General features: G+C 45.1%; 2 long non-coding RNA genes across 2 annotated transcripts; both read left to right on the top strand.

The window, feature by feature from the left end:
• The first annotated feature begins 5,136 nt into the window (after nucleotides 1-5,136).
• LOC125345909 lies at nucleotides 5,137-8,011 on the top strand. The gene is made up of 3 exons (XR_007209814.1): nucleotides 5,137-5,216; nucleotides 5,776-5,784; nucleotides 8,000-8,011. It is a non-coding gene; the product is annotated as an uncharacterized LOC125345909 (long non-coding RNA).
• Nucleotides 8,012-39,385: 31,374 nt separating this feature from the next.
• Nucleotides 39,386-65,011, top strand: LOC125345908. The gene is made up of 3 exons (XR_007209813.1): nucleotides 39,386-39,438; nucleotides 50,212-50,215; nucleotides 64,892-65,011. It is a non-coding gene; the product is annotated as an uncharacterized LOC125345908 (long non-coding RNA).
• The last annotated feature ends 7,078 nt before the right edge of the window (nucleotides 65,012-72,089 follow it).

The raw sequence follows: 72,089 nt of genomic DNA, 5'->3' as shown, positions 1-72,089 counted from the left end.
TAAAATGTCTGGAGGAAACGGAAGAGACAAAACAGAGAAGAGAAGGAAAGGGGAGAGGAGAGGACAAAAGAACAGGAGAGAAGGAAAAGATAAAATAAAGTTTTCAAATGAAAAGGAGAATGAAATCCCATTCTTTTCTACATTCTATTCTATTTCTACTACTAAAACAAAACTAAAGAAGTGCCTTTTCAAAAACTTTTAGATCATAAAATTGAGCCAGGTAGGGAGGCACATTCAGGTAAGATTGGCGTGATGTGATGATGTGAGACAATAAGAGGATGTGATGTGATTTGAGCACTGGCTGTGATGTGGTGACGCAACGGAATGATGTGATCTATCTTTCTGCAGCATAAATAAAAACTTAATTGTAATTCACACCCTAAGTACCCTTAACAACACCCAACCTTAACCCTATCCTTAACATCAACAAGCCTATAACTGAACCCTAATCTCAATCATACCAACCCTGAAAAGAGTAACCCTAAGACCTGAAACCCCTACCTCTAACCACGGACACCTAAAAACCCAATTCCTTCAAATAAGGCCCACCCAACCAACTCCATGACTTACTAGACAGTGCTCTGCATCCTTGGAGGTAGATGGCCTTCTTTTGTCAAACATGCTTAAGGAGTGTCCATGTTTACACAGAGATACACAGCACTCCGTCCCGCCCATACCCTCACATGTGTGTGCAACAGGAGCACATCAAAGGACTCTGATCAAACAACACCCACGACTGCTGAAGGCTGTCAGAGACACATTCTAAAGCACATGGGTTTTGAATCATGAATGCTAACATGTGCCTCAAACATAGAATGTCAGGAGAAAACAGAGAAGAGGAAGAGTGGGGGGGGGGGGGGAAGACGGAAGCGGGGACAGTAGAGGCAGGGGCCAGGCAGAGGACGCAGGGGTGGAGCAGAGAGGAGATGAGAAGACAGGGGAATACTTTTCAAATGAAAAGGGAAATGAAATCACATTCTGTTTTATCCTACAGCTACGTCTCTAACTACTAAAACAGAACTAAAAAAGTACCAGTTCTAGAACTTTTAGATCATAAAATTGAGCCAGGTAGGGTGGCAAATTCAGGTAAGCCCCACAGTTGGTAGGCTGAGGCAGGAAGATTGAGAGTTCAAAAGCAGCTGGGTCTAATGTAGAAATACAAATACAATGTCGGGAGAAAAAAGAAAGGAATAAAAAAAAGACAGAAAATAGGAGGGGAGGGGAGGGAGACGCAGGGAGGGGAGTGGGGAGGAGGAAGAGGAGGAACAGGAGAGGAGGAGGTGGGGAGGGGGAGGGGGAGGAGGAGAAATGGAGGAGGGGGCTGGGCAGAGGTGGAGGAGGGGAGAAAAGGAGAGTTTTCAAATGAAAAGGGGAATAAAATCACATTCTATTTTATTCTTCAGGTAAGTCTGTAGCTACTAAAATGTGCCTTTTCAAGAACTTTTACATCATAGAATTGCTTATGTTATTCATACGAGGAAATGCCATATCAGGTGCTCCGATCATTAATGGCACTAATCCGTTTTCGAACCCTCTGATCATAATTGGTATAACTATAAAGAAAATTATGACAAATGCATGGGCGGTGACAACTACATTGTAGATTTGACCATCCCCTAATAGAGCTCCTGGTTCACCAAGTTCAGCTCAGATGACAATGCTTAGACCCATGCCTACTATTACGGCTCATTACGAATATAAGGTATAGGGTTCAAATGTCTTTATGATGTGTTGAAAATAATCAATAATTAATGAACGTAAGTATTGATAGAATGGCTGAGTACGGTATTAGACTGTAAATCAAATTATAGGGGTAGGCCCGTTTCTATCATAGTCCTGAGGTGAAATTTCATTTTGAATTGCAAATTCAAAGGAGCAGCTTCAATCATGCCGGGACTTCTCCAGCCTTTTTTTTCCTCGGCTGGAGAAGTAGATTGAAGCTAGATGATTTAGGGTATTTCGCTGTTGACTAACATTGTGTAGATTTGATTCCTATCAATCTAGTGAGGATTTAGCTTAAGAAAAGCAATTGGTTTGCATCCAGAAGATGTAGTATTAGTTCTGCAGTCCTTAGAGACAGAAATTAAACTTGAGTGTTTACTTAGGGCTTTGAAGGCCCTTGGTCTTTGATTAACCTAAATTTCTAGAATACTGAGTACAAAATGGAGATAGGGAAAGTGATAATGAGGATAGAAAAAGAAGAGCTGGGATGGGTCATAAGCTTTTGTAATTATTTAGTTGTCATATGAATTTGTTATTATTTGGAAGGGGACATAATGTAAGGGCAGATGAATAGATTAGTAGAAGATAAAAGTAAAGGTTTAGTAGGGCTGATATGGCTATAAATACACGTGCTATAATGTTTTTGTTTGACACTATTTCTTGGATAATAAATCATTTAGGTAGAAATCCTGTTAGTGGGGGTAGTCCTCCTAATGATATGTGTGACCAGCATAATTAAAGTAATTAATGGGGTAGAATTTCATGCTATGGTTAGAGAGGATGGAGATGAAGAGCTTAATTGTAAGTATGATGTAAATAACTAAGTTAAGGGTTATTGCAGTGGGATTATAGATTGTTACTACTGCTATCCATCCTATAAGGGCAATGGATGAATATGCTAGGATTTTTCATATTTGAGTCTGATTAAGACCTCCTCAGCCCCCAATAAGAATTGATGATATAGCAATAAACATTATGTTTATACTTAGGTTGTTGGCCATTTGGTATATAATTGAGATTGGGGCCACTTTTTGTCATGTTAGTACGATTATACCAAAGAATAATGGAATACCTTGAGTAACTTCTGGTACTCAAAGGTGGAATGGGGCTAAGCCAAGTTTTATGGCTAGGGCAATTGGTAGTATATATTGGCATAGGTTGTCTTTTAGGTCAACTATGTTTCATTGCCCAGATGAATCAAGGTTATTGAAGATATAGTATATAAGGAATATTGATGCTGTTGCTTGTGTTAGGAAATATTTTGTGGTGGCTTCTGTTGAGCATGGGTTATTGTTGTAAATTATTATAGGAATAATTGCTAGTATGCTCATTTCTAGTCCTAGTCACATGAATATTCAGTGTGAGGTTGTGAGAACTAATATGGTTCCTATAAAGATTGTAAATATAATTAGTGAATATACAACAATATTAATTAGTATGGGAGGGGTTAAAACCAACATTTTCGGGGTATAGGCCCGATAGTTTTAATTAGGTGACCTTACTAGAATTTAGTTTAATTGGTATCATGAAGAATTTTGAGTTCTTAGGTTGTGTTTGAGTCCTATAATTCTAGAAATAAAAGGAATATAACCTTTATGTTTTACTCTATCAAAGTGACTTTTGTCAGACATATTTCTATATTGGCAGTGGTATACTCACCGTAAGATGCATAAGTTGGTCATATCAGAAACATGGATATGATGCTTGGATCAGTAGAAACAAAGAAGTTAAAATTAATGCTTTTACAACTAGGTTTAAAGTAATCATTGAGTGTGGAGTAGGTTGGACCAAAAATAAAATAGCGGTTAGTCAATTTATTAGGATGATATTTATATATTCTGCCATAAAGAATAAGGCAAATGGTCCTGCAGCATATTCAACGTTGAAGCCTGAAACTAGTTAAGATTCACCTTTGGTTACATCAAAGAGAGCTTAGTTTGTTTCAGCTAGTGTGGAAATAAATCATATTATAGCTAGGGGTCATGCTGGGATAATTATTCAGATATATTCTTGAGACATTGACAGGGAAAATATTGAGAATGGTCCAGCTAATAGTATTGTTGATAGGAGGATGATTGCTAGGCTTACTTCATATGAAATGGTTTGATCTATAGCTCGTCATGCTCCAAATATAGCGTATTTTGAATTGGATGCTCAGCCTGATCCTAAAATTGAATATACTGATATGGTTGATGCTCCTAAGATGAATAAAAATCCTATGTTTATGTTAAGTAGTGGATGTGGTATTGGAAGGGGAATTCATAGGGATAGGGCTAGTGATAATGCTAAAATAGGGTAAATTGAAAATAGAATTAAGGATGAAGTGGCTGGGCATATACGCTCTTTAATGAACAGTTTTAAAGCATCCACGAATGGTTGAAAAACACCATATGGACCTACGATGTTAGGACCTTTTCATAATCGTATATAGCCTACAATCTTGCGTTCTAGTAGGGTTAAGAAGGCTATTGCTAATAACATTGGAATTATAAATACAAGGAAATTTAAAATTAACATGCTGTTAAGAAGAAGAGTTGAACCTCTGATAATAGTTTTAAATCTTATGCAATTGCCGAGCTCTGCCATGTTAACAGTTTAATTAAGAAATAAATCATTAATTAAGCATTAAGGCGCTTTGGGGAAAGTTGGCCTTATTTCTCTGGAAGTTGGCCTTATTTCTGGAGAAATAGTAAATAGATAGAAACAGACATGGATTTCTCCGGTATGAACTCAGATAATGTAGGACTTTAACCGTTGAACAAATGAATCTTTAATAGCTGCTGCAGTCCTGATACAACATCGAGGTCGTAAACCTCATTATCGATAGGGACTCTTTAATGAGACTGCGCTGTTATCCCTAGGGTAACTTGGTCCACTGATCAGAAATCCTGGATCAAAGATGACGTAGGTTAACCTCAACCTGTAAGTCCAGGTCTAAGTCTTTCGGAGGATTATTTTTTCTCCAAGGTCACCCCAACCAAAATTTTCTTTCTAGCTTGTTACTGTTTACCTCTGTTAGAGTGAGTTTAAGTTTTTAGTAGAAAGTAATTTAAGCTCCATTGGGTCTTCTCGTCTTATTAATTTCCACCTCTTCACGGAGAGGTCAATTTCATGGATTAAATGTTAAAGACAGTTAAGCACTCGTTATGCCGTTCATACAAGTCACTAATTAAGGAACAAGTGATTATGCTACCTTTGCACAGTCAGGATACCGAGGCCGTTTAACATTAGTCACTGGGCAGGCGGTGCCTCTAATACTTGTAATGCTAGAGGTGATGTTTTTGGTAAACAGGAGGGGCTTGTGTTTGCCAAGTTCCTTTTACATTTTTAAATCTTTCCTTCGTGACATATCTGCGTTGGATTATCATTGATTTGTACGGGGTTTAAGATTAATATGGGGTTTATTAAATGTTAATGTTAATTATCAGTGATTTATTTGTGCAGATATACACTTATGTCAGGAGAAACTATTCTTATTACTTATACTAACATTGGTGCATCTAATATAATAAAATTGGCCCAGTGTATTTCTAGGAATTATTATAGGTTTTAGTAATATTTATATTTAACTCGTGTTGAGCTTCAACGATTTCTTAATCGATGCCTGCTTTTAGGCCAACTATGATTAATTATTTATTCACTAGAAAAGCTTGAATCCTAATTCTGAAGAGCTGTACCTCTTTAGATTAAGGTTAAAATTTACATTTATTAATATTTTAGGTAAATTTTAAGTTGAACTAAAATTCTTTGGCTGGGCAGCCAGCTATCATCACAATCGGTAGGCTTCTCACCTCTACCTTTAATTATCTCACTATTTTGTGACATAGACAAGTTGGCTCTGGTTAGCTATTTAAAGGTAGCTTGTCTGATTTTGGGGTGTTTGGCTAAAACAATTTTTGTCAAATTTATTCTAGTTAGTCCATTATGCAAAAGGTAGAAGGTTTTATCTTTGCTTTGTTATACTTTAATTTTATACTGTTTCTATAGCTCTAGTAATGAATTTTCTATCTCCTATACTAGTTTAGGGGTGAATGATTTAATTCATGCATTAAGAATGATTTAGTTTGTGGAAGGTTAGGCTAGCAATAGTTCAAAGCATTCAAGTATTTTGAAGTCTTCTGAGTCTAAGTCAGGTGCTTTATTTCAGCTACACTTTCATTAATCCAAGCGCACTTTCCAGTACACTTACCTTTTTAGGACTCATCTCCTCTTAATTCTTGTAGTTAAAAGTTATGTACTTATCTGTATCGAATATTGAGGAGGGTGACAGGCTCTGTGTGTGTGCTTCACTGCTCTATTCAACTAAACACTCTATTTTTAGTTTTCTGCTAATTCCTCCTTTATCTTGTCCATTTCAGACAAGGTTTCGTATGTTCTGGACCAAAAATTTAGCCCATTTCATGAGTTACACCTCGACCTAACTTTTTTTATATAATATAATTGGGCTTACTTGTGGGCCTTTTTAGGGTTTGCTGAAGGTGGCGGTATATACACTGAATTAGCAAGAAATGGTGAGGTATATCGGGGTTTACTGATTACAGAACAGGCTTATCTAGATTGATATAAAGCACCACCAAGTCCTTTGAGTTTTAAGCTGTGGCTAGTAGTTCTCTGGCGAATAGGCTTATTTTAAACCTATTTATGTTTACAACTATACGTAGTGGGGTATCTAATCCCAGTTTGTGTTATAGTTTCAGTGTTTTAATTAGATAAAATTTCTTTCGACACTGTTTTTCATAAAAGGGCTTTTTACAGCTTAGCTGTAGTTTAATTTTACTGAATATTTAATTCAACACTCTTCACGCCGAACTTTATTTACTTAGGTCATTTGTATGACCGCGGTGGCTGCTGGCACGAAGTTTACCAATTCGTTCATAGCTTACTTTTTGTCACTGCTGTAGCCCGTGGGGGTGTGGTGAAACGTGGCGTTATGAGCGTCAATTGTTATATTGAGAGCTTAAAACCTACTCCTTTCATTCTAACTGAATTTCAGGGTAAAACTCACCGGTGTACGGATATTTGCATGTATAATTTTACTGACAGCAAATAAAAAGGCCAGGACCAAACCTTTGTGTTTATGGAATTAAACAATTCTTCTAGACATTTTCAGTGCCTTGCTTTGCTCATAAGCTACATTAACCCGGTGGCCTTAGGAGTTTGACAGTCAACTAAGTATTTAGTAAGTTCAGATTAGGACTATGTTGGTATTTGCATCTATTAATGTTTAGGGAAATGGGTGTTAATAAAGTGCTAATCTCCTAAGGGAGGAAGAATAAATATTTCTGTGTATGCATTAGAGTACTATTTTAGTATAAAATTTTTTCATGTCCTCGAGCATTAATATGTCAATGGCTTGATTATTATGGGGTTGGAGAATGTTAGTTAATAAGTCCAGCTACAGATCAATTGACTGCGTCCATGCCTTGGCAGATTAGCTGAATCACAGCATACCGAAAATAAAAAAAAATAGTAGGGATATGACAGAACAGTTATGTTAGTCCTGGGCTGATTAGTCACTAATCCATCGAGATGTCTTATTTAAGGGGAACATGTGGGTGATCTTAATTTTATGGCCCTGAGGTAAGAACCAGATGTCAGGTATAGTATCACAATAGCTACCCCCAAGTTTTATGGGCCCCGAGGCAGAGTGGGCGGGTTGATAGTTTCACGGAGGATGCTAGATTAAGAGACAACAAGTAATAGGGGATTATCCATGTGTTCAAGGACTAATGAAATTTAATGGACTAATGTGGGTATGGTATTATGGTTGACAAGCATTAACTCATTGTACTGTACAATATTCATATTGTGGAGCATTTAATGTGGATATAACAGGATGTAAATGTACTTTATGGGGGTTAATACTTGCTTATAAGCATGTATTAATTTAATGTGATTTTATGGTTTATGAACGATTAATCATAATATGCATGGTAATTTTTTTTGGAGAGTTTAAGATTAAGCCTCATGAAACAGTTTAAATTTATTAAATCTCCCAAGTACAGGGAATAGTTTAATTAAGAATTCCAGCTTTAGGGGTTGGAGGTAGGATTCTGTTCTTTCCCTGAATGCTTTAAGAAGATAAAATCTTTGTCTTAGATTTACAAGACCTATATAATTCTTATACTATTAAAGCAGTCTTCATTTAAGTACTTTATTTTCAATTAATCCGGCAATTGGAAGAAAGAGAAGGAGAATGGATGTGATTTGTCCAATAATGATAAAGGGTGGTTCTACTGGTTGTCCTCCAATTCTGGTTAGAATAATTAAATCTGAGATTAAATTTAAAAATAGGATTGAGGGCTGGGGATATGGCCTAGTGGCTAGAGTGCTTGCCTCGTATACATGAGGCCCTAGGTTCGATTCCCCAGCACCACATATACAGAAAATGGCCAGAAGTGGCGCTGTGGCTCAAGTGGCAGAGTGCTAGCCTTGAGCAAGAAGAAGCCAGGGACAGTGCTCAGGCCCTGAGTCCAAGCCCCAGGACTGGCCAAAAAAAAAAAAAAAATAGGATTTGACTAATAGGTCGGAATATTAATCCACGTTGATTAGATGTATGGAGGAGTGGGAATAGGACAAGGATTAGGATTGATAGGATCAGGGCAATTACTCCTCCTGGTTTATTTGGAATGCAGCGTAGAATAGCGTAGGCGAATAGGAAATATCATTCTGGTTTAATATGAGGTGGTGTATTGAGTGGGTTAGCAGGTATATAATTATCCTAAGGCAACTGGGAAGAATAAAACGATCGTAAAGAAGAAGGCTAGCAATGCTACACTTCCTAATTGATCTTTGTATGAGTAGTAAGGATGGAATGGAATTTTATCTGAATCAGATAGGATGCCTAGTAGATTATTAGATCCTGTTTTGTGAAGAAATAAAACATGAATTATTGCCATTGCTGCAATAATGAATGGTAAAATAAAATGGAATGCGAAGAAACGAGTTAAAGTAGCTTTATCAACTGAAAATCCCCCTCAAATTCACTCTACTAGGTATGATCCAATATAAAGGATTGCAGATAATAGATTGGTAATTACGGTGGCTCCTAAAAATGACATCTGTCCTCATGGAAGTACATATCCTATAAAGGCTGTAGCGATTACTAGGAATAGAATAATAATTCCGATATGTCAGGTTTCTTTGTAGAGGTAGGAGCCGTAATAAATACCTCATCCAATGTGCAGATAAAGACAAATGAAGAATAATGATGCTCCGTTAAGAGTGTATACATCGAATTAATCAACCATAGTTAACATCTCGGCAAATACGCGCAACTGAAGAAAATGCTGTGAGTGTATCAAATGTGTAGTGCATAGATAAGAATAGGCCAGTAGAAATTTGGATAATTAAGCATACTCCAAGAAGGGATCCAAAGTTTCCTCACCCTGAGATGTTAGAGGGAGTTGGAAGGTCAATGAAAGCATGGTTTACTATTTTTATGAAAGGATGAGACTTTCATATGATTGTCCATGTGAAAATCATGACGATTGACTTTATTTAACTTTAATCTTAATGGTTTTAGGTTTTGTTGGGGTAGCTGTTAAAGCTTCACCTATTTTCACGGGTGTAGGATTGATTGTTAGTGGGGCTGTTGGGTGTGGTCTTAATAATTCCAAATGATAGCTCTTATATTGGTATGATTGTGTTTTTTATTTATTTAGGAGGGATGTTAGTTGTATTTGGTTATACAAGTGTTATATCAACTGATGAATATCCTGAAACTTGAGGCTCAAATCTATGACTATGATTTTTACTATTATTAGGAATATTATTAGAAGTCGTTTTAGTAATTACTGTTCTGCATTTTGAGGGGTTAGAAGGTGTAGGTGGATTATATAATTTAGATAATATTTTAGCATTTGGTGAATACAATGTATTACTAGTTTGGGAAGATTCACTTGGGGTGGCAGCTATTTACAGTTATGGGAGTTGATTTATAGTAGTTGGGTGGTTGAACTCTATAACTATTTATCTTATTGAAATTACTCGGGCGTTTAGTTGATAATAACTAGTAGAAGTAGGGTGGATAAGATGAATGATGAAAAATACATTTTTAATAGGCCTTTATGATTTGACAGGGAGCTAGAAGCAGATGCATTAATGGTAGCTAGGGTTTTAGGTATAAATTTTTCATTTCATGTATAGTCTATAGTTGATGTTGCTAATTTTTGACTAAATGTGAGACCTATATTAGGAAGGAGTCGATGTGTGATGGTTGGAAAAAATCCTAGCAGGTTAGAGAAGTTGAATGAATACAATTGGGATTTATTTTTAAATAACATGATATAATGTTTAGTTCTATTGCAGCAATAAACCCTATGATAGTTACTGTTAGAGCTGATAATTTGATTATAATAGGCATATAGTTTGGGTGTTGGTAGGATTAATAAGGTTGGAAAATAGGAAACCAGCCAAGATGCTTTCTTTTAGAAGGTGTTTGATCAGATTAATTAGGCTTGGATTACTTTAATTGGTGGAATTAATTAGTAAAAATCGTGGATGTCCTTTTAAAATGAAGAAAATAATTTGTGAGCTGTAGATAGCTGTAAAGTATGTTGCAATTAGGGTGATGCGTAGGGCCCAAGAATTAGTATATGATAGATTTATTGCTTTAATGATTAGGTCTTTTAAGTAAAATCCTGTAAGGAAGGGTGTGCCAGTTAAAGCGAGGCTACCTAAAATTAGAGCAGATGTTGTAAATGGTAGACATGGGGCGATTCCTCCTATTTTTTGAATGTCTTGTTCATCGTTTAAGTTGTGGATAATTGAGCCAGAACATATAAATAACATAGCTTTGAAGAATGCATGTGTACAGATGTCAAGAAATGATAAATAAGGCTGATTACTGCCTAGAGTTACTATTATCAAACATAGTTGGCTTGAGGTAGAGAATGCAATAATGTCAGGGCACAGATTTCTGTGAATAAGGTTGTAATATCCCCAATACATAGAATTAGTGATATAATATTTGGGTGCTTGGCTATAAAGGGATAAAAATGAATTAGCAAAAAGATTCCTGCTACAACTATAGTACTTGAGTGTAGTAGAGAAGATACAGGTATAGGACCTTCTACGGCAGATGGAAGCCATGGATGGAAGCCGAATTGAGCGGATTTACCAGTAGCTGCTAGAATTAAACCCAGTAAGGGTAAGGCAGTTTCATTACTTATTAATGGTAGGTCATAAATCGGTTTTGGCTTAGATCAGAATGTATTTATCATGTAGAAAATTCTATGATGGACCAAGTGAGGAACAGGGCTATAGATTAAAAAAAAAAAAACAGCATAAAGATCTAACTTAAAGCTTATGTATAATTCTATGGAGTGAATAGTTATTCAGTGATAATTAGAGATGACTGTCTCTTTTTTTTTATATTGATGAATAGAAATACTGGAATCAGACTAATAATGAAGGCTCATTTTATAGATTTAGTAATTTGATCAGGATATGTTACTGTTGGTTGGTTGACCCATTAAAAGTTTTGTTAGGGGTTTTAGAAGAATAGATAATATGAATGTAAATGATACGGTAAGCATTACAGGTTACTTTATCTTGTATTTGCACCAAATTTTTGGCTCCTAAGGCCACTAGATTACCAGTATCCTTAAAAAGTTAATAAAAAAGCCATACTTTTATGTATGGGTGGAGAAGTTAGTAGCTCCTCGTTACTTTTTTGGGTAATTAAAAGAACTATAATTCTTTGTTTCTAGATTCACAGTCAATTGTTTTGTTTAAACTATACTTTAAACTATAATTGTAGGGCTAAGAATAGGGCTTGGGGGAACTGTAAGAAGAATGATTGGCATTAAGTGAAGAAAAATTAAGGTATGTTCTCGTGTTAGCAATGGAGAGGAGGAGAGGAGAAGGCAGAGGAGGAAAAGGAGGAGGCGGGGACACAGAGGAGATAAGGAGAAGAGAAGAGGGAGAATAATGGTTTCAAATGAAAAGGGGAATGAAATCCCATTCTATTTTATTCTACAGGTAAGTCTGTTATTAGAACTAAAGTAGTGCCTTGGGGGGGGGCAGTCTTGGGGCTTGGACACAGGGGCAGAGCACTGCCCCTGGGTTCTTTTTGCTCAAGGATAACCCTCAGCCACTTGAGCCACAGCAGCACCTCTGACCCTTTCTATATATGTGGTGCTGAGGAATCGAAACCAGGGCTTCATGTATAAGAGGCAAGCACTCTTGCCACTAGGCCATAGTCCCTGCACCTAGAAGAGTCCTTTTTCAGGAATTTTAGATCATAAAATTGAGCCAGGTAGGGTAGCAAATTCAGGTAAGCCCCACAGTTGGTAGGATGAGGAAGGAAGATTGAGAGTTCAAAATCAGGTTGGTCTAATGTAGAAAATACAATGTCTGGAGGACAGAGAAAAGACAGAAAAGAGGAGGGGAAGAGGAGGGAGGAGGGAGGGGGAGGAGGAATGGAGGAGGGGGGAGGATAATATTGAGACTGGTAGGGTGGTAAATGCAGGTAACCACAACAGTTGGGAGGCTGAGGCAAGAAGACAAAATTGAGGCCCCCCTGGTCTAATGCAGCAATACATGTCTGGAGAAAGAAAAAGGGTGGGGGAGGGGAAAAGAGAAGAGAGGAAAATGGGAGGGGAGAGAGCCACTTAAATGAGCCACTAGGTGGCACAAGTGCAGTTTTCTTCAGTGTAATAATTCATAAAAAGCTGCTGGTCTAGAAGAATCCAACATCAACTGTATTTTGCATGTTAACAATCCAACACTTAGTCAAATAAAGCCAATCCTAGAAATAATGCACCACCAAAAATGTCCCTAAGAATAAACAGCAACACAAGGGATTTTTGCACATATGAATCGGAAAAAGAATGAATAGTCATGTATGCCACTGTTGAAAAATAAATGATATACAATTTATGGAGATTCAACAGTTAGTTCCATCTCCTTCCATGTTCACATCTTTGGACCATGTGTCTCTCAGGTCATTCAGTGGTCTGTTCTTTTGTTGTTGTCAGTCATGGGCTGTCCTTGAGCCAGTGCCACTTCTGGTTTTTTGCCTTTTAATTGGAGATAAGGGACTCAAGCACGTTCCTGCCTGGGCTAGCTTTAGGCCATGATCCTCAGATCTCAGCCTTCTGAGTACCGAGGATTACTGGTATAAGCCACTGGTGCCTGGCTCTGTTCCTGATTTATTGACACTCTGTACTTAGCAATTAATGGGTGCTTTGTCTGATGAGTTTTGCAGCTTACCTTTGGAATCTTAGGAGGTTTATACTGATTTCCTTTAAAGGATTCCAATTTATCAGACTTGTCTTTTGATGGCTTGTGGATTTTCTGTCACCCATGATAGCAACTACTAATTTCCAGTCTTCAGCCTTATCCAGCCCAAGAATCATGGTGGACTTTCAGCCTGAGTCTACAGTGCTCAGTGCGTGCCAGGGACACCCCACTCTCTACCATCAGACAACCCTCGTGTTGATCAAGTAAAGCCCATGCTTCTATTGCTTCAAAGGTGGCAATGTCTGATCCTCAGATGTGCGTAAAGTGTCATCTCAAAACCCAAGACTGGGGCTGAGAATGTAGCTAAGTGCTAGAGTGCTTGCCTAGCATGCATGAAGCCTTGAGTTCGATGCCTCAGTACCACATAAACAGAAAAGGCCGGAAATGGTGCTGTGGTTAAAGTGGTAGAGTGCTAGCATGAAGCAAAAAGAAGCTCAGGGACAGCTCCCAGGCTGAGAGTTCAAGTACCAGGAGTAAGCAGCCAGTCCACATGGCGTCCTTTATGGCTAAAATGTGTGTTTTGCCAACTCTCATTCTGCATCCCACTTCAAAGCAGCAATTGAGGCCCCAGCAATTGAGGCTACTTAGGTGGGGTACCTGTCTGAAACAGCACTAATGAGCATAAGGGATAGCCATTTGCCTGGTGATACCATGGTACAACTTCAGCATAGTTTTCAAGTCCCTCCATCGCCCAGTACTACCTTGGAGCACGGCCAACCAGGATCTGGGTGCTTCAGTCCCAGCCACACTGATTGCTGAGCTCCTCAACTAAACCCAGTGGCAATCTTTTCATACCAGGTCCCTGTTACCTTCACCGTGATGCCTCCTTATGATTGTGATTCAATGATTAGAGGGTCTTAGAACCTTGACCTACAGTGATGCCAACTTCAGAATGTTTTTGAATGGATGTCACTTCTTCAGGGGACAATGTCATTAAAGCCACTATGTACACTGGGCTATTGTTCCAGATACTACACTCAAAATTCCAAGTGTATTTAGTCAATGTTTTCTTCTGATACTAGAAACATTTTGCCCTCAAAGTACTTACAGTCAGAAGAAATCAACAGGCAACAAAGGATGGGTATGCTGGAACTACTCCACACGGAAGCAGGATCCTGTAGAGGTGACAGGGGAAGAACAAAACAGAAATCTCCTTACTAGAAAACTTGAATAAAAACAGTCTAAAGGAACTGACTGGGTTATATTAAAGGGGTGAAGTTCAGTGTTGAGTTGCTTACCTAGGTTGTGAGAGACCCTGAAACACAATAAATTTTAAATTCACCAAAAAGAAACTTAAATGCCTTGAGACGCTGAACAAAATGTGTATAAGACCTATGTAATAAAAATAAAATATTTTCCACACAGCCCGAGCCCCTAACCCACAATCACAAAGCAGGACATGACCAAAAGCAGAACTGAATGCATAGCAAAGACTCAGAGGCTTGGGCAGAGGACTAGGGTCACCTAAGTTGTTCTGATCAACACCAACTTACAAATCAGGAAAAGATAGGCTGCCCTTCCTCACACATGCCTTCACCTCCTTCTCCAGGCCCCAGGATGGATATGAAAGTAAAAATGAAAATGACGCAGACTTGAAAAGAGGCCAGGGGCCTGGGTAAGGCATGAGTTCTTCAGAGCAGCTAATAATTGGGTTCATCCACACTGTTCTACCTTGGGCTATAGAGCCAGAACCTCTATTCATGATTCCAAGCTTCCAGGCTCTACACATTTTATTCTGACACTGTCCATTTTCTCCTCAAAATGCCTACAAAGGCTGGAAATCATGAAAACCAAAGGCTGTATAAAAACAGCCAGGGCTAAGAGCTGAGGTACTTGCCTTGCTTGTGGAAGGCCCTGAAACACAATACCACTGGAACTCACAAAAAAGAAAGTGAAATACTTTTGTATGCATAACAAAATGTGGCTCACTCTTGTCCTCCAAGCTACTCAGGAGGCTGAGACGAGAGGATCCAGGTTCAAAGCCAGCGCAGGCAGGAAAGTTCATAAGACTGTTATCTCCAATGACCCACTAGAAAACCAGAAGTGGTGCTGTGGTTCATGAGGTAGAGCACTAGGCTTCAACTGAAGACCTCAAAGACAGAACCCAGGCACAGATTTCAGGCACCAAATCCGGCAAAGAAAAAAATTTAAATAAAAGTTTAAAAATAAATGTGTATAAGACCTATATGATGAAAATCTTATTTTGGCCAATCCTGGAGCTTAAAATCAGAATCTAGGCACTGTCCTTGAGCTTCTTTTAATCAAGGGCAGTACTCTAACACTTGAGCCACAACACCAATTCCTGCTTTTTCTGTGCATGTGGTACTGAGGAATCAAACGCAGGGTAGGGTGCAGAGGAGCACTCTACCACTAAGCCACATTCCCACCCCCAATAATCTTTTTGTGCTGGTCCTGGGGATTGAACTCAGACATGAGCACTCCACCACTTGAGACACAGCTCAGCTTCTACTACAGGATTGGTGATAAAGAGCCTCATGGACTTTCCTACCAGGGCTGGTTTCGACTGCAATCAACAGATTTTGGCCTCCCGAGCAGATAGGTTTACAGGCATCTGGAAAAATCATTTTCCACACATCCCCTCCACCCTAACCTCCATGCCCTATGCAAGACCTGGGTTGGGGTTGATTTTCTAGTAACCAAGATACGTTGGGGTCCACTGAGGCCATCCTTCATTGGACTGGACACCTACCATTCCAATCCTCAGCACTTAGGCCTCTCCTCTGTTGAGTGGGATCAGAGCCATGGTTGATGGAAGGAAAAAAGGAAAAGGCCATTTAGACCACACTTTCTGCTCCTGCCTTCTGCTACCTCCATACAGCTCCTAATGAGACAGATCTCACACCAGGCCTGGGAGCAGTGATGGCCCACTGAGACCACCAGGGAACACGACTCAGTATAAAGGTGCTGGCCTGGCTGGTGAGTCATGCTCCAAAAACTAGACAAAATACCTTGGTATGCCAAGTAAAATGTGCAATAAACAAGAGAGGAAGGCTGAACTTCTCCACACACTTTCACAAATACCCCCACAACCATGCCCTTTGCCTGCCTAGACTGAAAGCACCATCTAAAGTCTCTGCAGTGACAGGGAGCTGGATCCAGAAGCATGGTTTGGGCATGTTATAATGTAAATTATCAGAGAAAGCCCATTTTGAATGATGAAATCTTGGAGTCTTTATTATAATGCTGGCAATCTATAGGCAGCCAATTGTTACAAAGGCATGCTGCCCCCAAATATATTTATCACTGTTAGGAAACAGGCCAGAGAGGAAAGAAAAAACAAAAACTATACTAACAAACCAACTGAGCTCCAAGAACTAATTTGAGACATCATGTTGACCAGACATAAGCCAGGAGACAGGACACAGGATGCAAACACAGAGATGTGTGGTATGGTGCAAAGGCACCAGTGCTTGTCTGGGCCTAAATAAGGTAAGGTCAGGGGACAGGGTAATAGGAAGCTGCTATTCCCAAGCACTGGACTGACAGGCTCAGTCACCGACAAGGGAAGTACTCACACCTGTCTCCAGGATTCAGGCACAACCATCACCTGGGGGTCAGATTTCCCTCCCTGCACCATGAAGACGAGATGCCAGACCCTACAATTCAACATGTGAGTGGCCAAGATGGCACCAGAGAGACCTGATCTCCTTACTTCAGGGCTTATCCACCCTGAAGCAACTACAAGAAGGGCACAAATGAACAAACAAGAGAGCAAGGCTGTACTTCTCCACACACAATCACAAACACCCCACACTCATGTTCTGGGCCTGAAAGTGCCAGCTAAAAGCTTGACAATGACTGGAGCCGGCTCTGGAGGCCTGGTTTGGGGACTGGCCTCACCCAAGCCACTTCAGGAAGGACACAAACCAACACAGAGAGGCAGGCAGGCAGGAATTACAAACCCACACCCATGACATGGGCTTGCCAAGACTGAAAGCACCGGCTACAAGCTCTGCAATGACTGGGAGCCAGCTCCAGAAGACTGGTTTGAGGCATAGCCTCACTAAAGCCAACAGGGAGGCAGGCCATGCTCCTCCACACACTTTCACAAACACCCCACAACCATGGCCTGGGCCTGCCCAGACTGAAAGCCCACTAAATGCTCAGCACTGACTGGAAGCCGGCTCTGGAGGCCTGGTTTGAGGCATTAGCCTCACCAAAGCCACTTGAGGAAGGGCCCAAAGGAGCAAACAGGAGAGGCAGGTCATGCTACTCCACATACAGTCACAAGCACCCCACACCCATGCCCTGGGCCACACCTGCCACGAAGCTCTGAAGAGCTGATTGTCTTCTGGAATTGCCTCAAGATCAGCTCAGTGCACCTGGGTCCAGCTTTCTCCACACACAAGCAGCATCTGCACACGCAGTACTCCAGGCATCCCCACACAGAAAAGTGGCTGCTGCCTGGTGGGATGGGTGTACGGAAGCCCAGGCCCACCACCAAACCACAGTGAGCCTGACCAGCTTTGTAGGCCTGAACCAAACTAGAGGACCCTCAGAGAAAGGAACTCCTCCTAGCCTCGTGGCATGTCTGTTTGTTCCAGGTAGAACTGACCTAAACCAGTCCAGCGCCCAAGACACACCCCTTGACCTCTCACTTCCTCCCCTTTCCCCTCCCCTCTCCTGCTGTGATGCCCAATAGCCCTGCCAACACACACTAGCTTCAGGCCTCTTGGCCCTCCTGTCCTGGGCCTCCACATAAGCCCCGCCCCTGCCCCTGTCACTTCCTGGCCCATGCCCCTCCCCTCCCCTGCATTCAAACCCAATAAGCAAAGCCCCTTCACCTCTACTTTCCTTGCTTTTGCCCCACGTGTATCCTGCTGTGACGCCCCATTAGCTCAACACCATAAGCCACCCCACAACCATGGCCTGGGCCTGCCAAGACTAAAAGCACCAGCTAAAAGCTCTGCACTGATTCGAAGCCGGCTCCAGAGGCCTGGTTTGAGGCCTAGCCTCACCAAAGCCACATCAGGAAGGGCACAAACAAGCAAACAGGAGAGGCAGGCCATGATTCTCCACACTATCACAGCCATCACACACCCATGCCCTGGGCCCCACTGCCACTTAGCTCTGCTTGTCTTCCATAGTTGCCTCAAAATCAGCTTGGTGCACCTGGGTCCAGCCCTTCTCTATATACAAGCCGCATTTGTGCAAGGTCAGCGTTCCTCCAGGTTTCCCCACACAAACAAGCAGACGGTGCCTGATGGGATGGGTGTAGGGTAGCCCAGGCCCACCACCAAACCACAGTGAGCCTCACCAGCATTGTGGGCACAAACCCAAAGATGGGGGCTACTGGCAGGACTGCCAGTCCCAGGCAGAACCAACCTAAAACAGTCCAGTGCCAGGGCCACGCCCCTTCAATTCTCACTTCCTCCCGCTTTCCCCACCACTATCTTGCTGTGATGCCCATAGGCTCCAGGCCTGTACCTCTAGCTTCCTGGCTCTTGCCCAGCCTCTCTCATGCTCTGACACCCCATAAGCCTCACCCCTGCACCTCTAGCTTCCTGGCTCTTGCCCCGCCTCTCTCCTGCTGACCACCCCCCATAAGCCTCACCCCTGGTCATCTACACTTTGGAAGAGCCAAGACATCCCCTGTGAACTCAGTTTGGAATGTGACTGAGGAAGATTCATGAAAATGCTGTTCCACCTGGTCATGGCATCTCACTTGTGTCCACAGAGCCCTGGTTGGGCCTTTAAAGGGGGAACATAGAACAGGATGTGTATCCACACCCTTCTCAGAAAGGCCTGGGGCAAAACCAGAAGGGAGAAAGGGATGAAAGAGGCTGGGTGTCAGGATGTTAAAGGTAAGGACCCTTCCCCACAGAACTGAAGATTGATGAAAGACCCCTACTCCATCAACATAAGGGCTTCTGTACAGTATGCAAGTGACCTCAGGAGGCCAAAGCCCACCAACACTCAGAAACAGGGGCATTAATTCACATTCATCAATGTGGACATGAAGCAGCTAGCCAGGTCAGAGCAAACCTGCTGCCTACCCAGAATGGGAGAGAGCAAATGTGCTTTGAGTCCTCAAGCAGTCTACACCTCTGACTGTGGGTAGCTTCCTTACAAGTAGCACTTTGCTGGGTATCTGGGCTCTGCTGTATATAGGAAAGACCACAGGCCTGGAAAGGGCCTGGGGTTCTCCATGTTTCTGAGGAACACAGACAGATGGAACTCACCACAGCAGCCTAAAATGCAGTAGTCACTGCTGCCTCCCTCTGACTCTGGAGGAGACAGCCTGGTGGGAGAAAGGATCCAGTCCTCCTAGGGCAGGCAGACAGAGAGCTTCCCACCTCCCCTGCCCCCCCATACCTGCCCTCTGCTGCAACACACCATCCTCGGAGCTCAGGAACCCCTGGGTGGGCAGGCCCAGTGCCTTCCTCCTCATCCAGGACCGAGGACTGCCAGGGATGCACTGGCTATAGGTAGGCAGTGTGATGGCCTCCCAGGTTCCTGGCCAGGTGTTCCTGGAAGGCTGTAGAGAGGCTCTATCAGCCCCTGCCCAGGCCTGAAGCAGATGACAGGGTGCAGGTAAGGATTCAGGCAGCATGCTGGGACCCACTCTGACAACAGCAGCCTGCTCTTCTCTAGGAAGCTCTTTCCATGTCCAAATCCAATGCTTAAGTGTCACCAATACCCACAAGACTCTCTATCCCTCACAAGATGTCAGCCTGGTCTCAGTCTAGGAACTGGAGTCCGTTCAAGTCCCTCTCTGCTCCCCAGCCCTAGCTCAGTAGTCTGTACCTGGGTGCAAACGTTTACAGGTGCCAAAGACAAGGAAGACCCTGGATGGAGAGCTGCCCTCGGCCTTCTAGAAGCAAAAGAAAGTGGATACCTATGCCAGTATACACACAGGAAAGGAAACAGTCAGGATACTTCTGTGGAGGCACATGAAGCCCTGCCACTGTAAGGGCTAATCTGAGAACCTGAGTGACTAAGTATAAGATTTAGTGTTAAAATTATAACAGCTTCTAAACCCTGGTGATGACTCCATGCTAGAGGGCTGGACCCTCACCCATGAGACTTGTTTTTTGTAGTTTGACATTTAAAAATTAGGGAGTTCTTGTTCCACTCTGTACCTAGGTAGCAACCATGGTAACGGACAGTAAAAAAAATGATCATAGTCATAGACTATAGAAATAACCAGAATAGTAGCAGAAATACCATGGTAACTATTGGGTTAGTTTACTTATGATTGAGTAGTGGATTGTTTTAGCCCACTCAAGCTTGCTTACTTGTAAGGGGAAAACACAGTGGCAATTGTTAAAATTGGTACTAGGTCAGCCTGACAGAATTCTGCTTCTGTAAACGGCTTGCTTAACCCATTTGTGACTTGCTCTACCCCAAGCACTAACCCCCTACATCAGTGCTATGTGACCCCCTGCTGTCAGTTCCTGATATCAAGGCCAATTCCCATTATCAAAGCCAAAATAGATAACTGAAAGGGTAGATAGGCAATAGAAATGTGAAAAGACTTGATTGCCAAATGCCATCCAATCAAGTATCTGCCAAGTTGGAAATACCCTGCCCCTGTAGTAATCACAATAAAAACCCTGCCTATCTGAGTGTTGGGACTCTCAATGCAGATCCACTGTGTTGGTGGCAGTTGAGAGTCCAGGTTGAGCTTGCAATAAAGACTTGCATTTGCATCAGAATCAGCTCCTTGATGGTCTTTGGAGACCCAAAATCTGAGCATAACACCGCAAAAAAGGAAACTGGTCCCTTGGAGTGCCAGCAACTCCACCAAATATCATACACAAACCTAACCCTCCATCACTGTGCTGCTCCTGAGAGGTGAACCATAGAGAACCAGACCACCCAAGGGTCTGGGTCACCCTAGCAGGTGCCCTATTACCATAGGGAAGAGTACAGAGCCTTTAAACATGGTGACACAGTCCAGGGGAAACCACAACCTATCCTCACAGCTTCATCCTCACCTATCTAGGTTCTTCAGAGGTATTTCTAAGAGTACAGATGGGCTTTGTTCAAAGCTAGAACCCTGGACTTAAGCTTTAATTTGTATGCTTACACAAAATAGGCCTGCCTTCCAATGAGAGGAAATGGACTTTTTTGCATAATAGGTGGGAGACTCAAAATGAAGACAAATACAGATACAGGGGGAAGACAAACCCTGGGACACCAAAAGGAGGGCATGGGAAAGAGCATGGCTAGTAAACTAAGAACTTGGGGAGGATCTTGAGGCCACTCAGACTCTAACCCCTACCATATCTCCTACCCCATACCAAGACAAATGTCCTAACCGTAACCATAACCATACACACACGTACCCTAATTGTAATACAGCTTCAACCCAACCCTAACCCTACCCCTACCCCATACGCTAACATAGATCCATACAATTGTGTACCTAACACATTCATACTGAACACATTGACTAACTCTTCCCCTAGTCCCTTCCTTAACACGTTCTTAAGCCTTACCTGTTTCATAACTTGTTCCACAAAGTTTATTCTCACCCACTCCCTAACTCTCAACCCTTCCTATAAACCCTGATCCTAAAATCTTCCCTAACAGGCTCCCCAACCTCATCCTTTGTCTACCGCATTCTCTATCCCCTTCCCTAACCCACTCCCTAAGCCTGACCCATTCCTCAAACATCATTTACTATCTTTCTGTAATAGCCTAACACTAACTTAGTCCCTAACACTAACCTGCTTTGTAAGGAAAACCCAACACCTGCCTAATCTATTTCCAAACCATAACTACATCTTAATGCTAACCACCATTCTGAGTAGCCCTACAACCACCAGTCCTTAGTGACAGCAACAACCGACCCATAACCCAATCATACTGTCAAGATATGTGTAAATTATCTGAGAAGCCACATATTGAAGGATTGATTCTTGGAGTGTTTATCAGAGCATTAGCAGTCTGCAGGCAGCCAGCTAGCTGTTACAAAGGCCTGCAGCCCACACAGACCCTCAACACTGTCAGGAAACAGGCCAGAGAGGTAAGAAAGAACAAAAAACATACCAGCAAACCAATTTTCTCTCCCAGCTTTGAGGACTAGGTTAGGGTTGCTGTGTTGGGCACATTTAATGTGTGGGTTTAGTTAATGAAAAGTCTCAAGTAAGGCATAGTGGCTGAGGGTATGGATTAGGGTTTGGCTACCCTAATCAAATTTTAATCCTACCATTAACACCGAGCCCTAAGCCTGAAGCATAACCCAAATATCGCCTATCTTGCCAAAGTTAATTTTCAACAGCATGTGGTTCTAGGCAGCGTGTTGACTCACCAAAAGCAGATGTCCAGTTCACCCCCTTTCCATCTCATTCTCCATCTTCCGAGAACACTGAGGGCCGGAGTCCTTCGGGCGCCTCCGCTCCTCCCCAGCATGGTGAGTGGTTAGGCCTGCCTTTGGGTCAGCGCCGCCCGCCCCCGCCAGTGCCAGGGCGGCCTGCTGTGGGACAAAAGGGAAAAGAGCTGTGGCAGGTGCTGCAGGCAGGCACTGCAGGCGGAGGAGCGCGGCTCTGGGGGGCGCTGGCCCTGGGCTTGCCTACTGGAGATCAGGGCAGGGTGGAAGAGGCACGTGTGCACCTGCAGGGCCCAGGACAGGGAGGGGCGGCACCCGGCGCCCAGCGCCCAGAGGCCTCCAGGCCCAGGGCAGTGAGCTCTTGGCCCGGCGCCGCCAGTTCCCGAGCGGGCGTTTCGGGCGGTCAGGGCCAGCACCCCGAGCCTGTGACCCGGAACCGGGAGGACCCAGACTCGGTGCAGTGCACGCCTTCCCACAGGTCAGTGCCGGCGGCTCAGGGCCACGCGGCCACCAGGAGCTAGGAGTGGGGGCTGGAAGCATGGCGAGGGGAGGGCAGATCTCCCGGGGTCTGGGTGGCGATGGGGGCGGGATTCACCCCTTCCAGACCCAGTTCCCCGTGCCCCGCCCGCGGAGCCCCCAGTGCAAATGTGGGCCATGGGAGTGCCCTGACACACATTCTAAACCATACAGATTTGGAATCATGAATACAAACATGTACCTCAAACATAAAATGTCTGGAGAAAACAGAGAAGAGAGAAAACAGAGGAGGAGAGGAGAGGCAGAGGGGAGGGGAGAGCACAAAAGGAAAGGAGAGGAGAAGGAGAATAAAGTTTTCAAATGAAATCCCATTCTATTTTATTCTTCAAGTAAGTCTGTAGCTACTAAAACAGAACTAAAAAAGTACCTTTTCAAGAACTTTTAGATCGTAAAATTGAGTGATGTGAGGATGTGCCATGATCTGGTGAAGTGATGGGATGACATGATGTTTTTCTGCAGCATAACTAAAAACTTAATTGTAATTCACACCCTGAGTATCCTTAACACCCAACCTTAACTCTATTCTTAACATCGACAACCCTATACCTGAACACTAATCTCAATCTTACCATCCCTGAAAACAGTAGCCCTGAGACATGAAACCCCTACCTCTAACCACAGTCACCTACCAACCCAATTCCTTAAACCAATGCCCAACCCCAACCCAATCCGTGACTTACTAGACAAGTGTTCTGCATCCCTGGGGGTAGGTCGCCTTCTTTTATCAAGCATGCTTAAGGGGTATCCAAGTTTACACACAGAGACACACAGCACTCGATCCCCCACCCTTACCCTCACATGTGTATGCAGAGCAGGTACATGAACACAGTGAAAGCACAGCTGACCATTTATTCAAGTCTCCATTGTCACCCAAAGTTAGGCGCAGCAGGAACACTCCATCAGGCATGGTAGGGAAGGATTCTGATCTAGCAACCCCCACAACTGCTGAAGGACATCGAAGTGGCCTGACACACATTCTAAACCACACGGGTTTGGAAGCATGTATGCTAACATGTACTGAAAACATAAAATCTCTGGAGAAAAGAGAGAATTGAGAATAGGAGGGAAGGGGAGGGGAGAGGAGACAATAAAGTTTTCAGATGAAAAGGGGAATGAAATCACATTCTATTTTATTCTACAGGCAAGACTCTTGTTATTAAGACAGAACTAAAAGAGTGCCTTTTGTGTGGTTTGGGTTTTTTGGGGGTTTTTTGGCCAGTCCTAGGGCTTGAACTTGGGGCCTGACCACTGTCCCTGGGTTTGTTTGTTTTTTGCTCAAGGCTAGGACTCTATACCACTTGAGCCACAGCACCCCCTCTGGCCTTTCATATATATAAAGTGCTGAGGAATCAAACCCAGGGCTTCAGGTATACAAGGCAAGCACTCTTGCCACAGGCCATAATCCCATCCCCTAAAAGAGTGACTTTTCAGGAACTTTTAGATCATAAAATTGAGCCTGGTAGGGTGATAAATGCAGTTAACCTCAACAGTTGGGAAGCTGAGGCCAAAGACTACAAGTTCAAGACTGGCCTAATGCAGCAATACAACGTCTGGAGAAACTAAAAAGAGGAGGGGAGGAGAGAGAGAGAAAAGAGAGGGAAAGGGGAGAGGAGAGAGACACTTAAATGAGCCACTAGGTGGCACAAGTGCAGTTTTCTTCAGCATATTAATTCATAAAAGCTGCTGGTCTAGAAGAATCCAACATCAACTGTATTCTGCATGTTAACTTTCCAACACTTACTCAAATAAAGCCAATCCTAGAAACAATGAACCACCAAAAATGTCCCTAAGAATCACCATCAACACAAGGGATTTGCACATATGAATCTGAAAAAGAATTAACAGTCATTTGTGCCACTGTTGAAAAATCAATGACATACAATTTATGGAGACTCAACAGTTGCATCTCCTTCCATGTTCACATCTTTGGACCATGTGTCTCTCAGGTTATTCAGTGGTCTGTTCTTTTGCTGTTGTCTGTCGTGGGCTGTACTTGAGCCAGTGCCACTTCTGGTTTTCTCGCATTTAATCGGAGATAAGGGTCTCAAGCACGTTCCTGCCTGGGCTGGCTTTGAGCCATGATCCTCAGATCTCAGTCTCCTCGGTAGCGAGGAATACTGGTGTGAGCCACTGGCTCTCTTCTTGATTTATTGTGACTCTTTGCTTAGGAATTAATTTATGAAGCTTACATTTGGAATCTTAGGAGGTTGATACTGATTTCCTTTAAAGGATTTCAATTTATCAGACTTTTCTTTTAATGGCTTGTGGATTTTCTGTCACCCATGATAACACCTACTAATCTCCAGGCTTCAGTCTTGTCCATCCCAAGCATCATGGTGGCCTTTCCAGCCTGAGTATAGTGTCATTCAAGCCACTTTTCTACATTGGGTCATACTTCCAGATACTACACTCAAAATTACAAGTGTAAATACTCCATGTTTTCTTCTGATACTAGAAACATTTTACCATCAAAGTACTTACAGTCAGAAGAAATCAACAGGCAACAAAGGATGGGTATGCTGGAACTACTCCACAGGGAAGCAGGATCCTATATAGGTGACAGGGGAAGAACAAAACAGAAAGTCACACAGAAGCTCCTTACTAAAAAAAACTTGAATAAAAACAATCTAAAGGAACTGACTGGGTTATATTAAAGGGGTGAAGTTCAGTGTTGAGTTGCTTGCCTAGGTTGTGAGAGGCCCTGAAACACAATAAATTTTAAATTCACCAAAAAGAAATTTAAATGCCTTGAGACGCTGAACAAAATGTGTGTAAGACCTATGTAATAAAAATGTTTTCCACACAGCACCTCAGCCCCTAACCCACAATCACAGAGCAGGACATGACCAAAAGCAGAACTGAATGCATAGCAAAGACTCAGAGGCTTGGGCAGGGGATTAGGGTCACAGAAGTTGTTCTAATTAGCACCAATTTATGAAGCAGTAAAAGATAAGCTGCCCTTATTCACACATGCCTTCACCTCCTTCTACAGGCCCTAAAATGGGTATGAAAGTATAAATGAAAACTTGATGCAGACTTGAACAGAGGCCAGTGGCCTGGGCAAGGCATGAGTTCTTCAGAGCAGGTTCGAATGGGGTCCATCCACACTGTTCTACCTTGGGCTTAGAACCAGAACCTCTATTCATGATTCCAGGCTTCCAGGCTCTACACTTTTTATTCTTACGCTCTGTGCATTTTCTCTTCAAAATGCCTACAAAGGCTGGAAATCATGAAAACCAAAGGCAGCATAAAAAGAACCAGGGCTAAGAGCTGAGGTACTTGCCTAGCTTGTGGAAGGCCCTGAAACATAATACGACTGGAACTCACAAAAAAACAGTGAAATACTTTTGCATGCCTAATAAAATGTGGCTCACTCCTGTCATCCTAGCTACTCAGGAGGCTGAGACCAGAGGATCCAGGTTCAAAGCCAGCTCAGGCAGGAAAGTGTCATCTCCAATGACCCACTAGAAAACCAGAAGTGGCACTGTGGCTCAAGTGGTAGAGCACTAGCGTTCAGCTGAGGAGCTCAAGGACAGCATCCAGGCAGAGAGTTCAAGACCCATAGCCAGCAAAGAAAAATATTTTAAATAAATAAAAAATAAATGTGAGGCAACAACAAATGCTGGAGGGGGTGCGTAGAAAGAGTAACCTTTCTCCATTGTTGGCAAATTAGTACAACCACTTTGGAGAACAGAATGGAGGTTCCTCAAAAAGCTCAACATAGACCTACCCTATGACCCAGCCATACCACTCCTAGGCATCTATCATGAACAACAGGTCCCAAGATATCAAAAAGACATCTGCACTTCCATGTTTATCGCTGCACAATTCACAATAGCCAAAATATGGAAACAACACAGATGCTCCTCCACAGATGAATGGATCCAAAAAATATGGTACCTATACACAATGGAATACTACATAGCGATTAGAAATGGTGAAATATTGGTATTCGCAGGGAAATGGTCAGAACTTGAACAAATAATGTTGAGCGAGACAAGCCTAGAACACAGAAAACAAAGGGGCATGGTCTCCTTGATATATGACTATTAAGGTGGGGGGAGGGGGAGACAGTAGAGACCAGGTCTGCGAAACCAAAAACTTGTCAAATGGTATTTCCCACTGGTTTGGGTGAGAGACCCTACATTATGTAACTAAAACCAAACAACTACTCAACATATAAAGGCCAAAAATAGACCTCTCAGTGGATCACAACAGCTCAAAAGCTATGTATGTACGTTCATATGAGACAAGGATAAGCAAACTCTATTGTCAACATTACATTTAAAGCCCTAGGTGAATCTCCTTTGGCGTAAGCCACGTGGCTACTGTATATGTTTTTGGTACATTGTATATTGTATATATGTCTACCTGACCTAGGGAAGGGAAAGAAAAACAGGGTGTAAGATATCACAAGAAATGTACACACTGCCCTATTATGTAACTATACCCCTTTTGCACAACACCTTGTCAAAAAAAATTACTTAATAAATAAATTATAAAAAATAAAATAAATGTGTATAAGACCTATAAATACGATGATAAAGTGAAAATCTTTTTGTTGTTGTTTTTGCCAGTCATAGAGCTTGAACTCAGGGTCTGGACACTGTTCCTGAGCTTCTATTGCTGAAGGCTAATACTCTTACCACTATAGCCACTGCCCTACTTCCTGCTTTTTCTGTGTATGTGGTACTAAGGAAACAAACACAGGGTTTCATGAATGCTAGGCAAGCACCCTACCAATAAGCCACATTCCCAGCCCCATAAAATCTTTTGGGGCTGGTCCTGGGGCTTGCATGGGCACTATACCACTTGAGCCACAGCTCTGCTTCTACTGGAGGTTTCTTTGTGGTTGTTGATTGTCAGTAAAGAGCCTCATGGACTTTCCTACCAAGGCTGGATTCGAACTACAATCAACAGATCTTGGCCTCCTGAGTACAAAGGATTACAGGCATCTGGAAAAAACATTTTCCACACATCCCCTCCACCCTAAACTCCATGCCATATGCAAGACCTGGGTTGAGGTCTATGTTCTCCAAACCAAGATTTGTTGGGGTCCACTGAGCCCATCCAACATTGGACTGGATACCTAGATCCAGACCTACCATTCCAATCCTCAGCACTTAGGCCTCTCCTCTGTTGAGTGGGATCAGAGCCATGGCTGATGGGAGAAAGAACAAGAAAAACCCGTTTACACCACACTTTCTGCTCCTGCCTTCTGCTACCTCCATAAAGCTCCTAATGAGACAGATCTCACACCAGGCCTGGGAGCAGTGATGGCCCACTGAGACCACCAGGGAACACGACTCAGTATAAAGGTGCTGGCAAAGCATGCTCCAAAAAAAACTAGACAAAATACCTTGGTATGCCAAGTAAAATGTGCAATAAACAAGAGAGGAAGGCTGAACTTCTCCACACACTTTCACAAATACCCCCACAACCATGCCCTTTGCCTGCCTAGACTGAAAGCACCATCTAAAGTCTTTGCAGTGACTGTGAGCTGGATCCAGAAGCATGGTTTGGGCATGTTATAATGTAAATTACCAGAGAAACCACATTTTGAAGGATCAAATTTTGGAATCTTTATTAGAATGCTAGCATTCTATAAGCAGCCAATTGTTACAAAGGCCTGTTGCCCACAAATATATGTATCACTGCTAGGAAACAGGCCAGAGAGGAAAGAAAAAACAAAAACTATACTAACAAACCAATTCAGCTCCAAGAGCTGATTTGGGACACCATGTTGACCAGGAGACAGGATACAAGATGCAAACACGGAGATGTGTGGCATGGTGCAAAGGCACCAGTGCTCATCTGGGCCAAAATAAGGTAAAGTCAGGGGACAGGGTAATAGGAAGCTGCTATTCCCAAGCACTGGACTGACAGGTTCAGTCACCGACAAGGGAAATGCTCACACCTGTCTCCAGGAATTCAGGCACAGCCATCACCTGGGGGTCAGATTTCCCTCCCTGCACCATGAAGACGAGATGCCAGACCCTACAATTCAACATGTGAGTGGCCAAGATGGCACCAGAGAGACCTGATCTCCTTACTTCAGGGCTTATCCACCCTGAAGCAACTACAGGAAGGGCACAAATGAACAAACAAGAGAGCAAGGCCGCACTTTTCCACACACAATCACAAACACCCCACACCCATGTTCTGAGCCTGAAAGTGCCAGCTAAAAGCTTGACAATGACTGGAGCCGGCTCCAGAGGCCTGGTTTGGGGACTGGCCTCTCATCCAAGCCACTGTAGGAGAAGCAGACCGTATTTCTCCACACTGTCCCTCACCAGTATCCATGCCCTGGGCATGCCCAGACTGAAAGTGCCAAATAAAAGCCACCTCCAGAAGCCTGGTTTGGGGACTGGCCTCACCAAAGCCACTTCAGGAAGGACACAAACCAACACAGAGAGGCAGGCAAGCAGGTAATAAAAACCAACACCCATGCCATGGGACTGCCAAGACTGAAAGCACCGGCTACAAGCTCTGCAATGACTGGGAGCCAGCAGCAGAAGACTGGTTTGAGGCCTAGACTCACTGAAGTCAACAGGGAGGCAGGCCGAGCTCCTCCACACACTTTCACAAACACCCCACAACCATGGCCTGGGCCTGCCAACACTGAAAGCACACTAAATGCTTGGCATTGACTGGAAGCCAGCTCTGGAGGCCTGGTGTGAGGCCTTAGGCTCACCAAGGACACTGTTCAGGAAGGGCACAAAGGAGTAAACACAAGAGGCAGGCGCGTCTCCACACACTTTCACAGACACCCCACAAACGTGGCCTGGGCCTGCCAAGACTGAAAGCCCCAGCTAAAGGCTCGGCACTGACTGGAAGCTGGATCCAGAGGCCTAGTTTGAGGATTAGCCTCACCAGAGCCACTTCAGGAAGGGCACAAACAAGCAAACAGGAGAGACAGGCCACGCTTCTCCACACACTTTTTCACAAACACCCACCACCATGCCCAGGGCCCCACCTGGCAGGAAGCTTGGCTAGCTCTGCTTGTCTTCCAGAGTTGCCTCAAGATCAGCTCATTGCACCTGGGTCTGGCCTTCTCCACACAGAAGCCGCAGCTACACATGGTCAGCATTCCTCCAGGCTTCCCCACACAGAAATGCTGCTGGTGCCAAATGGGATGGGTGTACGGAAGCCCAGCACACCACCGACCACAGTAAGCCTGACCAGCTTTGTACGCCCAAAGCCAACAATGGGACTCCCAGAGAAAGGAGCTTCTGGAAGGCCTGTTTGTTCCCCCCAGAAGTGAGCTAAACCAGTTCAGTGCTCAGGCCACACCCCTTGACTTCTAACTTCCTCCTCCTTTCCCCTCCCCTTTTGTGCTGTGATGCCCCATAAGCACCTCTACCTTCTGGGCTCTTTCCCAGCCTCTCTCATGCTCGGATGCCCCATAAGCCTAGCTCCTTGACCTTCTCCACTTTGCCCCTCCCCTCTCGTACTGTGATGCCCAAATAAGCCCTGCAACTCTACCTTCCGAAATAGGGTAAAGTCAGGGGGGCAGGGTAATAGGAAGCTGCTATTCCCAAGCCCTGGACTGACAGGTTCAGTTACCTATAAGGCATGTGCTCACACCTGTCTCCAGGAACTCAGGCACAACCATCACCTGTAGGTCAGAATTCCCTCCCTCCACCATGAAGATGAGATGCCAGACCCTACAATTCAACATGTGTGTGACCAAGATGGCGCCGACCAGACCTGACCTCCTTCCTGCGGGGCTTGGGCACCCTGAAGCCACCACAGGAAGGGCACAAGCGAGCAAGCAGGGAGGCAGGGAGCAAGCAGGAGGTGGGCCGCGCTCCTCCACACACTGTCACACCCACCCCATGCCCGAGCCCCGGGCCACACCTGCCAGGAGGCTCTTCGTTGGCTGTGCTTAGATCGTCTCCACAGTCGCCTCAAGGTCGGCAGGCACAGTGCTCCCAGGCTGCTCTCCGTGGACCTCGGTTCCGCAGACCTCGGCTCTCCTCCCGCCCACAGCTCGGCCACCCGGCCTCCATTCTCAGCAGGCCCGGAACTCGGGCCTCCTCTGTCCACAGGCCCCTACTCACCTCCTGTCCTCTGTCCTCAGGCCAGGGACCCCACTCTCCTCCCGCCCGCGGGCCTGCGGGTTGCTCAGCTGCAGGAGGCTCTCCTGGCTATGGCTTTCCTGTGCCTATGCTCCCTTTCCCGAAAGTCCTGCCCTTACAGGGTAGAGGCGGAGGTTCTGGTCCCCTCCACGTGGGGCGGGGCCTCTTCCCATGCTCTGCAGTGGGGCTAGGACTTTCAAGCCTTGACCTGCGCAAATGCACTTGTCCTCGCCATTGCCATTGCCCAGGGCCACGTGCTCGGGGCCTGGAGCTCACCCGGCGGGGCCTCAACCTGGCGCTAAGGCTGGCGCTCAGACCAGGCCGTCCCTGTCCCTGGCCCCGCTGCTGAGCCACAGGTACTCTCTAGCCTACAGTGCGCATACTTGCAGAGGGAGGTGAGGACAGAACTTGGAGCTTCCACATGCATGCCAGGCCCCCCTCCATCCCGAGCCAGTGCTCGCTGCTGCCCACGCGCGAGTGTTCATGAGTTCAGTGTTCCAGCACACGTGTGTGATGGAAGGGGCTGGTGACAACACAGGAGGCACGTGCGGGGAGGCATGTGCATCAGCGATGTGCCAGCAGTGCCCTGACCCCTAACACAACCCTGACACCCTCGCAGCGACCTAATACAACCCCAATGCCGGACCCAGGACCCAGGATGGACATGAAAGTATAATGAAAACTTGACACAGACTTGAACAGAGGCCAGGGACCTGGGCAAGGCATGAGTTCTTCAGAGCAGGTTCTAAAGAGGCTCATCCACACTGTTCTACCTTGGGCTATAGAGCCAGAACCTCTATTCATGATTCCAAGCTTCCAGGCTGTACACATTATATTCTGACAATGTCCATTTTCTCTCCAAAATGCCTACCTACAAAGGATGAAAATCATGAAAACCAAAGGCGGCATAAAAACAACCAGGGCTAAGAGCTGAGGTACTTGCCTTGCTTGTGGAAGGCTCTGGAATACAATACCACTGGAACTCACAAAAAAGAAAGTGAAATACTTTTGTATGGCTAATAAAATGTGGCTCACTCCTGTCATCCTAGCTACTCAGGAGGCTGAGACAAGAGGATCCAGGTTCAAAGCCAGCGCAGGCAGGAAAGTTCATAAGACTGTTATCTCCAATGACCCACTAGAAAACCAGAAATGGTGGTGTGGCTCAGATGGTAGAGCACTAGTCTTCAACTGAAGACCTCAAAGACAGAACCCAGGCACAGATTTCAGGCCCCACATCTGGCAAAGAAAAAAATTTTTAATAAAGAAAAGTTTAAAAATGAATGTGTGTAAGACCTATATGATAAAAATGAAAATCGTTTTTTTGCAAATCCTGGAGCTTGAAGTCAAGGTACAGGCACTGTCCCTGAGCTTCTTTTACTCAAGGGTAGTACTCTATCACTTGAGCACCACTTCCTGCTTTTACTGTGTATGTGGTACTGAGGAATCAAACGCAGGGTAGGGTGCAGGGGAGCACCCTACCACAAAGCCACATTCCCAGCCCCAAAAATCTTTTTGTGCTGGTCCTGGGGCTTGAACTCAGACATGAGCACTCCACCACTTAAGACACAGCTCAGCTTCTACTACAGGATTGGTGATAAAGAGCCTCATGGACTTTCCTACCAGGGCTGGTTTCGACTGCAATCAACAGATTTTGGCCTCCCGAGCAGATAGGTTTACAGGCATCTGGAAAAAACATTTTCCACATATCCCCTCCACCCTAACCTCCATGCCCTATGCAAGACCTGGATTGGGGTTGATGTTCTAGTAACCAAGATAAGTTGGGGTCCACTGAGGCCATCCTTCATTGGACTGGACACCTAGATCCAACCCCTACCATTCCAATCCTCAGCACTTAGGCCTCTCCTCTGTTGAGTGGGATCAGAGCCATGGCTGATGGAAGGAAAAAAGGAAAAGGCCATTTAGACCACACTTTCTGCTCCTGCCTTCTGCTACCTCCATACAGCTCCTAATGAGACAGATCTCACACCAGGCCTGGGAGCAGTGATGGCCCACTGAGACCACCAGGGAACACGACTCAGTATAAAGGTGCTGGCCTGGCTGGCAAAGCATGCTCCAAAAACTAGACAAAATACCTTGGTATGCCAATTAAAATGTTCAATAAACACGAGAGGCAGGCTGAACTTCTCCACACACTTTCACAAATACCCCCACAACCATGCCCTTTGCCTGCCTAGACTGAAAGAACCATCTAAAGTCTTTGCAGTGACTGTGAGCTGGATCCAGAAGCATGGTTTGGGCATGTTATAATGTAAATTACCAGAGAAACCACATTTTGAAGGATCAAATTTTGGAATCTTTATTAGAATGCTAGCATTCTACAAGCAGCCAATTGTTACAAAGGCCTGCTGCCCACAAATATATTTATCACTGTTAGGAAACAGGCCAGAGAGGAAAGAAAAAACAAAAACTATACTAACAAACCAATTCAGCTCCAAGAGCTGATTTGGAACACCATGTTGACCAGAGATAAGCCAGGAGACAGGACACAGGACGCAAACACAGAGATGTGTGGTATGGTGCAATGGTACCAGTGCTATCTGGGCCTAAATAAGGTAAAGTCAGGGGACAGGGTAATAGGAAGCTGCTATTCCCAAGCACTGGACTGACAGGTTCAGTCACCCATAAGGTAAGTGCTCACACCTGTCTCCAGGAATTCAGGCACAACCATCACCTGGGGGTCAGAATTCCCTCCCTCCACGATGAAGAGATGTCAGACCCTACATTTCAACATGTAGCCAAGATGGCACCAGAGAGACCTGACCTCCTTACTGCGGGGCTTAGGCACCCTGAAGCCACTACAAGAAGGGCACAAATGAACAAACAAGAAGGGAAGGCCACACTTCACACACAACCACAAACACCACACACTCATGTTCTGGACCTGCATAGACTGAAAGTGCCAGCTAAAAGCTTTACAATGACTGCAGCCAGCTCCAGAGGCCTGGTTTGGGGACTGGCCTCACCTAAGCCACTTCAGGAGAAGTAGGCCTTATTACTCCACTGTCCCTCACCTGTATCCATGCACTGGGCCTGCCTAGACTGAAAGTGCCAACTAAAAGCCAGCTCCAGAAGCCTAGTTTGGGGACTGGCTTCACCAAAGCCACTTCAGGAAGGACACAAACCAACACAGAGAGGCAGGCAAGCAGGCAAAAACCAACACCCGGGGCTGGGGATATGGCCTAGTGGCAAGAGCGCTTGCCTCATAAAAATGAGGCCCTGAGTTCAATTCCCCAGCACCACATATACAGAAAACAGCCAGAAGTGGCGCTGTGGCTCAAGTGGCAGAGTGCTAGCCTTGAGCAAAAAGAAGCCAGGGACAGTGCTCAGGCCCTGAGTCCAAGCCCCAGGACTGGCCAAAAAAAAAAAAAAAAACAACACCCATGCCATGGGCCTGCCAAGACTGAAATCACCGGCTACAAGCTCTGCACTGACTGGGAGCCAGCTGCAGAAGACTGGTTTGAGGCCTAGCCTCACCGAAGCCACTTCAGGAAAGGCACAAACTAGCAAACAGAGGAGGCAGGCTGACCTTCTCCACACACTTTCACTAACACCCCACAACCATGGCCTGGGCCTGCCAAAACTGAAAGCACACTAAATGCTCGGCACTGACGAAGCCAGCTCCGGAGGCCTGGTTTGAGGCATAGCCTCACCAAAGCCACTTCAGGAATGGTACAAAGGAGCAAACAGGGAAGGAGGGCTGTGATTCTCCACACACTTTCAGAAACATCCCACACCCATGCCCTGGGCCACACCCGCCAGGAGCCTTGGCTTAGCTCTGCTGGTCTTCGGGGGTTGCCTGAAGGTCAGCTCGGTGCACCTGGGTCTGGCCTTCTCCACAACAAGCTGCATCTGTGCAGGTAGTCCTCCAGGCTTCCCCACACAGAAAATCGGCTGCTGCCTGATGAGACAGGTGTATGGAAACCCAGACCCACCACCAAACCACAATGAGCCTGACCAGCTTTGTAGGCACGAACACAACTGGAGGACCCTCAGAGAAAGGAGCTCTTCCTAGCTACCTGGCAGGTCTGCTTCTTCAAGGCAGAAACGACCTAAACCAGTCCAGAGCCCAAGCCACGCCCTTTGACCTCACTTGCCCTCCCTTCTTATTCTGTGTAGCCCCATAAGCCCTGCCCCTTCACCTCTCACTTCCTCAACTTTACCCCTCCCCTCTTATGTTGTGATGCCCCATAAGCCCTGCTTGTGGAGCTCAGGCCCCACTCCTCCACACACATTCACAGCCAACTACAACCATTGCCTGGGCCTGCCAAGGCAGAAAGCACCAGCTAAAGGCTCCAATGGCCTGGTTTGAGGCCTAGCCTCACCAAAGCCACTTCAGGAAGAGCACAAACAAGCAAACACGAGAGGCAGGCCGCGCTCCTCCACACATTCACACCCACCCCACAACCGTGGCCTGGGCCTGCCACAACTAAAGGTTCGGCACTGAGGAAGCCAGCTCCGGAGGCCTGGTTTAAGGCCTCACCTAAGCCATTTCAGGAAGGACAAACAAGCAAACAGGAGGGGCAGGCCGTGCTCCTCCACACGCTTTCACAGCCACCCCATGCCCAAGCCCTGGGCCCCACCTGGCAGGAAGCTTTGCTTAGGTCTGCTTGTCTTCTGGAGTTGACTCAAGGTCAGCTCGGTGCACCTGGATCCAGCCTTCTCCACAAACAAGCCCCATCAGTGCAGCAGTCCTCCAGGCTTCCCCACACAGAAAATCGGCTGCTGCCTGATGAGATGGGTGTATGGAAGCCCAGACCCACCACCAAACCACTGTGAGTCTGACCAGTTTTGTAGGCCCAAACCAGGCAAACAGCCATGGAAAACAATGGCCAGGAATTCATAGGCAACAAGCACTATCTTCACAAAAAGCTTCCATCCAAGATTAGTTTATTTGGAGCTTCATGCTCCCTCATAAACTACAAAAACGAATGAAAATCCTGAACTCTCCCTCACTGCCTCCTTCCTTCCCTCACTCTAACTTCATCCCTGCTTGCCCAAATAATACTCTAGAAACAGAGTAAGGAGATCTTTAAAGATGAAATTCATGCTGGTAAACACAGAAACAAAATAACAAATACACACATACACACACACTTAGACAAAATGAAGCCAGAAGACGGGCTGTGACTCAGTGCAGCACAATCTTAAGTAGAAAAGCTAAAGAACAGCACCCAAGTCCTAAATTCAATCCCTATCAACAGCACCCACACAGAATTATGGAAAAAAACCCACTGTTCCACACATGTTCACATGTCACACCTGTCATTTCCCAAGTAAACAGCAGAGGGCGCCCTAGCACTTGGGCCAGCGCCATAGAGCCCCACTCTGACTCTGTATAGACAATTTGCACAGGTTCCTACTGATATTTTCTTGGGTGCCTTCTCATTGACGCACTGAGGGAGTCACTGAGCATAGGCCAGAGTCCAACTTTTGGGGAAATACCTAAAGGTAGAAGGAATGGGCCACAGCATAAGATATCAGTTTTAATTCTACAACAGCTTCCCAAATTTTAGACTGAGAAGGTGGAAATTAACAAAATATAAAACTCATTCAAGAACACTTGGCTAGCACATGTGAGTGGCCAGGATTCAATAGCAAACCCTACAATGTAGTTTAGAATGTAGAAATGGTAGATGAACTCACAACTACTGTGCACTTTCCTTACTAATACCTAAAATACACTATGGAGATTCAACAAGTAGTTGCATTTCTTTGTTCACATCTTTGGATTGTGTGTCTCTCGGGTCACTCAGTGGTTTATTATAAACTTACTGAATCTCCGTTCTTAGGAATTAATGGGTGCTTTGTCTCTGAAGAGTTTGGCAGCCTATCTTGGGTGCTTTGGAGATTTTGGCAGCTTCTCTTGGAAATCTTAGGAGGTTTGTACTGATATCCTTTGAAGCAGTTCAATTTACCGGACTTTTATTTAATGGCTAGTGGGTTTTCTGTCACCCACCATAGCACCTCCTAATCTCCAGGCTTCAGGTTCATCCAGCCCAAACATCACAGTGGCCTTTCCTGACCTCTTCTGTTTAGCCTCTGAAGCTTCAGTGCTCATGGATGCCCTTGTGCAGGTGTGCTCCAGATGGACAACATCTCCTTACAGCCAGATACTGTGAGCCAGCACCTACATTGGACATGGCAAGCCTCTCTGCACAGATTCAGTCACCCTCCAACACCAGTGGCTTCACACATGCCTTCATATACCCTAGCAACCCCAAAGGTGAGCAGGACTCCACAATCAAGTTGCCCCATGCTCTGTTGGTTGATTGCAGCCATGTGGTGTGCCTTGAAGATCATGAGTTCAAGGCCACACAGTGAAAACCTACCCCCAAAAAACCAAAAGAAAAAACTTGTTCAACATCATTACCCATGAGGGAAATAAGAATCAAAACCACAAGACATCACTTCAGAAACAGAAAAAACATGTAAAAATGATCAAGGATTGGTGACAAAAAATAAATAAGTAGATATTGATGATAGAAATGCAAAATTGTGCGGCAGCTGCGTTAAACAGTTTGGCACATGTGAAACAAAAGCTAACACTTGAATTTCCATAGGATCCAGCAATTATATTCATACATATACTGACACAACTGAAAACATTCACACAGACATGTGTGAATATATAAATGTTTAGCAACATTATGCACAACAGTAATTCAATGGAAACAAGCCAAGTATCTAGGACAAATAGACACACAACATGGGCAGTGTGCATCACTACAGTGTTCAAGTCCTTCTGTATCATGTGAACTGATGGAGAGTTTATACTTCAGCCAGAAAATAAGGAAAATCTGTGGGAGAAACAGAGCCCCATTTCTCATCTAAGAGATGGAGTCCTTTTAAGACTAAGGTCAAAAGAGACATTTTAACTGAGTAGGATCATTCATAACCTTTTTTCAGGAAATGAGTAAACAGCCTGGTGACATGGCATCGTTTATGGCTAAAATGCGTGTTGACACATCTCCTGCATCCTGCCTCACGGGAGCAAAGGAGGCCACAGGTGTCTGTGTGGCTGCCTAGGTGGGGATCTTGTCTGAAACAGAGCACTGGCTAACACAGGATAACTCCTGGAAGTTAAGAAGTCATTTGCCTGGTGACACCATGGTCCCTCCACAGCCCAGTGCTACCTGGAGCATGGCCAGCCAGAGTCTGCGTTTTTGTGTCCCAGACACCTTGTTTACTCAGCTCCTAACAAACCCAGTGACCATCTTTTCATACCAGGTCCTTGTCACCTTCTCCCTGATGCCTCCTGTGATTACAGTGCTCAGTGTCCCTGACCTACAGTGATGCCAACTTCAGAATGGTTTCTGATGGTTGTCATCTCTCAACAAATAGAAATCAGTGTTCTGTCAACACAAACCATGGGCAAGTATCCTGCTCAAAAAAATAAAAACCTCACAACAACCTGCTCTGTGTGTTTAATTCCATGTGTAGAAGGGAAGATGAAGTCCAGGTGAACTGACTCCCTGATCCTGTAATTGCATAGCCTCTTAAAAGGTGGAAACTGGGGCTAGGAGTATGGCCTAGTGGCAAGAGTGCTTGCCTCATACACATGAAGCCCTGGGTTCGATTCTTCACCACCATATATATAGAAAACAGCCAGAAGTGGTCCTGTGGCTCAAGTGGCAGCATGCTAGCCTTGAGCAAAAAGCCAGGGACAGTGCTCAGGCTCTGAGTTCAAGGCATAAAACTGGAAAAAAAAAAAACAGGTGGAAACTCAGTCACAGAAATACACACAGAGGAATTACTCTAGAAATGACACTATTCTCTCACAGGTTTAGAAACCAGGACAAGACCTGGAACACACCATGCCCTTGCACCTCACAAGGGATTGTGGCCTATAATACAACCATGCTTCCCACATGGTGGACTTCAGAGCTGTGAAAGATCTCCCAGAGCTTCAGAGCTCCCAGTGTGCAGTGCCTTGTCTTATCAGCCCTAGGGAAATAGCACAGAAATGTCCTGTTCTTTCTATACTCTCTCCAGACCATGGGTGCCTCCCTCTAGATCACCCAATATGGTTTTGTGGGAAGCAGGGCCCTTCACAGGCCATGGCTACTGCCAGGGGGGTCATTTCAGTCTGTCTGCCATCCATGGTCACAGCTCTCAATCTCAGAGGCAGTGGGAAAATTAAGACAAGTAAGAGGTATAACTTTCTGAATCTGGTGAGCCTCTACCCTAATGATGCTGCGTCAGCAGGACCCAGAGCTTGATAACCTATGGTTTGGAAGAGCCAAGACATCCCTTGTAAATTCAGTTGGGAATGTGACTCAGGAAGATGCATGACAAGGCTGTTCCACCTGGTCATGGCATCTCACCTGTTTTCACAGAGCCTGGGCTGGGCCTTTAAAGGGAGGAACATAAAACAGGATGTGTATCCACAGTCTTCTCAGAGAGGCCTGGGGCAAAATCAGAAGGGAGAAAGGGAGGAAAGAGGCTGGGTGTCATGATCTTAGGGGTAGGGACGTTTCCCCACAGAACTGAGGATTGATGAGGGGCTCCTACTCCATCAACAAAAGGGCTTCTGTACAGTGTGCAAGTGATCCTTCTCAGAAGGCCCAGGCCCACCAACACCACAATGTGGACTGGAACTTTCAGGAGAGCCTGCTGCCAGTCCAGAATGGGAGAGAGAAAATGCCCTTTGAGTCCTCAAGCAGTCTGCACCTCTGACTGTGGCCACCTTCCTCACAGTCACCTTTTGCTGGGTGTCTGGGCTCTGCTGGATATAGGAAATACCACAAGCCTGGAATGGGCCTGGAGTTCTCCATGTGGAACACAGCCAGAAAGAACTCACTGCAGCAACCTAAAATGCAGTAGTCACTGCTGCATCCCTGACTCTGGAGCCAGCCTGGTGGGAGAAAGGGATCTAGTCCTACTGGGGCAGGCAGACAGAGATCTTCCCACCTCCCCTGCGCCCCCCCCCACACCTGCCCTCTGCTGCCAACACATCATCCTTGGAGCTCAGGAACCCCTGGGTGGGCAGGCCCAGTGCCTTCCTCCTCATCCAGGACCATGGACTGCCAGGGGTGCACTGGCTATAGGTAAGCAGTGTGATGGCCTCCCAGGTTCCTGGCAAGGTGTTCCTGGAAGGCTGTAGAGAGGCTCTATAAGCCCCTGCCTAGGCCTGAAGCAGATGACAGGGTGCAGGTAAGGATTTGGGCAGCATGCTGGGACACATTCTGACAATAGCAGCTTCTCTAGGAAGCTCTTTCATTGTCTGTCCAATTCCACTACTCAAGTGTCACCAATACTCACAAGAGACTCTATCCCTCACAAGATGTCAGCCTGGTCTCAGTCCAGAAACTGGAGTCCCTTCAAGTCCCTCTCTGCTCCCAGCCCTAGCTCAGTAGTCTATACCTGGGTGCAGACGTTTACAGGTGCCAAAGACAAGGAAGACACCAGATGGAGAACTGCCCACAGCATTGTAGAAGCAGCAACAGACAGTGGATACCTATGCCAGTATACACACAGGACAGGAAACAAAGTCAGGATCCTTCTGTGGGGGCACATAAGGCCCTGCCACAAAAAGGAAACTGGTCCCTCGGGGTACCAGCAACTCCACCAAATATTCTCCACAGACCTAACCCTCCATCACTGTACTGCTCCTGAGAGGTGAACCATAGAGAACCAGACCACCCAAGGGTCTGGGTCACCCTAGCAGGTGCCCTATTACCATAGGGAAGAGTACAGAGCCTTTAAACATAATGACACAGTCCAGGGGAAACCCCAGCCGATCATCACAGCTTCATCCACACTATCTAGGTTCTTCAAAGGTATTTCTGAGAGTACAGATGGGCTTTACTCAAAGCTAGGACCCTTGTCTTAAGCTTTAAATTGTAGCTTACACAAAAGTCCTCAAAAGTAGGACTTCCAGTGATAGGAAATGGACTTTTTTGCATAATAAGTGGGAGACACAAGATGAAGACAAATACAGGGGGAAGACAAACCCTGGGATACCAGAAAGGAGAGCATGGGAAAAAGCAGGGCTAGTAAACCAAGACCCTGGGGAGGATCTTGAGGCCACTCACAGACTCTAACCCCTACCCTATCTCCTACCCCATACCAATACACATGTCCTAACCATAACCCTACACTTACATGTACCCTAACTGTAATACAGCTTCAACCCAACCATAACCCTACCCCTACCCCATACCCTAACATGGATCCCCATCATGCACACTAACTCTAGCCAGTACTCACACCCAAACCTTAAGCTACTCACCAACCTTATGCCTCACCCTAAGCCATTCACTAACCAAAATCCATACAACTGTGTACCTAACACACTCAATTGAACACATTACCTAACTCTTCCCCTAGCCCCTTCCTTAACACGTTCTTAAGCATTACCTGTTCCATAACTTGTTTTGTAAACCACTCCATAACACATTTCATAACTAAAACTCATTCCACAAAGTTAATTCTCACCCACTCCCTAACCCTCAACCCTTCCTAAACCATGATCCTAAAATCTTCCCTAACAGGCTCCCCAACCTCATCCTTTGTCTACCACATTCCCTATCCCCTTCCCTAACCCATTCCCTAAGCCTGACCCATTCCTCAACCATCATTTACTATCTTTCTGTAATAGTGAGCCTAACCCTAATTTAGTACCTAACACTAACCTGCTTTGTAAAGTTAATCGAAAACCCAACACCTGCCTAATCTATTTCCAAACCATAACTACATCTTAATGCTAACTACCATTCTGAGTAGCCCTACTACCACCAGTCCTTATTGACATCAACAACTGACCCCTAACCCCAGTCATACTATTAGATATGTGTAAATTATCTGAGAAGCCACATATTGAAGGATTGATTCTTGGAGTGTTTATCAGAGCATTAGCAGTCTGCAGGCAGCCAGCTGTTACAAAGGCCTGCAGCCCACACAGACCCTCAATACTGTCGGGAAACAGGCCAGAGGGAGGAAAGAACAAAAAACATACCAGCAAACCAATTTTCTCTCCCAGCTTTGAGGACTGGGTTAGGGTTGCTGTGTTGGGCACATTTAATGTGTGGGTTTAGTTAATTAAAAGTTTCAAGTAAGGCATAGGATTCCTGAGTGGCTTAGGGTATGGATTAGGGTTTGGTTACCATAATCAAACTTTAATCCTACCATTGACACTGAGCCCTACGCCTGAAGCGCAACCAAAATATCGCCTATCTTGCAAAAGTTCATTTTCAACAGCATGTGGTTCTAGGCAGCGTGTTGACTCACCAAAAGCAGACGTCCAGTTCGCCCCCTTTCCGTCTCATTCTCCGTTTTCCGAGCACACTGAGGGCCGGGAGTCCTTCGGGCGCCTCTGCTCCTCCCCGGCACGGCGCGAGGTTCAGCGGTGCTGCCTCCGGGGAGGCGCCGGGACCCCCGCGCCAGGCCAGGGCCGCGGCAGAAGGGAGAAGAGCTGCGGCCGGCGCTGGAGGCGAGGAGCGCGGCTCGGGGCGCCGCCGGCCCTGGGCTCGGCTCCGGGAGAGCCGGGCGGGTGGAGGAGGCGCGCGCGCACCTGCCGGGCCCCGGGCGGGGAGGGGCGGCGCCCGGCGCCCAGAGGCCTCCGGTCCCGGGGCGGTGCGCCCTCGGCCCGGCGCCGCCCGTCCCCGAGCGGGCGTTCCGGGCGGGCAGAGCCAGCACCCCCGAGCCTGCGCCCCGGAACCGGGAGGACCCGGACTCGGTGCGGCGCGCGTCGTCCCACAGGTCCGTGCCGGCGGCTCGGGGTCGCGCGGCGGCAGGGAGCGGGGGCTGGAAGGACGGCGAGGGGAGGGCAGATCTCCCCGGGTCCGGGTGGCGATGGGGGCGGGGGTCGCCCCTTCCAGACCCGGGTCCCCGCGCCCCGCCCGTCGGCGCCCGCAATGCAAATGCGGGTCATAAAGAAAAAACCAGGCCGGCGAGGCGGCGGGTGAACACCCGGGGACAACGCGGGAGAAGCCGCGGCGGCTCCGTGTGGGCTTCCCACCTGGAGTTGAGAGCCTCGGTTAAACTAAGTTCACTCCACCTCCCCCAGACACCAACCACCGAAAGTTCCAGAACCCTCTAAGGAGGACGAGAACCTCCGCCTACCGTCACGGCTCACGGCGCACTCCTTACCTGATGGCTGCTAGGTGTGAAGGGCAGGAGCCGGGAAAGGAGGACGCCCGCGGTCTCGGGACGGAGAAGAGAGCTCGTTCCGCTGACCGGCGCCCACGCTCACGGCGCACGCGGCGGGACCGAGAGCGAGCCGCCCCCGGGCGATGCCTCCTGTGGGGCCCGGATGGGGAGGTGGGGCCCGGATGTGACCTCGGGGGCGGGGAGGCAACCGCCCCCAGGTGTGCGGGTCACCTAGGTAACGGGGCGGAGACGGCCAGGTGTGGCATCCAACAGCTTGGAGCCCTCCGGGGGAGGACCTTAGAACCGTGAACTGAGCCTACCTTTGACCTGCCTTTTATGCAAAACAGGTGAAAACAAATATCCTTACCCGTGGTGAAGAAGATGAGTTTGTAAAAGAGAAAGAAATAAGAATCCCCAGGGAGAGCCAAGTCTCTTTCCATGTTCAGTGCGAGCCCAGAAAGCCTCAGGCAGGCATTGCTCTTCCAACTCTAGGAAGGCTTGGCCTTCAGAAGACATTTCTAGTTTAGAAACATATCCACAGCGTCTCTCCATACTGCTCAGTACATTTGTGGTGGGAAATCTTAGTGGGAGGTGTGAGTGTTAGTTCTAGAACTGTTAATGGTTTCAAATGATCTTTTCCAGTCTTTCCACAAAACCATCTGAGCTGCAGAAATCCTTTTTCATTGGTAATGTGTATAAAAAGGAAAGACAATTAGGTCACTTCTGTTTAAGAGCTGTCAGCTGAACCTTGCAGTTTTCTACAGTTGTTTTTGTTTTGATTTGTTTTACAGTTGTTTACCCAACTCCATAACCTTCAAGACAGCTGCTACCACATGAAATAACATATCACCAGGCACACAATACAGTCCTGAGCACAATCCCCTTGCACTGAGAGATTCTGTTTCAGGAAAATTCCAAGAAGCAGTACTAGAAATTCATTCACAGAACAACTGTGGTAAAGCTGGGAAGGATCTTTCCTTTAAATTATCAAGACCCTGCTGCAACAATTCATATTTTCCATGTTTTACATGTCCATTTCCAAAAATATTCCAACTTGATGAGCAGTACAAGGTTTCAGAACCAAAACACAAACCTATCCAAATAAACCAGGGCAAAAGAATGCTTACTTACACTGAGAGGAGACTTAGTATTACAATGAAAAACTACAAAGAACTACTCCTGTATACTATCTGTACCAATGGAAACTGTATTTTTATTGTTATTATAAAAGTGATGTGTAGAGGGGTTACATTTGCATAAATCAGGTAAAGAGAAGAGTACATTCACTCATTTCTTAACAGTACACACAAATCTTTTTGTTTGGGCATTGCTTTGTTTTGCATTACTGACTTTATTGTTTAACATTTTCACAAACACTTTAAAACTTGGCTGGCTTTTATGAGATTCTTTTTTTAATTTAATTTATTTATTAATTGAACACAAATTTTTTTGACAAGGTGTTGTACAAAAAGGGTACAGTTACATAGTAGGGCAGTGTGTACATTTCTTGTGATATTAAAGAAGCTTTCTTAATATCTCCCTTTATGGTCTTCTCTAACACTTTTCCTTAATTCTGTATGTTTTGCTCCTTGACTTGTCTATAGTACACAATTTCTTTTTTTCATGTGTGTGTGTTAGTACTGAGACTTGATTTCAAGACCTTGTTACCTTCACTTGGCTTTTCCATTCACAGCTGGCATTTTACCACTTGAGAAATACCTTTTGTTCAGCCTTTTCAAACATTTCTGCTAAGCTGGGTTTACATTGAACCAAGACCCTCAGATCTTAGTCTGATTTTAGCCCTCACTAGTTAGTGTTATGGGGCTCAAGGGAGGAGATTCCACATTCTTCCAAGAGTCCACCACTCAGAGACAGTCTCAAACAAAAAGATGGATTTATTGGGGAAGCAAAAAAGGAACTGACCAGCCAGGGACACAGTGCAGACTTGGGAGCTAACACTGTGACCCAAGCAGTCCTCAAATTGGGTTTTATAAAGGTAAAAATGTAGCATAGATGTAGGGGCTTGACGCAGGGGGTAGAGCAAGCAACAAACAAGTTAAACAAGCCATTTACAAGAGCAGAATTTTGGGGTCAAGTTGACCTAATCTACTGCCCCCAACATTTCCTACCATGTTTCCCTAATCAAGATGCAATCAGCTGTATTCCCTACAAGAGTTAGGATGACAGATGTGAGCCACAGGCACAAAGCTTAGCACAGAAAACTTACTGCTCTACTTAAGTTGCTCAGCTGACACTGGAATTATGAGCCCTGATCATCCAACTGATGAATAACAGGGTCTAGGATATAGATCCAAGCTACCTCTATTAAAAGCCCATCCAAAGAACAGGGTTCCCCTGGAATTTCTGACATAGCTGGTCTACATGAATCCAAAATAAAATCTCTGAAGTCATATGCTCCCATAATCTATTACATAATCTATCTACAATGTTCTTTTGTTGTTGTTGTTGCCAGTCCTGGGGCTTGAACTCAGGTCCTGAGCACTGTCCCTGGCTTCTTTTTGCTCAAGGCTAGCACTCTGCCACTTGAGCCACAGCGCCACTTCTGGCTGTTTTCTATATATGTGGTGCTGAGGAATTGAACCTAGGGCTTCATGTATATGAGGCAAGCACTCTTGCCACTAGGCTATATTCCCAGCCCCTACAATGTACTTTTTTACTTAAAAAATGGTGCCCATATCGGGGCTTGAACTCAGAGCCTTGTACTTTTATTTGTTTGGGTTTTTGCTTAAGGCTGGTACTCTACTACTTGAATCACACATCCATTTCCAGTTTTTTGTTGGTTTATTTGTTTTTCTGCTTTTAGACTTGAACTACAAGACTGGGCACTGTCCCTAAACACTTTTTTGCTCAAAGAGCATCACTTGAGCCACAGCTCCACGTCTGGCTTTTTCTGTGATTAATTGGAGATAAGAGTCTCACAGAGGGGCTGGGGATATGGCCTAGTGGCAAGAGTGCCTGCCTTGCATATATGAGGCCCTGGGTTCGATTCCCCAGCACCACATATACAGAAAACAGCCAGAAGTGGCGCTGTGGCTCAAGTGGCAGAGTGCTTGCCTTGAGCAAAAAGAAGCCAGGGACAGTGTTCAGGCCCTGAGTTCAAGGCCCAGGACTGGCAAAAAAAAAAAAAAAGAGTCTCACAGACTTTCTTGTCTGGACTGGCTTCCATCCTCAGGTCTCTGGGCCCTGAGTAGCTAGGATTACAGGCATGAGCCAGCAGTGCCTGACTATTTCTAGTCCCCCCCCCCCTTTGCTTTTTGTGGGGTTTTGCTTTTTTTAATTAATTTATTTTTTTATTAATTGAACATAAATTTTTTTACAAGGTGTTGTGCAAAGAGGGTGCAGTTACATAGTAGGGCAGTGTGTACATTTCTTGTGATATCTTACGACCTGTTTTTCCATCCCTTGTCTAGGTCAGGTAGACACATATGCAATATACAATGTATCAAGAACATATACAGTGTTCACAGACTTGGTCTCTACTGTCTCTCCATCTCCCTTTGTTAACAGTCATATATCAGGGAGATCATGCCCCTTTGTTTTCTGTGTTCTAGGCTTGTCTCACTCAACATTATTTGTTCGAGTTCTGACCATTTCCCTGTGAATAACAATATTTCACCATTCCTAATCGCTATGTAGTATTCCATTGTGTATAAGTACCATATTTTTTGGATCCATTCGTCTGTGGAGGGGCATCTGGGTTGTTTCCATATTTTGGCTATTGTGAATTGTGCCGCGATAAACATGGAAGTACAAATGTCTTTTTAATATCTTGGGTTTTGCTGTTTAGGATAGATGCCTAGGAGTGGTATGGCTGGGTCATAGGGTAGGTCTATATTGAGCTTTTTGAGAAACCTCCATACTGTTCTCCAAAGTGGTTGTACTAATTTGCACTCCCACCAACAATGGAGAAGGGTTCCTCTTTCCCCACAGCTCCTCCAGCATTTGTTGTTTCCTGAGTTCAGAGTATAGGCCATTCTAACTGGGGTGAGGTGGTATCTCAGGGTTGTTTTTATTTGCATTTCCTTTACTAGCAGGGATGTTGAGCATTTCCTCATGTGCTTCTTTGCCATTTTTATATCTTCTCTTGTGAAGTCTCTCTTTAGCTCTTTTGCCCATTTCCTAATAGGTTTATTGGGCTTGGAGGGGCTTAGTTTTTTTAGTTCTCTGTAGATGACCGATATCAGGCCTTTGTCTGTTGCTGTGCTGGTAAATATCCTTTCCCATATCGTTGGCTGTCTTTCTATTTTGGTGGCTATGACCTTAGCTGTGCAGAAACTTTTTAATTTGTAGTAGTCCCATTTGTTGAGTCTTTCCCCTATTTGTTGTGCCCCTGGGACTCTATTCAGGAAGTTCCTTCCTGTGCCTATAAGTTCTAGTGTCTTTCCTACTCTGTCCTTCAGTAGTTTCAAGGATTCAGGTCTGATGTTGAGGTCCTTGATCCATTTTGAGTTGATCTTGGTGCATGGTGATAGGCTTGGGTCTACTTTGAGTTTTCTGCATATGGCTGCCCAGTTCTCCCAGCACCAGTAGTTGAAGAGGCTATGTTTATTCCATTGTATGTCTTTAGCTCCTTTGTCGAATATCAGTTGGCTGTAAGAGTGCGGTTTTATTTCTGGGTCTTCAATTCTAATCCACTGGTCTTCCGATCTGTTTTTATACCGATACCATGCTGTTTTTGTTATGATGGCCTTGTAGTAGAGCTTGAAGTCTGGTATTGTGATACCTCCTGCACTATTTTTTTTGCCTAGAATTGCTTTGGCTATTCTAGGTTTTTTGCTGTTCCGTATGAATTTATGGATTGGTTTCTCTATTTCAGTGAAGAATGTGGCTGGGATTTTGATAGGTATTGCATTTGAATTTGTATAACAATTTGGGCAATATGGCCATTTTCACTATATTGATTCTGCCTACCCATGAGCATGGGAGGTCTTTCCATCTCCTTGTGTCTTCTTTGATTTCCCTTATTAGATTTTTGTAGTTTTCATTGAATAGGTCCGTCATGTCCTTGGTTAAGTTGATCCCTAGGTACTTTATTCTTTTTTTGGCTACTGTAAATGGAATTGTTTCCATAATTTCCTTTTCTGTTTGTCTATTGCTGGTGTACACAAAAGCTGCTGACTTTTGTGGATTGATTTTGTATCCTGCTACTTTGCCAAATTGGTTTATTAGGTGTAGGAGTTTGGGTACTGAGTTTTTTGGGTCCTTCAGATATAAGATCATGTCGTCTGCGAATAGGGATAACTTGATTTCTTCCTTGCCGATGTGGATCCCTTTGATGTCCTCCTCTTGCCTTATTGCTATGGCTAGGGATTCCAGCACTATGTTGAACAGAAGTGGGGAGAGTGGGCATCCTTGTCTTGTTCCTGAGTTTAGGGGGAATGATTTAAGTTTCTCTCCATTTAATATGATATTAGCAGTTGGTCTGTTGTATATGGCTTTTATTGTTTTGAGGAATGTTCCATCTATTCCTATTCTCTCCAAAGCTTTTAATAGGTATGGATGTTGTATTTTGTCAAAGACTTTTTGGGCATCAACTGAGATAACAATGTAAGTCTTAATTTTAGATCTGTTTATGTGGTGAATTACGTTGATTGATTTACGGATGTTGAACCACCCTTGTGACTGAGGGATGAAGCCTACTTGGTCATGATGTATGATTTTCTTGATCAATTTCTGGATCCTGTTAGCTAATATTTTATTGAGGAGCTTTGTGTCTGTGTTCATTAGTGATATTGGTCTGTAGTTCTCTTTTTTTTTGGGTCTTTGCCTGGTTTGGGAATGAGTATGATATTAGCTTCGTAGAATGAGTTTGGGATTTCTCCCTCTGTTTCTATTTCGTGGAAGAGTTTGAGGAGTATTGGTATTAGCTCCTCACTAAAGGTTTTGTAGAATTCGTTGGTGAATCCATCTGGGCCTGGGCTTTTCTTAGTAGGGAGGTTCTTGATTACCTCCTGTATCTCACCGTAAGTTATTGGTTTATTTAGTTGATTTATTTCTTCTTGGTTCAGTTTGGGCAGTTTGTACTTCTCTAAGAATTGATCCATTTCTGTAAAATTATTGTTTTTTGCTGAGTAGAGGTTTTGGAAATAGCTCCTTATGATTGTTTGAATATCGTGTGTACTTGTTGTAATTTTTCCGGTGGAGTCCCTGATTTTAAATGTATGAGTCTCTTCTCTTCTTTTTTTTGTAAGTCTTGCAAGGGGTCTGTCAATTTTGTTTATTTTCTCAAAGAACCAGCTTTTAGTCTTATTTATTTGTTGAATGGTCTTTCTATTTTCAATCAGATTTATCTCTTCTTTAATCTTTGTTATCTCTCCCCTCCTAGTCGTTTTAGATTCTGTCATTTCTTGTTTCTCCAGTTGTTTTAGTTTCATCGTGAGGTTATTCACCTGCTCTGCTTCCATTCTTTTAATATGAGTGCTGAGGGCAATGATCTTGCCCCTCAGTACTGCCTTAGCTGTGTCCCATAGGTTTCTTTGTGATGTGTTTTCTTTGTCATTGTGGCTTATGAATTCGTTGATTTCATCTTTAATTTGGTCTGTGGCACAAGTGTTAGATAGCAGCGTGGGGTTTAGCCTCCAAGAGTGTGTATAGTGTCTGTGGTTTCCTTTGTTGTTGAGGGTTACCTTTAATCCACTGTGATCAGATATAATAAATGGGATGACGTCAATACTTTTGTATTTGCTGAGGTTCTTTGTGTGGGCTATGACGTGGTCTATTTTGGAATATGATCCATGGGCTGCTGAAAAGAAGGTGTATTGGGTCTCTGTAGGGTGAAAGGTTCTATATAGGTCTGTTAGATCCATTTGGGAAATGGTGTTATTTAGGTCCTCAGCTCCCTTACTAATCCTCTGGGTGTTGGATCTGTCTCTTGGAGAGAGAGGAGTATTAAAGTCACCCACTATGATTGTGTTTGCGTCTATCTTGCTCTGTAATTCTGTGAGAATTTGCTTGACATATGTAGGGCCTCTTTTGTTCGGTGAGTATACATTTATCACCATTGATTTCTTGATTCTGGATTTTTCCTTGTATTAATATGTAGTGTCCTTCTTTGTCTTTTTGAGTGGACTTTAAAGAGAAGTCCAGCTTGTCTGAGATCAGAATGGCTACACCTGCCGTTTTGGTGGGTGCATTTGCTTGGTAGATCTTGCTCCATCCTTTCATTCGAAGCCTGTTTTTGTCCCTTGCTGTAAGGTGGGTCTCTTGTAGACAGCAGATGTCAACTTTTTGTTTGCGAGTCCATTCTGCCAGTCTGCTCCTCTTTATCGGGGAGTTTAAGCCATTTATATTTAAAGAGATCAAGGATAAGGGTGTTTTTTCTCCTTCCATTTTCTTGTTGGGCTGCTTTTTGCTCTTTTTTTTTTCTTGTCTTTAGTGAGCTGGTCTTTCTGCTGGACTTTGGCTATTGAAGTTTCTTTCTGATTCTGTCTGTGTGTCTTTTACGATCTCTGTTGGGTGGGGTTCCCCTCTTAATATTCGCTGTAGGGATGGTTTTTTTATTCACATACTCCTTTAGCTCCTCTTTGGTGTGGAAAGATCTGGTTCTCCCTTTGAATGTGAACTCCAATTTCACTGGATATTTGATCCGAGGTTGTAAATTGTTATTCTGAAGTACTTGGATGGTGTTCTTCCACTCACTTCGAGCTTGGTAAGTTTGTGTGGATAAGTCGGATGTTATTCGAATCCTCTTCCCATTGAAAAAAGTTTCCTTCTTTGCTTTGGCTGAATTCAGAATTTGCTCTTTAATCTTGAGGTCTGTAGTCTTGAATATTATGTGCCTTGGGGTGGTTTTCCTGGGGTCTGGCATGCCAGGTGTCCTATAGGCTTCGGTTACCTGGATGGGGTCCCCTGTGAGATTGGGGAAGTTTTCTGCAATAACTTTATTGAGAACATGATTAAGCCCTCTATTCTGGTATTCGGCTCCTTCTTCTATTCCGATTATGCGCAGATTATATCTCTTGTCTTTGTCCATTAGTTCCTGGATTAGTCTTCCCTGAAGCTTCACCTTTTCTTGGAGTGTGGTCATTTTCTGGTTGTTGTCAGCTGCTTCATCGTCCAGGCGAGAGATTCTGGATTCCATATGGTCCACTCTTTGTGTTATGGTTTCAATTGAGGAGTTTATGGATGTCAGAGAGCTATTTATGGTTGTCATATCAGCTCTGATCGTGGAAATTTCTTCCTTTAAAGAGTTATATTTTAAATCTATTTTTTCATGCATTTCAATTCTCAGGATGTGGAGATTTTCTTTAAAGGCGGCTTGCATTGTATCCATTTTTGCTTCCATTTCTTTAAACGAGGCTTACATTGTATCCATTTTTGCTTCCATTTCTTTCTTGGCTTCCTGGGTGTCCTTCCAGATTTCCGCTCTAAACTCCTGGAATTGTTTTCTGATTTCATTTCTGATGCTTTCGATCATTCCTGTTAACATGGCCTCATTTGCTTTTTTAGTCTCCATCTCCTCTTCAGTCGTGCTGCTTTTTGGAGCTGGCGAGTTGGCTTGCCCTTTGATGAACTGAGTTATGTTTCTTTGTGATTTGTGCATCTGGAGATCTGTGGATGGCTTCTCAGGTTTGGTTTGTAGCTCTTTCCTCCCTCCTGTGTAGGCGTGTCTACGGCAGCAGGTGCTGCCGCTGTGGCCCTGCCCACCAGTGCAGGGTGCGACTACCAGAGCGGGCGCTGTCGCCGGGGGCCCCACCCTCCTGTGCACTGTGCGTCCACTACAACAGGCACTTTAGCGGGATATGCCTCCCAGAGCGAGTCCTGGGTTGTTGGGTTGTGCTTGCGCCCTCCCGCGAGTCCATTGGGGGAGGCGGTATGTGTGGGGCCCAGTGGGATCGACTGTCCGGGTGTGGCTTGGCACCCTCAGGCCTCGCCTCCGCTGTGAGAGGGGGGACGTGATCAGGCTCAGGTGACCCTGCTGGCTGGTATTGCCCACCAGCGCCTGTGATTTTAGTTGTAAGAGTCTTCGAGCTCCAGGCGCCTCGGGTGGGGCTTGCACAGCCGGCCGTCTCCCGGCCCCTGTTGGGAAGGGGCGGGGCCGGTTCTGCCAGTTCAGGAACCTGTGGGGCCTTGGGGCTACTCCGCCCTTCCCCTGCTAAACTGACTTCCCAGCGCCTGATGGGAGCTTCCCACCTGATTTGGGGATTCTTTGTTCCCTTGGGGTGGGGAGGGGGAGGGAGGGAGATCTAGCTTCTTTGTCGGGCTTGGGTCTCTGATAGCTGGTCTCCCGTTGGGGGAGGGGATAATGGGGCACTCACAGTTGCTGCTCTGTGTGTGTGTCCCGCGCAGCCGTTGGCCCTTCAGGGGTTGGCGAAGTGTCGTGGTGGCTTCCCCGGATCCCTCTTTCTGCCGCGCTGGGTTCCCTTGTCCGAATCCGGTGTGGACCCGAACTTCTCATCGCTGCCGGTGTGTGTCTTGGTCCGCACCCTGTCTTGTGTCCGTGGGGTCTCCCGCTGTATTTTTATGAGATTCTTATCTCCAATTAACTATTAGAAAACTGGAAGTAGTGATGTGGCTCATAATAGAACACTAGCCTTGAGTGAAAAAGCTCAGGGACAGTGCCAAGGACCTGAGTTCAAGACCCATGACCACCACCAACAATAAAAAGTGATGTTTGTCTCTCTGCACCTGACTTACTTCACTTACCATAATTTTTCTAGGTCTATCTGTTTCCCTGCAAATGATATAATATTTTTCTTTCTAGCAGATAAGTAAAATTTGTATCTACATATCTATCTATCTGTATCCAAATATCTTATTTTCTTGACTCATTGATCCATTATAGGGCATCTGGTCTAGTTTCATGCCTTGGCTATCATGAATAGTGCCATAAGGAGTATGCATGTTCAAGTGTCTTTACCATATCCTGACTTGCAATGTTCTAGGTAGATGCCCCAAAGTGCTATCATTAGGTCATAGGGAAGTTCTATATTTAGTGTTTTGAGGAATCTTCAAAGTGACTTCCAGTGTGGTTTCACTATTTTATATCCCCTCCAACAGTGCACCAGGATTCCTTTTCCCCCCAGAATCCCCACCAACATTTTTTAGTGCTCGTCTTCTCTATGCTGCCCAATCTAAGTGGTGTGAGATGAAATCTAAATATAGTTTTTTTATTTAATTAAATTGTATTGTAAAAAAATTTTACTGTAAAGGTGATGTACAGAGGGGTTACAGTTACATAAGGTAATGACTACATTTCTTGTCGAACAGTGTTACTCCCTCTTCATTTTTTCCCAATAAATACAGTTTTGATTTGCATTTTCTTTATGGATTTGCATTTTCTTTATGTTGAACATTTTCTCATGTGTAAAGAGGCCATTCTTACTTTTCCTTCTGATAAGTCTCTATTTAACCCTTTTTCACATTGGGCAATTAATGGGGGGGGGCTAGCTGCTTGTATATTCTGGATATTAGGCTCTTATCAAAAGATAAAGATCTCCCATGCTGTAGGCTGCCTTTTTAGCTTAGTAACTATGTCTTTTGCTGCGCAGAAACTTTTCAGTTTGATGCAATCTCATTTTCATGTTTCATTGCCAATTTGTTGAGCCCCAAAACTGCCCAGAAAGTTCCTGGCTTGTGTGTGTGTGTGTGTGTGTGTGTGTGTGTGTGTGTGTGTGTGTGTGTGTCAGTGCTGAGGCTTATACTCAGGTCCTAGGCACTGTCTCTGAGCTTCTCTGCTCAAGGCTAGCACTCTACCATTTGAGCTGCAGCTCCCTCCCCACCTTTTAGGTGATTACTTGGAGCTAAGATTCTCATTGGCTTTCCTGCTGGGGCTGCCTTTGAACCACAATCCTTAGATCCCAGTCTCCTGAGTACCTAGGATTAAAGGCCACTCCCGCCTCAGGGCACCAGCTCTGTCATGGCTTACTTTTAAAATTATTTTTCCAAAACTTTCATGCTTTCCGTGTAAAACATGCCTTGTAAGTTATCCACAAATTTTTGGCAATTGCATTAAAGAGACCAGTGGCCTTGGACTATAGAAAATTAATAGAAAAAATGAGAATTCTATTTTATTTTTATGTTTTTAAAGGGTAACTTTTCTGGATATCCATTCTTAATTACATATATATATATATTCTTTGTTGCAAATATGTTTTTAACTTTGTAAAGCATTAAATTTCTGTACTTTTGAAAGAGAAAATTCAGTCAAAATGAAGTTCATATACAGTTACAAATATTTCTGTACATACATTTTAACCTTAAAATGTTAATACTAAAATGACACTTTATCAGCAAAAGCAAAAAATAGACAAAAATTTGCTGTGGTCTGTTTCAGGCCAAAATTTCAGTATTGCATTTCTAAGTTACTTTTTCTTAAATAAATTAACACTTCTGTGTCATTTTAATTATAAAAAGTAATCATTACAGCAAAAATATCTTAAAACCTGATGCACGCAGCTACTGTAATGTCACCCTTCCCTCTGAATCTTGTTTATGTAGTACATGACTCTTAAGACTCAGAAGCATTTTTAACTTCTGTACATTTTCCTGTCCCTTTTTTATATGATAATACTGAAGTGCCAGACTTTGAAGTCAGGCCCCATTTTACCACGTGAACCCCATTTTACCACGTGAACCCAATTTTAGAATTGAACCCTGAGCCAATCAGATTTGTACCTGTGTCCTAATCTTGCTTGCTTGAACAGCTGATTGTTGTAACCTTGTTCTTTGCCTTTATAAGCCCTGTGTAATCACAGCTCATGGCTCCCTCCTAGCCTCCGCTGTATTGGTGGGTAGGACGAGGCCCGAGTTGCAGGCTCGCTTAAATAAAGCCTTGCCTTGCTTTTGCATTTCGGAATGTCTGAGTCTCGGTGGTCTTGGTGGTGGTTTCGTGACTTGGCACAACATTTGGGGTTTCGTCCAGGATAGCCCCAGAGACCCCCGAGAGCCCAGACTCCGAAGGTAAGAAAACAGCCCTGTTCATTTGTCTTGTCCTGTAATGTGCCTATTTGTTTGTCTTGCTTTTGCTTATTTCTTGAAGGGGTTGTCGAAGCAGATGCACTTACTCGACAATCCTGGGGAGACTGGGGGATGTCCCAGACTCCTCACCCTTAAAGGGGGATCTCTGGAGCCCCACTTTCAACTTGAATTCACTCTTTCTGCATCCTTGCAGGAGGATGTGTGGGCCAACTTGGGAAATCTCCAGTTTTTCTTGTTCTTGATCTTGCCTATGTTTTTTTCCTTCTGTATTGTTTTGGTTTCTTTTCTTTTGTAGCCTTTTGGACTAAACATCTGATCAGAGCTATGGATAACGTTCTATCTTGGGGACCTCCATCTAGCCCCCTAGATTTTACTCTAGCTCACTGGAGGGAGATCAAGGAGATAGCTCAGAACCGAAGTGTGGCACTTAAGACGGAAAAATGGTTTACCCTGTGCAAGTCAGAATGGCCCACCCTTGAGAGAGCAAATTGGCCACCTGAGGGAAGCTTTGACATCATTAAGATCAGTACCTTACAAAGCCTAATCGAAGCCCCTCGTTCAGGCTATATAGACCAGATTCCTTATATAGACACCTGGAGGGAACTAGTTGACAGGGACACTCCAGCTTGGGTTCGGCCTTTCTTACCAACTCCCTCCTCCACTCCTTCCCCTACCCCAATATTCACACAAAAGACACAGGGTGACAATAGAGAACCTAAGAGGGGAGAGAAGAAATTATATCCACCTGTCTTCCAGGGAGGAAGCACGGATGAGGAAATGCTTCCCCCTCCATACGCCCCACCCCAGTTAACTCTCCAAGAGGAGGACTCTGAGGAAGATGTTTCAGCTGTGCTCTCTGCCCTGGAGGGCCCCGCTCAATCAACTCGCCAGCGCCAAAGAATTACATCTCTTCATAATTCTGTTGCCCTTCCCCTACGCCCTATAAGTCCTGTGGATGCAGATGGTCAACAACAATTCCAATACTGGCCATTTGCTACTAGTGATCTTTACAATTGACGTGCCCAAAATGCCCCCTTTCCTGAGAAACCTCGGGACTTAATTCGCTTGTTTGAAACCATACTTTTCACTCACCAGCCCACTTGGGATGATTGTAGCCAGCTTTTACAGGTCCTTTTCACCACTGAGGAGAGAGGTCGTATCCAAGAAGTGGCCCGGAGACTTATCCCCGGCCCCAACGGAGCACCCGTCACGGATCCTGCCTTGATTGCTACCTATTTTCCTGAGACCCGACCAGCATGGGACTACAATATGGCTGAAGATAGGGAGCGAGTCCTTGTCTATCGCCAGGCTCTGCTGGCAGGTCTCAAGGCGGCGGCTCGACGACCTACCAATATGGCCAAAGTTTATGATATCAGACAGGGAGAAAGTGAAAGTCCGGCAGCATACCTTGAGCGGCTTATGGAAGCCTTTAGTCAATACACCCCGTATGATCTTGAGACCCAGGAATCTGCTCAGATGATTGTTTGCCTACATAAATCAAGCCACACCGGACATAAAGCGGAAATTGCAGGCTCTAGAAAGGCTTGGGGAAAAAATCTGTTAGGGATCTAGTAGCAGTGGCGGAAAAGGTTTATAATAAGAGAGAAACAGGAGAACAAAGACAGGAAAGGAGTCTGGCTAGGATTTTGGAACAACAACAGGCACAATACAAGAAGGAACTCAGGGAAATCCTGACCTCTATGCAGGCAGGAAACTTTAGACAGTCCTCCTCTCCATGTAAGGAGTAGGAGCCCAAACCCCAATCAAGGGTGGGGAAGAATCAATGTGCCTATTGCAAGAAGGAGGGGCATTGGATCAAAAACTGCCCAGAGGGGCTGGGAATATGGCCTAGTGGCAAGAATGCTTGCCTCCTACACATGAAGCTCTGGGTTCGATTCCCCAGCACCACATATATGGAAAACGGCCAGAAGGGGCGCTGTGGCTCAGGTGGCAGAGTGTTGGCCTTGAGCGGGAAGAAGCCAGGGACAGTGCTCAGGCCCTGAGTCCAAGGCCCAGGACTGGCAAAAAAAAAAAAAAAACTGCCCAGAGGTAGCCCAGAAAAAGGAGGAAAAACATAAAGTAGGATCAAGAGTGTTGTCAACCTTAGAGATGGCTGAGGACAGTGACTGAGTCGGGGCTCAGATCCCCTCCCTGAGCCCAGGATAACATTGAAAGTGGAGGGGAATCCAGTCATGTTCATTGTAGATACGGGAGCAGAAAATTCAGTATTACTAGCCCTGAGAGGGCCGATGTCCACTAAAACAACATGGGTCCAAGGTGCGATGGGCACTAAACCCTATAAATGAAGTACTCGAAGAACAGTGGACTTGGGAGTGGGCCAGGTAACCCACTCGTTTTTAGTCATCCCTGACTGCCCCTATCCATTGCTTGGACGTGATCTCTTAACGAAAATGAAAGCTCAGATACAGTTCACAGGCAGTGGGGCTTCTGTGACGAACTCAAGAGAAAAGCCTGTTAGTATACTAATAAGTAGCAAGTTAGAAGAAGAGTATAGGCTATACCAGCATCTCAAGCCTGAGTCTCCAGAAAATGAGTGGCTACGGGCATTTCCCCAAGCATGGGCAGAAACTGGGGGAATGGGACTGGCAAAACATCATCCTCCAATCTTTGTGGAACTTAAAGCCGGGGCTGACCCAGTAAGAGTTTGCCAGTACCCTATGTCACTAGAAGCAAAGAAGGGGATCACTCCTCACATCAGAAAATTGTTAGATTTAGGAGTTCTGAAGCCCATCCAGTCAGCCTGGAATACTCCATTGTTGCCTATAAAAAAGTCTAATTCCAATTATTACAGACCAGTGCAAGACTTGAGAGAAGTTAACAAGAGAGTAATGGACATTCATCCAACAGTCCCAAACCCATATACCCTGCTGAGCTCCCTGTCAACGAGCCATGTGTGGTATACTGTGTTGGGTCTAAAGGATGCTTTCTTTAGCCTGCCCTTAGCCTCACAGAGCCAAAGCTACTTTGCATTTACTTGGCACAATCCTGAAATCGAGATAAGCGGTCAATTGACCTGGACCAGGTTGCCTCAAGGATTCAAGAATTCGCCTACAATCTTTGATGAGGCGTTACATGAAGACCTGAGTGAGTACCGCTCCCAAAATACTTAAATAAGTCTATTGCAATATGTAGATGATTTGTTAATAGCTGCTCCAGACAAGGATAGTTGTCTAAAGGGAACAGCTAGGCTCTTAAAGACTCTTGGCAATTTGGGCTATAGGGCCTCCACTAAAAAGGCACAAATTTGTAAACCTGAAGTCACCTACCTATCTGGGCTTCATATTAAAAGAGGGCAAGCATTGGCTGTCAGATGCACGTAAAGAGACTGTGCTAAAAATTCCTGTGCCTAAGTCAGCGAGGCAAGTCAGAGAGTTCCTGGGAACAGCGGGTTTTTGCCGGCTGTGGATACCTGCGTTCAGTGAGATGGCCAAGCCTCTATATGAAGCCACCAAAAACCTCCCAGAATTTCATTGGACTGAGCAGATGCAAAAAGCCTTTGAGGCAATCAAGAAAAGTCTTCTAGAAGCCCCAGCCTTAGGCCTACCTGACATGAATAAACCATTCACATTGTTCATGGCTGAAAAGAAAGGAATAGCAAAAGGGGTGCTCACCCAGCCAATTGGGCCCTGGAGACGACCGGTTGCCTACTTGTCAAAGAAATTGGATCCTGTCGCTGCTGGGTGGCCTCCGTGCTTAAGAATAATAGCTGCAGTAGCCCTCTTGGTAAAAGATGCAGATAAGTTGACTCTGGGACAGAATCTGACTGTGGCCACTCTACATGCTCTAGAGGGGGGGCTAAAACAACCGCCCGACCAATGGATGAGCAATGTCCGCATGGTCCATTACCAAACCTTGTTACTTAACCCGGCACGTATCAGCTTCTGTGTACCAACAGCATTAAACCCAGCAACTCTGCTGCCGGATCCGGATCTGGAAGCGCCCCTGCATGATTGTGAGCAGATCTTGGCCCAAACACATAGCCTCCGGCCAGACTTGCTGGATTTACCGCTATCACATGCCGAGCACACCTGGTTCACCGATGGCAGCAGCTTCATTCGGGATGGAAAAAGGTATGCAGGTGCGGTGGTTACTACGGACACTGAGATAGTGTGGGCAGAGGCACTCCCTCAGGGGACTTCTGCACAAAGAGCAGAACTAGTGGCACTAACAAAAGCTTTACAGATGGGAAAAGGAATGAGACTAAATATCTATACAGACAGCCGGTACGCTTTTGCCACCGTACACGTCCATGGAGCCATCTACCAAGAAAGGGGGCTACTGACAGCTGAAGGAAAGGCCATTAGAAACAGGCAGGAGATTTTAAGCCTCATCCGGGCCCTATGGGAACCAGCAAAGATTGCCATTATGCACTGTCTGAGTCATCAAAAGGGAGTTGATTCGGTGACTAGAGGGAATAATCTGGCTGACCAGGCAGCTAAGGAAGCAGCCCTCCAGCCCAGAGCAGAAGTATTGACTCTAGTAGATCCAGGACCACGAGCTTTGCCTCCTGTACCCCAGTATTCCCAAGAAGACTTGGAGTGGATAAAAAAAAATTCCCATGGCCCACAAAACCCCAGACAGAGAAGGAAACGATGACTGGTGGAAAACTGGTGAAGGGAAACTTATCTTGCCACAAAGGCTGGGTAAGGGGATCCTTAAAAGAATCCACCGGGATTCTCACATGGGAACCCGAAGAATGCAGAACTTACTCCGATACTCCAAAGTGAAAATTAGACAAGGAAATCAACTTATTGAAGATATTGTTAAAAGGTGCAAGGCCTGTCAGCTTACCAATGCCCCCAATCAACAAAGCATGACTACAGGAGCTCGCCTCTGTGGGGATAGGCCAGGCGTATATTGGGAAGTAGATTTCACAGAAATCAAACCTGGAAAATTTGGATACAAATATTTGCTAGTTTTTGTAGACACCTTTTCAGGATGGGTTGAAGCCTATCCAACAAAGCATGAGACTGCGAATATAGTGGCTAAGAAGATCCTGGAAGAAATCCTACCCAGGTATGGCTTCCCATCTACCATTGGGTCGGACAACAGACCGGCTTTCATCTCAAAAGTAAGTCAGGGAATAGCCACTGCACTGGGGATGGATTGGAAATTGCATTGTGCTTATAGACCCCAGAGTTCAGGACAGGTAGAGAGAATGACCTCGTGAGCAATAATGGACCACCCAGGAAGGGGTGGACAAGCCCCTTCCCCCCCCAAGCGAGGGGAAGTAGAGAGAGAGAGAGACGAGCCTACCTGTGGCCATCGCTCCCATGTGAGAGCGATAAAGGACCACCCAGGAAGGGGCGGATAAGCCCCTTCCCCCCCCAAGTGAGGGGAAGTCGAGAGAGAGAGAGCCCACAGAGGACCTTATGGCTCTTTTGAGCTAAGTGAAACATATGGACTTCAGAAGATGGTGGCTCATTTGTGTAGTGAAAAATAGAAAATAAGACTATATCTCAGTCTAAACATTTTAAGTCTTATTGTAATTACCAGTTAAGAAATGGAGTATTTTATAAAGGCTCTAAGGGTCTCTGCTGCCCCTAGAACTGTGGAACCCACTGGCACAAGCAGGCCTGGAGCTTCGGCGGTCACTTGTTAGGGATGGCGGCTAGGTGCATCACATGGCCACTTCCATGCATCCCAGATTACTGTCACCATCAGGCTTGGCAGATGAGGGGGCAAGGGGAGGGAGAACAGGGAGGAGGACAAACAAGACAAGAGAGGAAAACTAAACAAGAATAAACAGGCTGGGTTTTTATTGGTGTTTGTTGAGTATTCCATTTTCCAGATAGAACGGGGAAATACCTTTTTTTTTATCACAAGGGTCTCTGTTAGACCTTTACAGCAATCTACTTGGTGAAGGATGAATTTAAATTAAAACATTAAATCTTCTCCTGACTTCATCAACCAGTATTTCTTTCAAAAATTTAAAACAGGGAGACAGGCAAACAGCCATGGAAAACAATGGCCAGGCATTCATAGGCAACAAATGCTAACTTCACAAAAAGCTTCCATCCAAGATTAGTTTATTTGGAGCATCATGCTCCCTCAAAAACTACAAAAAAGAATGAAAAACCTGTACTCTCCCTCTCCCTCCCTGCCTTCTTCCTTCCCTCACTCTGACCTCATCCCTGCTTGTCCAAATAATACTCTAGAAACAGAGTAAGGAGATCTTTAAAGATAAAATTCATGCTGGAAAACACGGAGACAAAATAACAAATACACACACACACACACACACACACACACACACACACACACACACACACACTTGGACAAAATGAAGCCAGAAGACGGGCTGTGGCTCAAGCAGTACAGCACAATCTTAAGTAGAAAAGCTAAAGAACAGCACCCAAGTCCTAAATTCAATCCTTATCAACAGCACCCACACACAGAATTTTTAAAAAAACGAAAAAAAAACACTGTTCCACACATGTTCACATGTCACACCTGTCATTTGCCAAGTAAACAGCAGAGGGTGCCCTAACACTTGGGACAGCACCATAGAGCCCCACTCTGACTCTGTATGGACAATTTGCACAGGTTCCTACTGATATTCTCTTGGGTGCCTTCTCATTGAAGCACTGAGGGAGTCACTGAGCACAGAGCATAGACCAACTATTGGGGAAATACCTAAAGGTAGAATGAATGGGTCACAGCATAAGACATCTCTTTTAATTCTACAATAGCTTTCCAAATTTTGCACTGAGAATGTAGAAATTAACTAAATGTAAAAGTCATTCAAGAAGACTTGGCTAGCACGTGTGAGTAGCCAGGATTCAATAGCCAACCCTAAAATGTAATTTAGAATGTAGAAATGGTAGATGAACTCAGAACTACTGGGCAGTTTCCTTACTAATACCTACAATAAACTATGGAGCTTCAACAAGTAGTTACATTTCTTTCTTTGTTCACATCTTTGGACTGTGTATCTCTCAGGTCATTCAATGGTTTATTATAAATTTATTGAATCGCCGTACTTCAGAGTTAACGGGTGATTTGTCTCTGAAGAGTTTGGCAGCCTATCTTGGGTGCTTTGTCTCTGGAAAATTTGGCAGCTTGTCTTGGAAATCTTAGGAGGTTTGTACTGGTTTCCTTTGAAGAAGTTCAACTTATCAGACTTCTCTTTGATGGCTAGTGGATTTTCTGTCACCTACTAATCTCCAGGCTTCAGGTTGGTCCAGCCCAAACATCACCGTGACCTTTCCTGACAGCTGCTGTTTAGCCTCTGAAGCTCCAGTGCTCAGTGGGTACCAGTAGAGGCTAGACGCTCATGGATGCCCTTGTGTAGGTGTGCTCAAGATGGACAGCATCTCCTTAGAGCCAGATACTGTGAGCCTGCACCTCCATGTCTCTGTAGATGGACATGGAAAGCCTCTCTGCACAGATTCAGTCACCCTCCAACACCAGTGGCTTCACACATGCCTTCATATACCCTAGCAACCCCAAAGGTGAGCAGGACCCCACAATCAAGTTGTGCCATGCTCTCTTGGTTGGTTGCAGCCATCTGGTGTGCCTTGGAGATCATGAGTTCAAGGCCAAACAGTGAAAACCTACCCCGCCCCCAAAAAGAAAAACTCATTCATCATCATTACCCATGAGAGAAGAGTCAAAACCATAAGACATCACTTCAGAAACAGAAAAAAACATGTAAAAATGATCAAGTATTGGTGAGAAAATATAAAGAGATGGACATTGTTCATAGAAATGTGAAATTATGCACCAACTGTGGAAAACAATTTGGTACATGTGAAACAAATGCTAACACTTGAATTTCCAAAGGATCCAGCAATTCCATTCCTACATAAACTGATACAAGTGAAAACATTCACACAGACATGTGTGAATATATAAATGTTTAGCAACATTATGCACAACAGCAATTTGATGGAAACAAGTAAAGTATCTAAGACAAATAGACACTCAACATGGACAGTGTGCATCACTACAGTGTTGAAGTCCTTCTGTATCATGTGAACTGATGGAGAGTTTATACTTCAGCCAGAAAATAAGGAAAATCTGTGGGAGAAACAGAGCCCCATTTCTCATCTAAGAGATGGAGTCCCTTTAAAACTAAGGTCAAAAGAGACATTTTAACTGAGTAAGATCATTCATAACCTTTTTTCAGGAAATGAGTAAACAGCCAGTCGACGTGGCATCATTTATGGCTAAAATGCGTGTTGACACATCTCCTTCTGCATCCTGCCTCATGGGAGCAAAGGAGGCCACAGGTGTCTGTGTGGCTGCGGAAGTGGATCCACACTGGTGTCTTACACTTGGTTACACATGAGGATGGCTGCTCCTCTCTTCTGCCCATACCTCTCCCACTCTGCATGCTAAAGACCTATTCTGGGCATGCCTTGCTCCCACCGACCAGGATCTGGCCACTGAGGTTCACCAGGAAACTCTGCCATCTCTGCAGATCACAAGAGCAATGCCTACCTTATCTAGGAAAGGCTTTGGCCTTAGGGAGCCTGTAGCTACAACTACTTTCTGCCCAGGTCACAGGGAAACTTGAAGCCCCAAGGAAGAATCCCAATGTCTCAGTGCCCAGAGACAGGCTAGGCTCTGTCTGATCCTGTTCCAAACTTCAATGTCCCCAGCACTCACTGAATTATCACTGTATCATCCAAAGTCCAGTAGTAAGGGAAAGCAGGGATCTGCCTGGGTTCCCAGGAAGGAAACTAAAGGTAGGGACCACCAGCAGTGGCATTGTAATGGGTGTGTCCCCTAAATTCATATGTGGAAGTTCTCACCACTGAGTACCTATGAATGTGACCATATACAGAAATGGGCTCTTGGCAAGTGTTGTTAGGGTCATCCCTAAGCCACTTCTTGTGTACAGTGTCTTCTGTTCCCTCACTCCCACTCCCTAAACCACTATTATTGTGCCCCTTAAAAGGTGGAAACTGGGGCTGGGAGTATGGCCTAGTGGCAAGAGGGCTTGTCTCATATACATGAGGCTCTGGGTTCAATTCCTCAGCACCACATATATAGAAAACGGCCAGAAGTGGCACTGTGGATCACGTGGCAGACTGCGAGCCTTGAGCAAAAAGAAGCAAAAAGTGCTCAGGCCCTCAGTCCAAGGCCCAGGACTGGGGAAAAAAAAGTAGAAACTCAATCACAGAACTGCACACAGGGGACTTACTCTAGAAACTACACTATTCCTTCACAGGTTTAGAAACCTGGACAAGACCTGGAACACACCATGCCCTTGCACTTCCCAAGGGAATGTGGCCTAAAATACACCTTGCTTTCACACTGCTGGACTTCAGAGCTATGAAAGAAGATCTCCATAGCTCCCAGTGTGCAGTGCCTTGTCATAGCAACCCTAGGGAAACAACACATAAATGTTATTCTTTCTACATTCTCTCCAGACCATGGGTGCCTTCCTCAAGGTCACCCAACACGGTTTCGTGGGAAGCAGGGCCCTTCACAGGCCATGGCTACCGCCAGGGGTTGTTTCAGTCTGTCTGCCATCCCTGGTCACAGCTCTCAATCTCAGGGGCAGTGGGAAAATTAAGACAAGTAAGAGGTATAACTTTCTGAATCTGGTGAGCCTCTACCCTGATAATGCTGCATCAGCAGGACCCAGAGCTTGGTCATCTATACTTTGGAAGAGCCAAGATATCCCTTGTAAACTCAGTTGGGAATGTGACTCAGGAAGATGCATGACAAGGCTGTTCCACCTGGTCATGGCATCTCACCTGTGTCCATAGAGCCCTGGTTGGGCCTTTAAAGGGGGGAGCATAGAACAGATGTGTATCCACACCCTTCTCAGACAGGCCTGGGGTGGAAAGGGAGGAAAGAGGCTGGGTGTCATGATGTTAGGGGTAGGGACGCTTCCCCACAGAACTGAGGATTGATGAGTGGCTCCTACTCCATCAACAGAAGGGCTTCTGTACACTGTGCAAGTGATCCTTCTCAGAAGGCCCAAGCCCACCAACACTCAGCAACAGGGGCATAATCCACTTTCCTCAATATGAACATGAAGCAGCTAGCCAGGTCAGAGTTCTGGAACTTTCAGGAGAGCCTGCTGCCTGCCCAGAATGGAAGAGAGCAAATGTGCTTTGAGTCCTCAAGCAGTCTACACCTCTGACTGTGGCCAGCTTCCTCACAAGTAGCCCTTTGCTGGGTTTCTGGGATCTGCTGTATATAGGAAAGACCACAGGCCTGGAAAGGGCCTGGGGTTCTCCATGTTTCTGAGGAACACAGACAGATGGAACTCACCACAGCAGCCTAAAATGCAGTAGTCACTGCTGCCTCCCTCTGACTCTGGAGGAGACAGCCTGGTGGGAGAAAGGATCCAGTCCTCCTGGGGCAGGCAGACAGAGAGCTTCCCACCTCCTCTGCCCCACCCCATACCTGCCCTCTGCTGCAACACACCATCCTCGGAGCTCAGGAACCCCTGGGTGGGCAGGCCCAGTGCCTTCCTCCTCATCCAGGACCGAGGACTGCCAGGGGTGCACTGGCTATAGGTAAGCAGTGTGATGGCCTCCCAGGTTCCTGGCCAGGTGTTCCTGGAAGGCTGTAGAGAGGCTCTATTGGTCCCTGCCCAGGCCTGAAGCAGTCGACAGGGTACAGGTAAGGATTCAGGCAGCATGCTAGGACCCACTCTGACAACTGCAGCCTGCTCTTCTCTAGGAAGCTCTTTTCATGTCCAAATCCATTGCTGAAGTATCACCAATACCCACAAGGCTCTATATCCCCAAGATGTCAGCTTGGTCTCAGTCCAGGAACTGGAGTCCCTTCAAGTCCCTCTCTGCTCCCCAGCCCTAGCTCAGTAGTCTGTACCTGGGTGCAGACATTTACAGGTGCCAAAGACCAGGAAGACCCTGGATGGAGAGCTGCCCATGGCCTTCTAGAAGCAGAAACAGACAGTTGATACCTATCCCAGTATACACACAGGTCAGGAAACAAAGTCAGAATCCTTCTGTGGGGGCACATGAGGCCCTGCCACAAAAAGGAAACTGGTACCTCAGGGTACCAGCAACTCCACCAAATATTCTCCACAGACCTAACCCTCCATCACTGTACTGCTCTTGAGAGGTGATCCACACAGAACAGACCACCCGAGGGTCTGGGTCACCCTAGCAGGGGCCATATTACCATCAGGAAGAGTACAGGGCCTTTAAACATGATGACACAGTCTAGGGGCAATCACAACCCTATCCCCACAGACCCCTGGGAGGGAGGTGTGCTGGGTCAGTGAGTCCCCAGGGAAGGAGACCTCTGGGAGGGAAGTGTGCAGGGTCAGTGAATCCCCAGGGAAGGGGACTCCTGGGAGGGAGGTGTGCCGGGTCAGCAAGTCCCCAGGGAAGGACACCCCTACAGGAGGTGTCCAGGTCAGCCAGTCCCTCAGGAAAAAAGACAGAGATTCCTGCAGGAAAGGTGATTACCACCCTTTCCCCATCCCCACACCTGAGGAAGAGGCTAAGCCTCCACTATGCAAGGTGACAGAGAGCAGGAGCTGCAGAGGCCCTCCTCAGCTTGCAGGCATCAGGAAGGTCAGCCAGCAGCACCACTGTTCTCTGTTAAGTGGGGTGATGATTTACCTTCTCTCAGTTGATAGGCAGCTTTCCAAATATTTAAGCATATACAAAGCAGAGAACAAGGTATAGTGACTCCAGCTTTCGCAGTTCTCAACCATCGTCAAATCTTTTTATTCTTTAACATCTACTTTCCTATTAGAGTGTGAAGAATCTCATAATTACCTATAAATATTTCCATGTGTATCTCCAAAGGTAAGTTCTCTTCAGAAAATCGATACTGTTGCTACATTATATAGTAGCAGCAATAATTCCTTTATTTCATCAAGTAGTCAATTTACAAAGTGTGTTCATTGTGACAGTAAATTTTAAAATACTTTTTTTTCCTCTCCTTCAACACCCAATTGCAGAGACTGCTTGTATCTCCTAAGGCATCTTTTTTCCTTTTGGTATCTTCTTTTCTCCCTTTCCTCTTCAGAGTTGTTAAACAGTTATCGCTCCAATCTCATTTTTCAGTTGATGTTGCTAAATACCCCCTCATGTGGCATTCACTGTTGTTCTATCTCTGACTAACCTCGGGAATTTAGATAAGTTTTCATAGTATCAGTATCATTTTCAGCAAGTTGTTAATAGGTGATCTTTCCTTGTTTCTATTTTGGTGCTGGTCCTGGGACTTGAACTCAGGGCCGGGGCTCTGTCCCTAAGCTTCTGTGCTCAAGGCAGTGTTTTACCACTTGAGCCACACAGCTCTACTGCGGCTTTTGACTGGTGAGCTCGGTGCACAAGGTCCGGCCTTCTCCACACACAAGCTGCATCTGCGCAGGGTCAGCATCCCTCCTAGCTTCCCCACACAGAACAGCTGCAGGTACCAGACAGGACTGGTATAGGGAAGCCTGTTAGCTTTTCCCTAGCCTCAGGTCCTCAGCTCCTCCCACTAGCCCCCAGATCCACCCATACCTAATGAACCACTCCTACTCACTACCTACCTACTTCCCCTTTACCCCCAGAGAGAAGCTGCCACCTGGATAAGGGGCAGACACCGTATAGCTCCCTCTCCCGTGGGAACTATGGCCCCACTAATAAACCTCCTTATGAACCATCTTCTCTTGCCTATGATTATCTCTGCATGGTCCTCTGGGATGGCTGGGACCTATGCTTTCAAAGCCCAGGCCCACCACCACACCACAGTGCACCTGACCAGCTCTGTGGGCCCGAACCCAACCACGGGCCCTCAGAGAGAAAGAGTCAGTGGGCACCCAGAGCCTCTCACTGGTCTGCTTGTCCCAGGCAGAACCAACACAAACCAGTCCGGCATCCTGGTCCTGCCTCCCTGACACTCACTACCTTGCTCTTGCCCCTTCCCCCCACTGCTCCGCCCCTGGGCCGCTCACTTCCTCCCTCTTGCCCCTCCTCCTTGGTTTTATCTTGTAAGCGATGTTGAATTGAAGTCTTATTGCTATGGTTTAGGTCCCTTGGAAGCAACCAGTGTAAGGTCCGCCTTGGAAGGGCTCCAAGCAGAAGCCCCTCACCCAGTTAGGTCTCCACCCAGTTACCTGGGTAACAAGCAGACCTGGAGGCAATTACCTCCCCTTCCTGGTGCTCACAGCCTAATCCACCTGGCCACACTCTCCTGCCCTACATAGGGCAGGGCCTAATGGGGGTCGCCCCTTCTCTCCAGCCACGCATCATCTCTGACACAGGCCAGCAGTTCAGTAAATAAACTTCCCTGCCTGAATACCACCTGGCGCTCTCCTTTATTGGCTACCTATTTAAAAAACCTAACACCCAGCACCAGTGGGGTCCCTGCTGCTCCACTCCTTCCTTTATAGATCCATGGATCCTGCTCTCTTTATTTTTCCATCTCCTTTTCTGTCACCTGCTCTCTGTCTCTATCACTAGCCTCCTAACCTAAGCCTCCCTCCTCTACCCAATCCCTACCAACCACTAAGGGCTTGAAGAATAGGCACACTATGAGGGAAGCACAGGTTCAAGTGACTTGTAAGGCATGAACTCAGTTATCTGTCTATAGCAAAACAAAAATCAAATATCACATACCTGTCTCCTAGAAGAAACTGAAAGATGTACTGGGCTATCTCAAGATGCATCAGACTTCCACAATGGTTCTTGCTGGGCCGAATATTCTCAGTATTAAAATTAGTTTTTGCTATGTGCAACACACCCCTAAACACAGGCAGGGTCAAGGCTCAGCTTAGCTGCTCAGATTCAAAAGGCAAAGTTACCCATGATAAACTGATTTACAGACATCTCATTCAAGCCACTGGAATTTAACAGGTGATGAAAGAAAATTCATTCAGTGCCATTCTTGCTTTAACCAAGAATGAGACACAATGAGAGAACAGGAACTGTGAGGACTGCAGTGTAAAACAAAAGGATAGGGACCTCACAGTGTAGGAAAGGGATCTTGCTTAGAATTCACATTTCTCCTAAAAGATGACTACATTTGTTATTGTGCTGAGCTATGCATGCACCTTCTCCCGTTTCAATCTCCCAGTGAGAATTCCTGTTGCCAACAATCCTACCCTTAGTTGAGTGCAATTATGCTATTTCCGTGGATCTACTCATGGATCTTCCTCTTCTTTCTCTACGTTTTCTTTCATGTTAAATTTATATTTTTAAGGTTGAAAATGCTCTCTTGCCTCAGGATGCATCAGACCAAATTAACAGAACATGCACAGCTGACCCAAAAAGTTGAAGCAATCAACTAATGCTAAGTGAACCACAAAGAAGGCTCTTCTCCTTAGGGGCATGCTGACCTGAAAAGTTGTACCATCATCTGGGAACACAACAAAAGAACCCTCCAAAATTCCAGATTAGAATTTTCTTTGGGGCAGATGAAGGGATTAATGCTTAGGGGATAAATTGGAAACTCGACTACCAATATTTATGCTCAATGAGATTAAGGTAATATGATTTCATGAAATTATCTTGGAGTAAATAGGATACATTTATTATGTTACTAATATTCTTCTATATAAGACAATTTCTCAAATTGCTTTATGGATTAGTCTTCAAGAAACAGCCCATTGTCTACCCTTCTTCCCTTGGTCCCCCACATCCCTTGCAAGTACCCATTTCTTGGTGCTTATTCTGTTTGGCTTTGACTTAGACTTTCTAAAAAAAATTGTACTATTTGAGTTTTCCATAGCATCCATTATAATTCTGATAAAAATGAAAGGGGGAAGAATGCAGTCAATAATTCATTGTATATACCACAAAATTGAGAGGTGTAAGGGAAGGGATGGGCCGAAGTGGGATGAGATTGTTGAAGGGATGACAGAAATCAAGATGCATTGCACTCATATACAGCTTTGTTAAATGACACCCCCTGTGCAACTACTTAAACATAATAATTTAAAATATATTTTGTTTATATTAAAAAAAAAGAAATAGCTGAGAACCTCAGAAGTTGGTACTAAGTTGGTACTTAGAAGTAGGTGCAGAAAGCATGGCAGCAAAGCATGGCACAGAGTTTTGACTGCTTTAATAAGGATTTTGGTAGTGGACACTTACTTGCTTAGTACTTATATTTATAAGATTCTCTCTCCTTCCTACCTTTTTCCCCATCCTCAATTCCTTCTATTCATACTTCACCCATTTATTAAATCAAATAGTAGAGCTCTGTCAAGCGCTGGGAAATTTACAGGAAAATATGATCATAAACACATTTGCTACAGAGGATAAAAGTGATATAGTTAATATAAAGTTATGTCAATATGAAGACATTTTTCCAACCACAATAATCTGAAACAAGTGGTAAAGATAAATCCTATAAACTCTCAGAAGCAGCAATAACTATGGAGTGCAGAGGAAGGCAAGGGGAAGGAAGATTTTGTGACACATGTAAAGTTGATAGAGTTGTATTAGGGTTCTCCAGAGAAATGGAGCCAGTAGGGCTTAGATTACAATAGAAGTTTGTTTGATTAGAAGTTATGAAAACCATGAAATCCCATAATATGCTATTAGCAATCTGAAAGAGCAAGGAAGTTGATGATGTTTTTCATTCCAAGTCCAAATACCTCAAAACCCAGGAAATCATTGCTATAAACCTTTAGCTTGAAACTGAAGTGCTGAGAAGTAGATGTGTAATTTGTGTGGTTAGAGATCTAAGGAACTTTCAGTTCTGACATCCAAGATTGGGAGAAGGTGGATATCCCAGCTCTAAGAGAGAGAAAATTCACCATTTCCCTCTGCTCTTCATTTTGTGTCCGCATAGGATGGAACGATGCCATCCACACAGGGGAAATCTTCACTTTGTCTGCTGATTCAAATGCCTACTTCCTCCATATGGCCACACTAGCAATAATGCTTTGTGAGGTGCCCAGATATCCTGACCATCAAGCAAAAAACCTTCATACACACACACACTCACACACTCACACACACACACACACCATAGGCTGCATACATTCATTGAAAATCCCTGATCACTGCATAAATCAGGCAGCAGCATCTGTGTAGTGACTGAAGCACAGTGACATCCAGATGTCTATTACCTGTGCCACTAACTGGAACTTGAGCTAGCTACACCTAACCTATCCTTAACCTTTACTTTGAGATAGCCTTCACGCTCACTCTTACACAGCATCTGACACAGGATGTTCAGCTGGGTCTGGCCTTCACTCAGCTGCCCTTGAGCAGGGAGCCTGGGGTGAGGGTGGGTGGTTTGGATGGTTTGGATGGCTCCTGCCCACTAGGAAAGCTGGCAAAGAGACATTGGTCATTAGTGACATAATCAAATCAGCACTGACTGGCCTCTCTGCAGGCCCATGCAGCAGCACAAAAACAACAATATGAAGCTGGGTTCTTTCCTCCTGCTTTAGACTCTGGAACACTTTCAGTTCCTAAGTGGATTACAAATGAAATGCTAAGGTGTTCTGGGAAATGGCATGGTAATGAAAAAACACAAAACAGTGTAGAATAGGTGGTTATTTGTTTTGTAGTTGAGATCATGACAGCTTTCTGGTTCCAAGGAAAGGGTGAACAGAAAGGTTGGCAGGGCAGAAGGAATCCTGACCCAGGCCATGGGGAAGCCCCTGGCTCTGAGACGTTTGTATCCTCAGCCTCCATCTTCCCTCTCCCTGAGAAGATAGGAACAAAGGGAGTGCAGAGCCATCAGAATGTAGAGTGAATGTTTTATCTTAAATCCTTGTGATTTCTGCATTCTCAGGCATATATCTGTTACTCAAATCTGCATTCCTGAATTTTAAAACGTACACACCTCACATGCTTTATCCGTTTCTTCTGGTTGTGTAATTTTTGTCTTTAATTGTTTTCAGTAGTCTCTGATTATTCTTTGTATTTTGTGGTATTTGCTGTAATGTTTCTTTCACTTCTGTTTTGATTTATTTAGTCTTCTTTCTTTAATCTAGCTAGAATTTTTTAATTTTATTATTTTTAATTTATTTATTTATTGTCAAAGTGATGTACAGAGGGGTTACAGTTTCTTTGTTGAGTATCTTTTCATAAAAAGACAGCTCTGTTGATCATTTTTATTGTTTTGGATTCAAATTTACTAATTTCTGACCTTTATTTCCTTTCCTCTGCTAACTTGGATTTTGTTTTCAGCTCCTTAAGGTACAGTTTAGATTGTCTGTTTGAGGACATCTCCAAATACCTTGC

This window comes from Perognathus longimembris, chromosome 2 (genome assembly GCF_023159225.1).
Source record: "Perognathus longimembris pacificus isolate PPM17 chromosome 2, ASM2315922v1, whole genome shotgun sequence".
NCBI classification, from domain to species: Eukaryota; Metazoa; Chordata; class Mammalia; order Rodentia; family Heteromyidae; genus Perognathus; species Perognathus longimembris.
This window is presented reverse-complemented; position numbering and strand designations above follow the sequence as displayed.